Source organism: Pongo pygmaeus, chromosome 16 (genome assembly GCF_028885625.2).
Source record: "Pongo pygmaeus isolate AG05252 chromosome 16, NHGRI_mPonPyg2-v2.0_pri, whole genome shotgun sequence".
Lineage (NCBI taxonomy): Eukaryota > Metazoa > Chordata > Mammalia > Primates > Hominidae > Pongo > Pongo pygmaeus.
The window spans coordinates 107,592,408-107,664,496 of record NC_072389.2 but is presented as its reverse complement, the minus strand read 5'-3'; the positions used below and the strand labels follow the sequence as shown (position 1 = coordinate 107,664,496).

General features: G+C 37.1%; 3 protein-coding genes and 3 pseudogenes across 3 annotated transcripts; 1 reads left to right on the top strand and 5 right to left on the bottom strand.

Annotated features, from left to right (window-relative positions):
* The first annotated feature begins 2,073 nt into the window (after window positions 1-2,073).
* On the top strand, window positions 2,074-3,142 carry LOC129013915 (WW domain binding protein 1-like; annotated as a pseudogene).
* Window positions 3,143-24,685: 21,543 nt separating this feature from the next.
* Window positions 24,686-52,294, bottom strand: LOC129013781 (olfactory receptor 4F21-like). Its single transcript, XM_054450454.1, is given in 3 exon segments — window positions 24,686-25,433; window positions 25,435-25,523; window positions 52,205-52,294. Coding segments are annotated over 2 exon segments (816 nt in total). The 5' UTR covers window positions 25,503-25,523; window positions 52,205-52,294.
* On the bottom strand, window positions 35,360-36,296 carry LOC129013779 (olfactory receptor 4F15-like). The gene is given in 3 exon segments (XM_054450452.1): window positions 35,360-35,817; window positions 35,820-35,969; window positions 35,972-36,296. Coding segments are annotated over 3 exon segments (933 nt in total).
* Window positions 47,786-48,724, bottom strand: LOC129013780 (olfactory receptor 4F6-like). Its single transcript, XM_054450453.1, is given in 1 exon segment — window positions 47,786-48,724. A coding segment is annotated over 1 exon segment (939 nt).
* A 7,157-nt stretch (window positions 52,295-59,451) lies between the features above and the next one.
* On the bottom strand, window positions 59,452-60,391 carry LOC129013778 (olfactory receptor 4F3/4F16/4F29-like; annotated as a pseudogene).
* A 7,998-nt stretch (window positions 60,392-68,389) lies between these two features.
* On the bottom strand, window positions 68,390-71,315 carry LOC129013914 (olfactory receptor 4F3/4F16/4F29-like; annotated as a pseudogene).
* Between the last annotated feature and the right edge of the window lie 774 nt (window positions 71,316-72,089).

Here is a 72,089-nt window from a genome sequence, read left to right as displayed (position 1 = left end):
TCTCATTGTTCAATTCCCACCTATGAGTGAGAACATGCGGTGTTTGGTTTTTTGTCCTTGTGATAGTTTGCTGAGAATGATGGTTTCCAGCTTCATCCATGTCCCTACAAAGGACATGAACTCATCCTTTTTTATGGCTGCATAGTATTCCATGGTGTATATGTACCATATTTTCTTAATCCAGTCTATCATTGTTGGACATTTGGGCTGGTTCCAAGTCTTTGCTATTGTGAATAGTGCCGCAATAAACATACATGTGCATGTGTCTTTAGAGCAGCATGATTTATAGTCCTTTGGGTATATACCCAGTAATGGGATGGCTGGGTCAAATGGTATTTCTAGTTCTAGATCCCTGAGGAATCGCCACACTGACTTCCACAATGGTTGAACTAGTTTACAGTCCCACCAACAGTGTAAAAGTGTTCCTATTTCTCCACATCCTCTCCAGCACCTGTTGTTTCCTGACTTTTTAATGATTGCCATTCTAACTGGTGTGAGATGGTATCTCATTGTGGTTTTGATTTGCATTTCTCTGATGGCCAGTGATGATGAGCATTTTTTCATGTGTCTTTTCGCTGCATAAATGTCTTCTTTTGAGAAGTGCCTGTTCATATCCTTTGCCCACTTTTTGATGGGGTTGTTTTTTTCTTGTAAATTTGTTTGAGTTCATTGTAGATTCTAGATATTAGCACCGGGGCCTGTTGTGGGGTGGGGGTAGGGGGGAGGGATAGGATTAGGAGATATACCTAATGTTAAATGACAAGTTAATGGGTGCAGCACACCAACACGGCACATGTATACATATGTAACTAACCTGCACATTGTGCACATGTACCCTAAAACTTAAAGTATAATAATAAAACAAAAACAAAAACAAAAAAATAAAAATAAAAATAAAAAGGCAGACAAGGACACTATAAGAAAAGTATGGGCCAAACAATATCCCTGATGAACATAGATACAAAAGTGCTCAAAAAAAGTACTAGCAAACAGAATTTAACAACACATTAGGAGAACATTTACCATGAGAAAGTGGATTTACCCTCCAGATGTTTCAACATACACAAATCAAATGTGATAAACCACATTAACAGAATGAAGGATAAAAAAATAGCTATCTCCATATATACAGAAAAAGCATTTGACAAAATTCAAAATCCTCTCATGACAAAACTTCTCAACAAATTGGGCATAGAAGGCATGTACCTTAACACCAAACAGGACATATATAACAAGCTCACAGCTCACATCATACCCAACAATGAAAAAGTGAAATCTTTTCCTCTAAGATCAAGAACAAGACAAGGATATTTATTCTCACTACTTCTATTCAACTTATTTCTGGAAGTCCTAGCCAGAGCAATTAAGCCAAATAAAGAAATAAAAGATATTCAAATTGAAAAGGAAGAATTAAAGTTGTCTCTGTTTGATGATAACATATTATATACAGGAAACCCTAAAAACTCCACCAAAAAGCTACTAGAAATGATAAATGAATTCAATAAAATTGCAGAATTCAAAATCAATGTACAAAACTCAGTAGTTTATGCTGACAACAAACTATATGACAAAAATAAAGAAATTAATCTCATTCACAATAGCATCAAAAAAACTGCATTTTTTTGTTTAGGAGCACATTTAGGATTGTATTTAGGAGTACATTTAACCAAGGAGGTGAAAGATCTGTATTCTGAACACTATAAAACATTGATGAAAAAATTGTATATGACACAAATGCATGGAAAGATATTTTATGTTCATAGGTAGGAAGAATTAATATTCTTAAAATGTCCTTACTGTCCAAAGTGATTTATATGTTTAATGCAATATTTATCAAAATTCCAATGTCATTCTTCACAGAAATAGAAAAAAAATTTGAAAATTTATATGAAACCACAAAAGACCCTGAATAGCTAAAGGACTCTTGAGCAATAAGAACAAAGCTGAAGGCCTCACAATCTGATTTCAAAACGTATTACAGGAAAAGAACAAAAGAAGGAAGAAGAGGGTAGAGGAGAAGTGCAGCAAGGGTGGAGGGAGGTGCCCGCGCTGGGTTGGAGGAGCAGGAGGAGTATGGAGAGAAGACTCCTGGGTGGCATGGAGCTCTTGCTCCTCTAGGCACTGCCCAGCCCCCTGTCAGGCAGGGCTGAACCCCCACAGGATAAGGAAACCTGTGTGTGTACCAACAATCAAAGCTACATCTGTGACACAACAGGACACTGCTGTGGGAAGTCTCAGTGTTATAACTACTACTATGAACATTGGTGGTTCTGGCTGGTGTGGACCATCACCATCATCCTGAGCTGCTGCTGCGTCTGCCACCACAGCCAAGTACAGCCCTCAAGTCCAGCAGTAGCAACATGAAATCAACCTGACTGCCTATCCAGAAGCCCACAATTACTCAGTGCTACCATTTTATTTCACCAAACTGTTTATTACCTTCTTATGAGGAAGTGGTGAACTAACCTCCACCTCCTCCCCTCCCATACAGTGCCTTCCAGCTACAGCAGCAGCAGCAGCAGCAGCTGCCTTCACAATGTGGCACTGCAGGTAACACTGTGGGAGACACTTGGAAGAGCGGCCACTAGTCTGGGCCCAGCAGAAGCAGCACAAGACCCCAAGTATCCTGACCCTGACCCCTCTGACCTACCAGCTGACTGAGAAACAGCCAGTCACCAAAGCCCCAGGAGTGGAACCCAGTGGCTCTGTGGCCAGCCCTGGAAGCTGGACCCAGGGGCCTTCCTGGACAAGGATTCAGAATGTAAGGAGGAGCTACTGAGAGATGACAGCTCTGACTATGGCAGCACACCTCCTGACAGCAAAGACAAGACACCCGGGAGACACCACCACTTCACAGAGGACTCAGGTATCAAAATGTGTGGGTGCAGCCAGGGCACCATCACAATGTCCTCAAAGAGTTCAGCACATTCATAGATGATGCTCTGGGTGGGGCTCTGGACATCTGTGGCAGCTGCCATGTGTGGCCTCCTGGAGACGAGGAGGAAGTCCTCTGCCCCATCTGAGGAGCAGGCTTGAGAGCCTGGGCATCCCCATCTGACATGGCCACCCGTGTGCCTGCTGGTGAACACAAATTAATGAGCAGGACTCTCCAAACTCCCAGAGCAGCAGTTCCCCCAGGTAGAGCAGGTCCTATTAGCTCCCAAGAACTTGGCAAAGCAACCAGGATAGGGGAAAACCATGAGAAAGTCATTAAATGACTTTCACAGAAAATACAGACACTTTTTTTTTCCCCCTTATCCTCTCCTGCATTTTCCTACATCTCCAGGTACAGTTCAAAGAGAGAAGCCCACAGAGGCTCAGGATTTGTCATCTGTGGCTGCCAGTGTCTGCAGAGCCAGAATTAGGCTAATCCTGTGGGAGGATGAGAGCTGATGGGCAGTTGTATGGCAGGTTGGTAGGGAGCATGCTGATCTCTCAAATTCCAGGTGAAAAGATCTATGCACCCTGTACATCAGGACAAACTAAAGCATCCTTGAAAGGCTGCTTCCCAGCAGGCTCTGGCTGGCTGCAGATTGGTTCAGGTGTGGATTATACTGCCTTCTCTTTGGTTTTTCTTTTAAAAACAAACAAACAAAAGACAGCTGGAAACAAGAACTTTACCAGTTGGCAGGTTTGGCTGTGTCCCCACCCAAATCTCATCTAAAATTGTAATCCCATAATCCGCATGTGTCAAGGGTGGGACCTAGTGGAGGTGACTGGATCATGGAGGTGGTTTTCCCCATGCTGTTCTCGTGATAGTGAGTGCTCACGAGATCTCATGGTTTTATAAGTGCTTGACGGTTCTTCCTACACACACACACACTCTCTTTCACCTGCCACCATGTAAGACATGTCTGCTTCCCCTTCCACCGTGATTGTAAGTTTCCTGAGGGCTCCCACCCCAGCCATGTGGAACCGTGATTCGTTTAAACCTATTTCCTTTGTAAATTACCCAGTCTCAGGTAGCATCTTTATAGCAAAGCGAGAATGGACTAATAAAGTAAATTGGTACCACAAAGAGTAGGGTACTGATATAAAGATACTTGAAAATGTGGAAGCGACTTTGGAACTGGTAACAGGCAGAGGTTGGAACACTTTGGAGGGCTCAAAAGAAGACAGGAATATGTGGGAAAGTTTGGAACTTCCTAGAGACTTGTTGAATGCTTTTGACCAAAATGATGTGGACAATGAAGTCCAGGCCGAGTTGGTCTCAGTTGGAGATGAGGAACTTCTTGGGAACTGGAGCAAAGGTCACTCTTGCTATGTTTTTCTCAAACTACACGGACAGCAAGAGAGGCCCACCTTACCACAACATTTCATCCAATCCACTAGTAAAACAGGCACATCACTGAAGCCACCTTCAACTCTCCAGACTACCCAGCTGCCAGCTGAATACCACAGATGGCTACAGTTAACACCACATGGAGTAGAATCTTGTAGCTAAGCCCTGCTTGCGCTAATACAAGTCCACAATTTTTTTTAAGTTTGTTGTTTTAAGCTGCTAAGTTTTGAGGTTGTTTGTGGTACCTGGAATAAGATGTCACTCTAATATAATATAAACTTAAACTATGTGGCATTGACTTTGGAATCAGACAATGGATAGAAGCCAGAAGGATTTCACAAAGACTGTTAGTGAAAGGTGAACAGACTTCAAGGAAAATGATACCAAAACCTGGAAAAGCATTCTGGGAACTGATAGTAAATACTGAATGAGCCTCAAGGAGACTGAAAACTTGAAAGAGCTTAAGAAGTCTACTGGAAAGGGTTTTAAGGATAATGAGAAAAAATCATTAGTGGAGGCTGAGGAAAAGGCATCAAAGTCATATTCTGATGGGACAGTTAGAAAACGCTTGCCTGGAATGATATCAAAAATAGGAAAAATACCTAAAAAGTTTGTGGATCTGGCTGGGGAGATTTTTCGTGTCAACTAAAGAAAAAAATTAAGCTTTTAAGAAATTAAAGTTAGATTTATTTAGGGGTCTTACTGAGAACAAGAGACGGAGGATTACAGCCTAGGAGAAGTCTTTCAGAGAGGTTCTGTCAGACTGCTCTGGCACGGGTTTTTAGCCCACAGTTTATATACAAGCTGTGAAGATCCAGTAAGTGCAGAATCATATTGGACTTGCTCAGAAGCGACATTAAAGCAGAATCACATCAATGTTTGGGTGTAGATACATCTGGTTACAGATTACAGGGGCATAATCACTAATCCTGTCAGACATTATCTTTTGTGTAGAAAAAGGTAAGGATTAGGATCATTTATATTTTAAGGAATATAGAGGCTCAGACAAGAGACATGGGGAACATATACTCTATCCTGTTTTGTCTTCAAAGCGTTTTTTGGAGAGCTGCACCTCATCACAGACTCAGGGAATGTGTGACATTATGCTGACAAGTATACACAGCAAACATGGCTTCTTACATTTGCTGCTCTGTCTCGTAAATTCCCCCTTTTGGTCATAAATCAGTTGACATAAACCAGGTCTGGTTGCATTTAGAAGACCAACATTGATTGTCTCATGTAGCTAGGAAGACTCTTTCCTGGAAAAGTTGATATAGTCTTTATTTGTAGTTATAAAGACACGAGCATCAAGCCCAGCATGCATACTTGCCTATGTATTGGAAAACACACTTTTGATCACATCTATTTTTTTAATTAGTATAATCTAGAATAACCATTGGTATAATAAGTACAGTAGCCATGATTAAAACTTAATGAAAGTTTTTCATTGACAAGTAAATTTAGTTATTTTTATTACATCCAACATTTTAAGATAATGAGAATTATGACTGATAATGCCACTGAGACCACAAAGCATTTATAAATTTTATGTAATCTTTGGAATCCTCAAATTAATAAAATATCCATATAAATATAATTTTAGGAAAAAATCAACAATCAAAATTCTAACTGATAACGTATTCAATTTCGTATATATTATATAATATACACACACACACACACACACACACACATATATATAGAGAGAGAGAGAGAGAATGTGTATATATACTAAAGTCTTGCTGTGTCAACCAGGCTGGAGTGCAGTGGCATGATCATAGCTTACTGTAACCTCAAACTTCTGGGCTTAAGGGATCCTCTTGCCTCAGCCTCCCAAGTACCTAGGACTACACGCACATGCCACCATGCTTAGCTACTTTCTTTTCTGTAGAGACAGGGACTCACTATGTTGCTCAGGCTGGTCTCAAACTCCTGACCTCAAGTGATTCTCCCACTTTGGCCTCCCAAAGCACTGGTATTATAAGAATGAGCCACTGTCCCCAGCCTTATGTAATTTTTGGAATATTTGCATCAATAACATACACATAAATCTAACTGAAAGAAGATTATCATTTGTCATTTGACAATGCCTCTGATACGATTTACAAAAAAAAGTCTAATTATTTAACTCAAAAAGACTTAATTTAGGATTTTAACCCTAAGGGAACTTATCACAGATGTCAAAAGTTTAAAACACTTGGTCCAACCAGAATCAAAGGTTATTGCAAAATAAAGTTATTCATTTAACCAAGGTGATAATCAAAAGACCTCAAAAGCAACATAGAAAGTCATATTGATGGGAAAAAAAAAGAAACAAAGTGAATATTTTAAAGTTCAGTTTTCTAAGTAGTCAAAAATATAATAAAGACAATGTGAAGGCCAGGTGTGGCGGCTCAAGCTGATAATCCCAGCACTTTGGGAAACTGAAGGGGGTGGATCACTTGAGCCCAGGAGTTCAAAACCAGCCTAGGGCACATGGCAAAGCCCCAACTTTCCAAAAATACAAAAATTAGCCAGGTGTCCCAGCTACTCAGAAGGCTGCGGTGGGAGGATTGTTGAAGCCTCAGGAGGCAGAGGTTGCAATGAGCTGAGATAACACCACTGTACTCCAGCCTGGGTGACTCTGTTTCCAAAAAAAGAAAAAGAAAAAGACAATGCAAGAAATTATCTTGGGAAAATGCAAAATCTGTGTTTTTTCAGCCAGCTATCAAATAAATAAATAAAAACCTACTGTTGTGTGATTTCTTCTCCTTATGCAAAGTCCATGTAGATAACCAGGAAGTCAACCCTGATAAAAAGAATATTTACATTTAACCACACACAGGGAGAGTGTTTTCAGGGTTATGAGAATACATATGTTATAAAGGAATATAAACAATAAAACTAGTACCTTGAGCAGGGGAATGCATGGCTCTTAGTAACAACATGAGAAGTTTTCTGATTACATTGAACAATTCAGATACATCAAGAAATGCCCGGAGTACAGAATCAAGTTACACTGGAGGAAAACATTGCTTCTCTAGACTTCAAGATAAACACTGCAGCATCAGGCCACAATAGCCATGTCTGAACTGAGGAAAAAAGTTATAAGTCAATGAAAAGGTTGAAGGAGAGAGTTATCATCCCAGCCAAGCAAAAAGATATACCTATTCAAGAGAAGAAATAACAGAAGGTGTATTAGTCCATTTTGCATTGCTGTAAAGGAATACATAAGACTGGGTAATTTATAAAGAAAAGAGGTTTATTTGGCCCAGGGTTTCTGCAGGCTGCATGAGAAGCATTGCACCAGCCCAGGGTTTCTGCAGGCTGTATGAGAAGCATTGCACCAGCCCAGGGTTTCTGCAGGCTGTATGAGAGGCATTGCACCAGCCCAGGGTTTCTGCAGGCTGTATGAGAAGCATTGCACCAGCCCAGGGTTTCTGCAGGCTGTATGAGAAGCATTGCACCAGCCCAGGGTTTCTGCAGGCTGTATGAGAGGCATTGCACCAGCCCAGGGTTTCTGCAGGCTGTATGAGAGGCATTGCACCAGCCCAGGGTTTCTGCAGGCTGTATGAGAGGCATTGCACCAGCATCTGCTTCTAGGGAGGCCTCAGGGAGCTTACAATTATGGCAGAAGGAAAAGGGGGAGCCACCATGTCATATGGTGACAGAGGGAGTAAGAGAGAAGGGAGAGATTCCAGACTCTTTTTAACAACCAGATCTCACAGTAACTCATCACCACAGGAAGAGCACCAACCCATTCATGACCCAAACACTTCCCACCAGGTCCCACCTCTAACACTGGGAATTACATTCCAATATGAGATTTGTAGGGACAATCATCCAAACTATATCAGGAGGTAATCACTTACGACTTACAAATCCCATACAATAAGGTACAGCAGAAGTCTAACTTCTGATATATAAATCTGAGAAGTTTCAAAAAAAATGGATTACAGAATTAAATATCAAAACTTCTTGCAATGTTAACAAGACCAAATCAAGAGTTTAAAAACCCTGTTTAAATATAGCAAACCAAAATTTCCAGTTTTATGTTAGTGTATTTTAATGTCAAAGTTCAATCTTTAGAAATAATTTTCTTTTAATTATAGCCAACTTAACTATACACAAAAGTTTTTTATAACTTTCCTTTTCACAAAACTTATTTAAACACAAGTTACACAGATCATTTCCAACATGCTTGAATTTCAGCTTTATCCTATACTTGCAGTTCCTGAAATAACCAGTCATTTTACTTTATGACAAAAATGTACCATACAAGATTCTTTCTCATATAAAATTATTTATACTTTTTAAACTTTCTTACCGGAAATATATCTTCATATCTATAACCATTTTTATATCTCTCTTTCCTACTTCTGGACTCTTTTCCAAGATAGGAGGATTACTTAAGGCCAGAAGTTTGGGAGTGTCCCAGGCATCACTGTGAAATGCTGTCTCTACAAAAAAGTTTTTAAAAACATTATCTGGGCTTGGTGGAGCACACCTGTAGTCTGACCTACTCGGGAGGTTGAGGCAGGAGGATCACTTGAGGACAGGAGTTCAGGTTACAGTGAGTTATGATCATGCCACTGCACCTCAGCCTTGGTTACTGAGTAAGATCCCACCTCTAAAAATAAGAATAAATTTTGAATTGTCTGTCATATATAACTATTTTATGGATGAAACCATTTTATAATTTTTAGAAACATGTTTTTGTAAAATGGTTTAATGATTTTAATTGGAAATCATTCAGATTTTTAGTTAGTATCATTATGTAATTTAACATAACTTTAAGAATTTCAAATTACTTTTGGTGTTTTAGACATGAAGTCCTGGCCCATGATGTCTAAAACACCAAAAGCAATGGCAACAAAAGCCAAAATTGACAAATGGGGTCTAATTAAACTAAAGAGCTTCTGCACAGCAAAAGAAACTACCATCAGAGTGAACAGGCAACCTACAGAATGGGAGAAAATTTTCGCAATCTACTCATCTGACAAAGGGCTAATATACAGAATCTACAATGAACTCAAACAAATTTACAAGAAAAAAACAAACAACCCCATCAAAAAGTGGGTGAAGGACATGAACAGACACTTCTCAAAAGAAGACATTCATGCAGCCAAAAGACACATGAAAAAATGTTCATCATCACTGGCCATCAGAGAAATGCAAATCAAAACCACGATGAGATACCATCTCACACCAGTTAGAATGGCAATCATTAAAAAGTCAGGAAACAACAGGTGCTGGAGAGGATGTGGAGAAATAGGAACACTTTTACACTGTTGGTGGGACTGTAAACTAGTTCAACCATTGTGGAAGTCAGTGTGGCGATTCCTCGGGGACTCTTGGAGATTTTATCTGCTAAGTCCGACTTGCTCATTGGTGGTTTAAAATTAGGGAGAGGGAGAGACGCAAAATGTCTGAATAGAAGTCTCCACTGATCACCACCCCCGCCACACACACACACACACACACACACACACACGAACACCAAGTTTGACAACTATCTACCCAAAAGGAGTAGCTTCATAGGAACCAAAGATCAGGTAAGCACTCTCAGTGCCTGTTTTTGACTTAATATCACTAAAAGAGGCACTGAAGAGGATAGAAAATGTCTTTTCTATCCTCTTGAGCCTTGAATTCAGTCTTGAGTTGTGACGCCACCGCTCCCCCAACCACCCACAGCACTGTGTGGTGGAGATAATCTGTACACTTGAAAGAGGGATAGCACAGCAATTGTGAGGCTTTGCATTGAACTCAGTGCTGCCCTGTCACCACAGAAAGCAGAACAGAGCTAACTCAGCTGACACTCACCATGGAGGGTGCGTTTAAACCAGCACCAGCCAGAGGGAATCACCCATCCCCGCGGTGGGAGGATGAGTTCCAGCCAGCCTCACCACCCAGGGCTGGAGGGCTGTGGGGCCCCATATAAACTTGAAAGACAGTCTAGGACACAAAGACTGCAATTCCTAGGCAAGTCCTAGTGCTGAGCTGGGCTCAGAGCCAGCCGACTGAGGAGGTGGGGGGCGTGTGACCTTTGAGACACTGGCTGGGTCAGCTGAGGGAGTGCTTACATTATCCCTTCCCCAACCACAGGCAGAACAGTACACCTCTCCAAAAGAGATGTTTTCCCTATGTTTGATGAGAGGAGAGAAGAGTGAAGAGGACTTTTGTCTTGCATCGTAGATACCAGCTCAGCCACAGCAGGATAGGACACAACAGTCAGGGTCACCTGACCCTAACTCTCGAACAACATTTCTAGACATACCTTGGGCCAGAAAGGAACCTACTGCCTTGAAGGGAAGAACCACGTCCAAGGCAGATCCATAACCTACTGATTAAAAAGCCCTTCGTCCCAGAAGCAGCAGCAGCCATACCCAGGTAGTACGCTGCAGGCCTTGGGTGAGACTCAGAGATGTGCTGGCTTCAGGTGTGAACTGACACATTCCCAGCTATTGTGGCTATGGAGAGAGATTCTTCTGCTTGAGAAAAGTACAGGAAAAATAAAGGGGACTTTGTCTTGCACCTCAGCTATCAGCTCAGCCACAGAGGGGTAAAGCACCAAGCGGACTTTTGGGGTCCTCAATTCCAGGCCTTGGCTCTGGGATGGCATTTCTGGACTTGGGCCAGAGGGGAGCCCACTGTCCTGAAGGGTGAGTCCCAGGCCTCATTCACCACAGGCTGACTGAAGAGCCCTGGGACCCTTAAAGAACATGGGCCGTAGCCTGGGAGTGGGTATAGCAGACCTTGAGTGAGACCCAGTGCTGTACTAGCTTCAGGTCTGACTACTTCAAGGCATTTAATAAGCAAACTCCCAGAGGTAAAGGATAAAGAAAGGATCCTAAAAGCAGCAAGAGAAAAAAGAAAACAAACAATGGAGATCCAGTATGTCTGGCAGAGACTTTCCAGTGGAGACCTCACAGGCCAGGAGAAATTGGCATAACATATTTAAAGCGCAGAAAGAAAAACTTTTACCCTAGAATAGTACATGAAGGAGAAATAAAGACTTTCCCAGACAAACAAAAGCTGAGACCTGTCCCACAAGAAATGATAAAGGGAGCACTCAATCAGAAAGAAAAGGATGTTAATAAGCAATAAAAAATCATCTGAAGGTACAAAATTCACTGATAATAGTATTACTTTAAATTATTTAAAATGTTACTGAAACACAGAATAACGCTATGTAGTGTATAAACTGCTCTTAAGTAGGAAGACTAAAAGATGAACCAATCAAAAATATTAACTACAACAACTCCTCAAGACATAGACTGTACAATAAGAAATAAATAGAAACAGGCCAGGTGCCGTGGCTCACACCTGTAATCCCAGCACTTTCAGAGGTCAAAGAAGATGCATCACTTGAGGTCAGGAGTTCAAGTCCAACCTGGCCAACATGGCAAAACCCTGTATTTACTTTAAAGAGAGAGATATATATAAATAGCAACAACAAAAAGTTAAAAACTGGGAGGATGAAGTTCAGAGTTTTTATTAGTTTTCTTTTTGCATGTTAGTTTGTGTGTTTGTTTATACGAGCAGTTTTAAGTTCTTATCAACTTAATATAATGGATTATTATAAGATAGGGTTTACTGTCTGATGGAAATCTCGAATCAAAAAAACATACAACAGATACATAAAAAATGAAAAGTAAGAAATTAAATCATACCACCAGAGAAAATGACCTTCACCAAAAGGAAGATGGAAAGAAGGAAGGATGGAAGGATGGAAGGATGGAAGGATGGAAGGAAGGCCACAAAACAACCAGAACACAAATTTTAAAAGGGCAGCAGTAAATCCTCACTTATCAATAATAACATTAAATTTAAATGGACTAAAAAAGCCTGGGACCCAATGGCTTCATTTCCAAATTCTACCAAACATTTAAAGAATAACTAATACCAATCCTACTCAAACTACAAACTATCGCAAGGACAAAAAACCAAACACTGCATGTTCTCACTCATAGATGGGAATTGAACAATGAGAACACACGGACACAGGAAGGGGAACATCACACACCGGGGCCTGTCATGGAGTGGGGGGAGGTGGGAGGGATAGCATTAGGAGATATACCTAATGTAAATGACGAGTTAATGGGTGCAGCACACCAACATGGCACGTGTATACATATGTAACAAACCTGCACATTGTGCACGTGTACCCTAGAACTTAAAGTATAATAAAAATAATAATAAATTTTTAAAATGGAGAAAGAGGGAATACTTCCAAACTCCTTCCACAAGGCCAGTATTACCCTGATACCAAAGCCAGAGAAAGACACAGCAAGAAGAGAAAACTACAGCCCAATATTGCTGATGAATATTGATGAAAAATCCTTAAAAAAAATACTAGCAAACCAAATTCAACAACACATGAAAAAGATCATTCATCATGATCAAGTGTGATTTACCCCTGGGATGCAAGGATGGTTTAACATATGCAAATCAATATGATACACCATACCAAGAGAATGAAGGACAAAATCATGATTATTTTATTTGATACTGAAAAAGCATTTGGTATGATTCAATGTCCCTTCTTGATAAAAACCCTCAAAAAACTGGGTATAGAAGGAACATACCTCAACATAATAAAAGCCATATATGACAGACCTATAGCTAGTATCATACTGAATGGAGAAAAACTGAAAGCTTTTTCTCTAAGGTCTGGAACATGACAAGGATGCTCATGTTCACCACTTTATTTGTCATATTAATAGTACTGGAAGTTCTAGCCAGAGCAATCAGACAAGAGAAAGAAATAGAGGCCATCCACATCAGAAAGGAAGAAGTCAAATTATGCTTGTTTTCAGATGAAATGATCTTCTATTAGGAAAAAGCTAAAGACTCCACCACGAAACTGTTAGGACTGATAAACAAATTCAATAAAGTTGCAGGATACAAAATTAACCTCCAAAAATCTGTAGCATTTCTACATGCTAACAGTGAACAATCTGAAAAATAAATCCAGAATGTAATCTCATTTACAATAGCTACAAATAAAATAAAATACTTAGGAATTGACCAAATAAGTGAAACATCTCTACAATGAAAACTAGAAAACATTGATGCAAGAAATGCAAGAGGACTCAAAAAATGAAGACTTTTCATGTTTATAAATTGAAAGAATTAATATTATTAAAATGTTTATACTACCAAAAGCAATCTACAGATTCAGTGCAATCCAGTTCAAAATATCAATGACATTCTTCACAGAAATAGAAAAAAATCTTAAAATGTATATGGAACTATAAAAGACCCAGAATAGTCAAAGTTATCCTAAGCAAAAAGAACAAAACTGGAGGAATCACATTACCTGACTTCAAATTATACTACAGAGCTATAGTAAACCAAACTGCACAGTACTGGCATAAAAACAGACACATAGACCAGTGGAACAGAATAGAGAACCCAAAAATAAATTTATACATCTACAGTGAACTCATTTTTGACAAAAGTGCCAAGAACATACATTGGGAAAAGGACAGTTTCTTCAATAAGCAGTGCTGTGAAAATTGGATATTCATATGCAGAAAAATGAGTGTAAATCCCTGTCTCTCACCATATACAAAAATGAAATCAAAATGAACTAAAAACTTAAATCTAAGACCTCAAACTATGAAACTGCTAAAAAAAAACAAAAAAACAAAAAAACACACACACACACATTGGGTAAGCTCTCCAGGACATTGAAGTAGGCAAAGATTTCTTGAGCAAGACCTCAAAAGCACAGACAACCAAAGCAAAAATGGACAAATGGGATCATATCAAGCTAAAAAGCTTCTGTGCAGTGAAGGAAAGAGTCAGCAAAGTAAAGAGACAACTCACAGAATGAGAGAAAATACTTGCAAACTACCCATCTGACAAGAGATTAATAACCAGAACATATAAAGAGCTCAAAAACTATAGGAGAAAAAAAACTAAATCTAATAATTCAATTAAAAAATGGCTAAAACATCTGAATAGACATTTCTCAAAAGAAGACATACAAATGGCAAACTGGTGTATGAAAAGCTGCTCAACACCATTGATCGTCGGAGAAATGCAAATCAAAACTATAATGAGATATCATCTCACCCCATTTAAAATCGCTTTTATCTGAAAGTCAGGCAATTGATGAATGCTGACGAAGATGTGGAGAAAAGGGAACCCTGACACATTGTTGGTGGAAACGTAAATTAGTACAACCACTATGGAGAACAGCTTGGAGGTTCCTCAAAAAACTAAAAATAGAGCTAAAATATGATCCAGCTACCATATATTCCCACTCCTATGTATATACCCAAAGAAAAGAAATAGTATATCAAAAAAAATGCCTGCATTCCCATGTTTATTGCAGCACTATTCACAATAGCCAAGATTTGGAAGCAACCTAAATGTCTTTTAGTAGATGAATGGATAAAGGAAATGTGATACATATATGCAATGGGGTATTATTCAGTCATAAAAAAGAATGAGACCCTGTCATTTGCAACAACATGGATGGAATTGGAGGTCATATATTAAGTGAAATAAGCCAGGCACAGAAAGACAAACTTCATATGTTCTCACTTATTTGTGAAAGCTAAAAATCAAAACAATTAGACTCATGAACATAGAAAGTAGAAGGATGGTTACCAGAGAATGTGAAGGGTAGTGGGGATTTGAGGGAAAGTGGAGATGGTTAATGGGTACAAAAAAAAAAGTTAGAAAGCATGAATAAGACCTAGTCTTTGCTAGCACAACATAGTGATTGTAGTAAAAAATAATTTAATTGTACATTTAAAAATAACTAAAAGAGAATAATTGAATTGTTTGTAACTCAAAGGATAAATAAATGCTTGAGAGGATAGATACCCCATTTGCCCTGATGTGATTATTATGCATTTCATGCCTGTATCAGAATATCTCATGTAACCCATAAATATAATATATACATACTATGTACCCACAAAATTTAAAAATAATTTAAAAACAAAATAAGCCCGAATGCCTAGGGAGTATGAACACATTTAATCAAAATTATGTGGATTTCACTATAAATTTCAATCAGCTTAAGCACACATGACTCAGAATAGACAAGAGAAATTACTTGAATCTCTTTCACATTTAAAAAAAGTGGCATACAATGTACAACCTCCAAAATGAAAACAAAAGCCTTTTTAATTTTTTAAGTCCATTAAATTTTAAGTTCCTTGAAGCTGGGACCTAGACATGGAGTTTATGCATTCTGACCATTCTTAACTATGACCCATGTACCACTCCCTCCCCAAAGAGCTCGTAGCTCAGGAGACACGTACATGCAAACAAAGAGTTTTAATCCAATATGGATAATAGCGCTACTAAAGGCATGTTCAATGCATTGGGTGGGAACACAAAGGAAAGAATCCCTAAATCTACCTGTGAGAATCTAGGCAGACTTCCCAGGGGAAGTAGCATATGAGTAGAGGCTTAAGAGTTAGAGGGATGAATGAGGGGAGGAGAAGTTAATTTTGGGAAGAACTAACAGCATGCAGAATGAGATTTGTCATGTTTGAGAAACTATGGTGGTTTAGCACTAATGAAATATTAAGTGCAGAGTGGTATGATAATCAGAGAGTTTTTAAAAATAATGTGTACACCTGCAACTATGAAACCACTGGAAGACACATTGGGGAAATGTTTCAGGACACTGGTCTGGACAAAGATTTGTTGTGCAAGACCTCAAAAGCACAGGCAACCAAAGCTGGACAAATGAGATCACACCAAGCTAAAAAACTTCTGCACAGTACAGGAAAAAGTCAACAAAGTGCAGAGACAATCCACAGAATCAGAGAAAATATTTGCAAACTACCCATATGACAAGTAATTAATAACCAGAATATGTAGGGAGCTCAAATAATTCAATAGCAAAAAAACTGATTAAAAAAATGGGTAAAAGATTTCAATAGACATTTCTCAGAAGACACAAATGGGAAACAAGTATATGAAAAATGCCCAACGTTACTAATTATCAGAGAAATGTAAATTAAAACTACAATGAGATGTACTCTCACCCCAGTTAAAATGGCTCTTATCCAAAAGACAGGCAATAATGGATACTGGTGAGGATATGCAGAAAGGGGAACCCTCATACACTGTTGGTGGGAATGTAAATTAATACGATCACCGTGGATAACAATATAGAGGTTTCTCAAAAAACTAAAAGTAAAATTACCATATGATGCAGCAGTCCCACTGCTGGGCATATATTTAAAAGAAAAGAAAACCACATATTGAAGATACTCTGCACTCCCATGTTTATTGCAGCACTATTCACAATAGCCAGGATGTAGAATCAACCTAAGTGCTCATCAATGGATAAATAAAGAAAATGTGTTACATACACACAATGGAATATTATTTGGCCACAAAAAAGTAAAATCTTGTCCTTTGAAACAACATGGATGGACCTGGAGGACATTAAGTGAAATAAGCCAGGTGCAAAAAGACAAAGATCACAGGTTCTCATTCATCGATGGAAGCTAAAATAGTAGATCTCATGGAGCTGGAGAGTAGAATGTGATTTCTGCAGCTGAGAATGGTATAGTAATTCTCTGAGGTGTGCAGAAGAGAAAGCGAGGCTGGTTAACGAGTACAAAAATACAGTTACATGGAAGGATTAAGATCTAGTTTTGGTAGCACAATAGGGTGACTATAATTAATAATTTGTTATAAATTTCAAAATAACTAGAAGAGTAGAATTAGAATGTTCCTACCACAAAGAAACGATAAATATTTAAGGAGATGGATTGACTACTCTGATTTGATCATTACACATTGTATGCTTGTATTGCAATACCACATGTACCCCACAAATATGTTCAATTATGTATCTATAATTTTAAAAAATTAAAAATTAAAAAAATTTAATGCTTTACATTTTTAAAAAAAAAACACAGAAGAAAAATAGAAAGGAAAATAGAGTCTTAATTGTAATAATAATAGTAATAATGTATCCAGCCAAACCAATTGAATCAAACTCTCTGGGAGGTCGGCCAAGAGTCTCATTATTTTTTAAAAGTGTCTCAGGTAATTCTGATGTACAACTGTTGTTGCTGCGCCCTCTGCTCCTCTTTGTACTCCCATACCATCTTGTGCATATACTCTATCACGGTACTTACCTGGTGACATGGAAACTATTTCTCTGTGTCCTGCAGAATGGAAGCTAGCCAGGATGTGCCTTAGTTTTCTCTATCTCTATAATGCCTTTTACATTTTCTGGCACATATTAGGAACTCTGTAAATATTGGTTTAACTGAACAAAACTAAAATCTAAAGAATAAAATTAGGCCAAATCAAAAATGTAAAAAAAAAAAAAGAGAGAAAAATTAGTTTCAAAAGAGAATTATAGGCAATGACTAAAAGGGAACATAAATAATGCTAGAATGGCTCAATGATCGTGAATTTCAGAGCTAAGAAGTTAAAAATTAGTTTGAAATACAGGCAAATAACTGAATTCTTAAGACTAACTTCTGGGTTGAAACTGCCTCCCAAGAGAGACTCTCTTCAGAGGAGCAAAGCCGGGAAAAAGCAAACCACTTGATCATTTCTCCAAAAGTCAGTCCTATCTAGGGCCCACAGACTCCCTTGCAAGTGCCCATGAAGTCCAAAAGAATTGTTTTATAGAACAGGCCTATAATCAGGCGGCTCAGGGGTACGTTATCCTTAACCCCCAGAGTAGTCTGAAATGGAAATTTCAAACAATGTAATTATCTGTTTCGTTTTAGTTGGAAAAATATATATCTAATATATTAGAGTTCATTAAACCTTAATTTAATTATAAGCAAATGATACTCTGAAAATTTGAAATCCAGTTTAAAGTATCACAGAACGACTTGATATCAGCAAAGATCTTCAACTGATACTTTAAATTTTTAATAATTTGTAATTGCATAGAGAGTACAGGAATTTGTTCTCATTTTAAAAACTAGACCATCACAAATAAAGACAAAGACCTTTTAATGACCCTTAATCCAAGGCTCCTGCCCTCCTCTCTAGGAGTAACTATCATGTAGTATGTATTCTTCCAGACCCTTTTTATGCCTGACAATTATGTGCATTTACTTCTGTAAATCCACATTGCTCTACTTTCTTTCTCAGTTTTACAGATATTGTAGAAAATAATCAAGGTCAAGATAAGAAAATATATCACACTAAAATGGGTGATTGAAAATAACCGATTGAAGGAATTATATACAAGAATTTGGGCAGGGTTATAAGAACCAGGAAAAAACGGAAAGGAACCCAGGGCTAGCAAGGGCAGTGAGCTCTTATAATCCCTAGGGCTATGGGGGTCTAATGAGTGAGGGGTTGCAAGAATCACAAATAAAAGCCGAGGCTGCAGAAGAGCATGACCAACAAGAGCTGTGACTAGTAGTACAGCCTGCCTTAGTAGCTTATCATAGGTTTCTCCTGCATCCTGTAGGAGAGCACCTCATCATCACAAAATGTGGTTCCCAACTAGCATTGTAACTACACCTTAGCAGAAGCAGGCCATTCCACCAATTTATCAAATCAGATGCTTGTAAGTGATGGCGCATGTCAGTAGACTAGTGAGTTCCATGTGTATAAGCTTATTATTACACTTCATTTGCTGTAAAATGTATCTCCTGTTCAGATGCAATGTTGTATCAATATCGTGGTGATCAATAAGGTATTCTATACGTCCGTAAATGATTGGGTTGTTGTGCTCTGTTGAGAGTGTATCACTCAGGGGTTGATCAGAGAAGTAGAACCACTATAACTGATATAGAGTAAGACATTTCTTATAGGCATAGACCTTAGGCAATTGTGGAAGCCATTAAGCAATCTATGTATGTCTGTTTCCATTGAATCTCATGCTGGGCCTAAAGCCAGTAGAGCCAGTACTATGGAAGGGAAAATGGACACAAAGTAGAGGAGGCCAAGGACAAATTAGAACTGTGTCTCCTTCAGTGCTTCCAACTCTGATGTACTTGCACCTGGTTCAGGACTCGGAAGATCCAAAAGGAGAGACATCAGCAAGGTGAGCCAGCATACCAGTGACAATATGTGTGAGCTGCAGCAGTACTTTCTCTACACCAACTTCACATCAAAAGTAACTACTGCTTCACTTCCACCTTCCAAATCTTACACAAACTTTTCTTGTGGTAAGCCCTAACATGGAAACATACATGGAGGGGAATTCTGGGAATCATAGTTCTGGTTTAGCTATATTGAAAAAGTATAAAGATGAGTCCAATTTAATTATTTTGCATGTAGAGATCCAGTTTTCCTGTGCCATCTATTGAAAAGACTTTCATTTCCCCATTGGGTCTTCTCAGTGTCCGTGTTAAAAATTAGATAATCATATATGCTTGGGTTTATCTCTTGGATTTCTATTCTATTCCATTGGTCTATATATCTGTTTTCGTGTCAATACCATACAGTTTTGATTAATAAAACTTTGCAACATAATTTGAAATCAAGTAGTGTGATGCCTCCAACTATTTTTCTTTCTTATGATTGCTTTGGCTATTTGGGGTCTTTTGTGGTTCCATACAAAATTGAGAATTTTTTAAAATTTCTGTTTAAAATGCCATGGGAATGTTGATAGAGATTGCATTGAATCTGCTGTTAGTGTGTAGAAATGCTACCAATTTTTGTATGTTGATTTTATACATGCAACTTTACTGAATTGGTTTATTAGTCATTCTGCCTTTTTATTGCCAAACTTTGACTATTTACATCTAAAGTAATTACCAATAAATAAGAATTTACTATTTACAGTTACTTAATGGTTTCATTGCTGTTTGTGGAGCCTTTGTTCCTTTATTTGTCCCTTGCTGCCTTCCTTTGTGATTTGATGCTTTTCTGTAGTGGTATGTTTTGGTTCCTTTTTTTTTTTTTTTTTTTTTTAAGACGGAGTCTGGCTCTGTCGCCCAGGCTGGAGTGCATTGGCACGATCTCTGCTCACTGCAAGCTCCACCTCCCGGGTTCATGCCATTCTCCTGCCTCAGCCTCCCAAGTAGCTGAGACTACAGGCACCTGCCACCAGGCCCGGCTAATTTTTTGTATTTTTTAAGTACAGACGGGGTTTCTCCATGTTAGTCAGGATGGTCTTGATCTCCTGACCTCGTGATCCACCCGCTTCGGCCTCCCAAAGTGCTGGGATTGCAGGCGTGAGCCACCGCACCCGGCCCCTCCTTTCTCTTTTGCAAATCAACCATAGGTTCTGCTTTGTGTTTATCATAAAGTTATACTAGTCTATTTTAAGCTGATAACTTAACTTTAATCACATACGCCAGGTTTGCTGGATGATTTCGAATCCATATGACATTTAAGTGCCTCCTCCAAAATGGATGACCTTTGATGGACATTTATACTGGAACATCTTCACTGAGTACAGGATTGCATTAACCCACCTAGCAGGCTGTTAGCACTTATCCAGGCACACAAATCAATTATTAATGCCTAAATCTCAGGTGATATACCATATTGATTTCTGTCTGATTTTTGTCTCAGTAGTCTTCTTCAGCCTAACCATTGAATTCATTCATATGTCTTTTCCTCAGACCCCAGCAAATATTTAGAAAATCCTATAACTCTTTTAAACTATATTTTTCAGAGCAGGCTTTGTATTTCTCTATATAAGTTGTAGTGGGACCTAATTCTTGTTGTAGTCCTATGGGCAACTGGTCCAGATAAAGCCAGTCAAAAATAAATATTTTTTGTTAATGCAGGGAAAGGCTGGTTTATTCAGACTTGGATGAAAGAGTAGCTCCACCAGCAAAAAGGGTAAGGCATTGGGAGATCAAGTGGCTCTGACATTTAGTTGTAATGGAGATTATAGTGCCTTGCCTTGACCTGCATTTCATTCTATACAAACACAAGTGAAAACTTGAATAATAAGTCTATCTTTATTCTACATACAAGGAGGACTTCCAAAAGTTTGTGGAAAAAAATGGAATTAAAAGATAAAAATATAAATATAAACTTTATTTCTCACCATAAGCTCCATCAAGTTCAAGACACTTTTGTGAGCAATGATATCAGCTATTTAGTCCATCTCTACAGAACTCAGGGTCCTAGGAAATTGAACCATGTCAATGCAGATTTTTACACTAATAAATGAAGAAGAAGTCTCATTTAGGGATTTTTTTAAGATTAGGAAACAAACAGAAGTCAGAGGAAGCCAAATCAGGACTTCAGTATAGATGCCTAATGATTTCCCATCAAAACGCTCACAAAACTGCCCTTGTTTGATGAGAGGAATAAGCAGGAGGAGCTTTGTTTCGGTGGAGAAGAACTCTCTGGTAAAGCTTTCCTGGGTGTTTTTCTGCTAAAGCTTTGGCTAACTTTCTCAAAACACTCTCATAATAAGCAAATGTTATTGTTCTTTGGCCCTTTAGAAAGTCAAAAAGCAAAATTCCTTGAGAATCCCCAAAAAAACTGTGGCCATTATCTTTGCTCTTACTGGCCCACTTTTGCTTTGACTGGACCACTTCCACTTCTTGGTAGCCATTGCTTTGATTGTGCTTTGTTTTCAGGATCATACTGGTAAAGCCATGCTCCATATCCTATTACAATTCTTCAAAGAAATGCTTCAGGCTGTTGTTCCCACTTGTTTTAAATTTCCACTGAAAGCTCTGCTCTTCTCTGCTGTTGATCTAGATGCAACAGTTTTGGCACCTGTCGAGTAAAAAGTGTGCTCACCTTTTTCATTAAGAATTGTGTAAGCTAAACCAATTGAAATGTATATGGAGTTGGCTATTGTTTGTGCTGTTAATCAGTGGTCCTCTTCAATTAGGGTGTAAACAAGATTAATTTTTTTCCTCAAAAATTTATGCGAATGCCCTGCTGTTGCAAACTTTATCTTCAACATACAACATAGTCTTATCGCTTTTTAAAATGAGTTATACAATTTTAAACTGATAATTTCTTTGGGGAATTGTCTCCACAAACTTTCTGTAAAGCATCAATGATTTCAACATTTTTCTGCCTGAGCTTCACCATAAATTTGATGTTTGTTCTTGCTTCAATTCTAGAAGAAATCATGTTGCTCTGATATGGGCTCTTTTCAAACTGATGTCCTGTCCTTCCTAGTGCCTCAAACTAGATTCCTTTTAGACATGTTATCACAAGTTAGTATGAGTTTATTTTGGTGCAAAAAGAGTTTGAAACCCATGCATAGTTTTTTTCATAATAAGCATTTTCCATGAACTTGTAGAAGAACGCTTGTGTGATCAAAGTCCAATACTCCTGAGATAAGGAAGTTATACAGGTACTCCTTAAATATGTGAGCCAGCTAATCCCCGAAATCATTTTGAGGTGCTCTTTCCGGGGGCTTTTCTGTGCACAAATACTTATATCAGGGTCACACCAAGAAAAAGTACAATATTCAAATAGAGTAAATGAGGAAATTTAATTTCCAACAGTGCAAGCAGTATTAAAGAAAACCAACAAGGAATGTTTAAGTATCCAGGACTAGCTACAGCAGGAAGCCATTACTGTTTCTAACGCTGAGGGGCAGTGGTCATGGAGAATGTGTTGTGTGTGTGTGTGTGTGTGTGTGTGATGTGTTTGTGTCACTTTATTCATACCTTTATAGAGTGTTCAGATCATCTTAGTAAATGTTTTCTTTTTTCCTACTTTAAGAAAAACATTTACTTCCTTTAAGAAGATGTAAATAGAATAATTGTGGTGGTAAATGGTTATATTTTGAGTGCTCATGAGATTTACTGGTTACTAAAATAATTGTATATGTCAGACAATACTCAATTTTCCATCTTTGAGTTGACAAAGACTCTCCCCTTGACCAAAATTTAGTCAGACTCTTCTTATCCCACTTCCCAAATAAGCCTCAACCTTGGCCCTCTTCTCTACTGAACCTGCATATCCCAGTTTTAGCAAGAATTCTGCTAAGAGAGTTTAGAGAGAATCTTCCAGCCTTGATATCTGGTTACACCTTGATATCTGGTTACACCTTGATATCTGATCTAATTCCTCCTCTCCATCCTTGATATGTCCTTACCTGCCTGCAGCCAGAATCCTATTAGGTCAGTTTAGCAAGAATTCTCTCTACCTTTGATGTCACTTTTTAAAATTTTCCACCCATAGAAACTACAATCTGCTCCATAGCCATAAATTCCCACTTGTTTTTGTTGTACTAGGAACTGAGCCCAAACTTTTACCAAGGTCTCTTTTCTACTATTATAATAATTCCTCAATAAAACATATGGTTCCTCAAAAACCAATTAATGTTTTTACCACATTAAATATTATCAGGTTTTAGTTTTCTTTAGCAAATACTCTCTATGAAATAAAAGTCAGTTTCTTTGGTTAAAGTCATAATTACTATGAGTGATTGAAACTAGAAGTAATAATAACCAAAAAATATGACAGGTTATGCAATGTAATAGGATGTGGTTTTGTTTATCAAGAGGGAGAAAGGGGTAGATTCATTCTAAGATAAAATGTCTAGTTATTTCAATATGTGAAGAACAATAGTAAAAGACAAAACCCAAAGGATATAGAAAGCTGTAGAAGTGTGAGGAAGTAAATTCTGTTTTGTTACATATATGTAACTACAAATAATGCTTCTGAATAGAAGCAATGATATATGTTAAAATTTTGGCAAAGTTTTTCACAGCTCAGCTTTCATGGATCTATTTTTTTTTAATCTCAGGAATGCCTTATTGCCAAATATTACATTAAAGCAAGACTAGAATTTGGCTTTCTCTCTGTTTGAATGACGTAACAAATGTATTCTTCTTTTTTTAAAAAAAAAAACAGTAAATGTTATTCTTTGCCTTCTTTGTAAATGTCCTTGCCAGTAGATAAAAATTCTGTAGTTCATAGGAATCACTTTTTGTGCTTTATGCTGACTTTACATGCTCCATTATTTTAAAAAACATAGTTGATTGCCTATGAAAGAGCAAAAGTTACTTCTACTAACTTTGTTTTAAAAATAGCTTTACTCTGATAAATAGGTAACTATACTACAATCATTTCTATTCTCATATATCTGTACTACCTATGCTACTGTCGTGGTTTGATTTGTGTTCACCAAATAGACATGTTAACGTTCTAACACTGAGTACTGTGAATGTGCCCTTCTTTGCAAATGTTTGTCTTTGCAGATATAGTCAATTTAAGGTCATACTGAATTACAGTAGATGAAGGAGATATTTCTCCCTTTTCAGAAGGCCTTCAAATAGCCTTCCATCTTACATATTTCTAATAATTACTCTTAGGAATTAAGCTTAAAAGTATAATATTTGGTTTCTAAATAATTTATATGTAATTTTTTTCTCTTTTCAGAAGCAAATTTCCCTCCCCTAAATGAAAAACAAAATAGACCCAATATCCATGTGGATGATCAAATTAAGGTAGGACAAAGAGAAGCTTCAGCAATAAACTTCAATAGTTAATGAAGACACTCACAAAACAAGCCATGACTTAGGAGATCTTCCTGCAATTTACTAGTTGTCTGCATACTTTCCTCATTGCCACCTTCATTTCTTGATTCCTGAATGTGTAGATTATAGGATTTAAAACAGGAGTGAGAACTGCATCAAAGATGGCCAGAAACTTATCCAGTTGTGTGGAGGGAGATGGCCATGTATAGACGAAAATCAAAGGACCAAAGAACAAAACTACCACACTGATGTGAGCTGAAAGTGTGGACAGAGCCTTGGATAAACCAGCTGAAGAGTGTTTCAGAACAGTGAGAATGATGACAACATAGGAAATGATCAGTGTGAAGAAGGAGCCCAGAGAGATGAATCCACTGTTGGCTGTAACCGTGAACTCCAGTCGGTACGTGTCTGTGCAGGCAAGTTTGATGAACCGAGGAAGGTCACAGTAAAAGCTGTCCAATACATTAGGGCCACAGAAGGGCAAGTTTACTACAAAAACCAATTGAACTACAGAGTGGATAAGGCCCATCATCCAGGCAGCCACTAAGAAGAACATGTACATTCTTGGGTTCATAATGGCCAGGTAGTGGAGGGGCTTACATATGGCCACATACCTGTCAAAGGCCATGGCTATGAGCAGCACCATCTCCACACCGCCAGTGACATGGATGAAGAAGATTTGAGCGATGCAGACTCCAAAGGAGATGACTTTGCGCTTTCTGAACAGGTCATACATCATCTTGGGAGAAGTGACAGAGGAAACACCCAGGTCGATGAAGGAGAGGTCGGATCTCCCAAGAATTGGTGAGTCCCAGGAACACAAACTCTGACACCACGGAGTGATTTGCCCCAACCATTGGCTTTGTTAGCAGTGATAGCTAGAGAATAACAGCCAAAAATGTAAATTATAATCATATTAATGAATGAGAAGGAAAGAAGTCAAAGTTATAAAAGTCTATTTCCACTTTAGCATTAAAACCAACCTAATGACCAACAGGTATATAAAAAATCTTATCACTAATCATTAAGGATATAGATTAAAATGACAATGAGACCTTATCTCAGACCTGTCAGAATAGCTATTACCAAAAAGACCACAGGTAACAAGTCTTGACAAGGCTGTGAAGTGAAGGAACCCTTGTACACTGTTGTTGGGAATGTAATTTGTTTAGCCATTATGAAACACACTATGGAGTTTCCAAAAAAAAAAAAAAGAACTACCATATAGTCTAGAAATCTTATTCTAGGTATATATTCAAAGGAATTGAAATACATACCTCAAGGAAATATCTGTACACCTGTGTTCATCACAGCATTATTCACAATAGCTGAGATGCAGTGTTCATTGACACATAAGTGGATGCAGAAAGTGTGTGTTTGTGTCTGTGTGTGTACCTATACAATCGAATACTCTTCAGCCTTACAAAAAAAAAAAAAGGAAATTCTGTCATTTGCAACAACATGGATGAACCTGGAGGACATTATGCTAATTGAAATAAGACAGACACAGAATTACAAATACTGTAAAATCTCACTTATATGTGGAATCTACACAAGTCAAACTCATAGAACTAGAGATTAGAATTAGCAGCTGACAAAGGTTGAAGCAGGTAGAGAATGAGATGTTATGCACCAGTACCATGTTTCCGTTAAACAAGACAAATAAATTCTGGAGGCTTCTTATGAAGCATGGCACCTGTAGTTGACAATAATGTACGTCACACTTAAAATTTCTAGGAGAATAGATCTTCAATGTTTTTCCACAAAGAAAGAAGTATAGGAGATGAATATGTTAATTAGCTTGATTTACTTCAAACATATACATGTATCAAAGTATCATATTGTTCACCATATATATAATTTTTATTTGTTAACTACACTTTAGAAAACTTGCAGAGAGTTGAGAGAAGAATCTAATATCCTGATAGGTTCTGAAATTGTGTTAACATGGTGTGACAACCAAGTGTGAAAGAGAAAACCTTCTCTGCTTTAATATCCCTCTGCTTCTCCCAGAGTAGTGGCTGTGATGTTCCTCGTGAAATACAAGACTGGTCAACATGGGTAACAGGAATTTGACTCCAAATTCTTTTAATTTTTGCTTCAAGACTAATATAGCCTGGCTCTAGTCACACAAAACTATTTACATTTTCTCAACTATTACATCCATTTCCAAGACCACAGCCATATTCTGGCAAAAACATTCTTCCCCACTTCCCATACCTGGAAAGTATTTCAAGGTTTAAGAAATGTTTACCATAGCTGTGAGGTCTTGCTTTATATTACCAGTACTCATTTTACTATCCCTTATATTGTAGTAAACTGGGTACAAGTCTAACTCACCAAGCTGACTTGTCTTAAAGGCAGGGATTAGTACTTATCCACATTTGGATTCTCTGAAGCAACAAAAAAGTGGTCTACAGAGAAGAGCAGGTCCACAAACTGTTACTGGTTTGTATTATGTTAGATACTGAAATTGACAGTGTTTAGAAATGTCGCTAATAATTTAACATTACAGCAAAATCCAAGTGTTTGATTTTGTATTCTACTAAAGTAGAAGTCCAAGAAGCACTGCGGGAAAAACTATGTAACTAAAATAATTTGAGAATATAATTTGAGAATCACTACCCTAGACTATTTAGCACATGATCTAAAAAGCTTAAACTACAAAGAGCATTTTGGTACAGTGGAAAACATTTTGTTCAAACCTCTATACAAAGATTTATCACGTTTTATTGTAATTTCAGTTTTATTTAGAGAAGCAACATAGCATGTTGGAAAGAATATGGGCTTCAGAAACAAAGATTTATATAATTTTTCAGCTACTTACAAGTTGGTATTGGGCAAGTTGTTTAAATTTCTGAGTCTCAGTTGGTCTACCAAATTGCAATTAATGATACTAACTTTACAAGGTAAATTGTGAGGATCAAATAAAGTTTTATAACCATGTGTCCAGTCAAATTAACTTTTATATACATAAATGCAACAAAGTTAGCCCCATCTTTCTGTTTCCAAGATTCAACAAACTCAATACCTTTTATATTTATACTTAGAATGTTTTCTCACAGTGATTCCTAAAAAAAATTTTATTTATAAGCATTCTCTAAATCCTTCTTCATCATTGTGCACTTGTACCCTAAAACTTAAAGTTTAATAATAATTAAAAAAAGAAAAAAAAGCAAAGACATAATTAATACAAACACTGTAATTCTAAATCATATAAGAGACCAGTAAAACTAAATCAAGCTCCTGGTGGTTTATGTATTATTTTATTTTTAAACTTTTCACATCGCATTTTTAAATGACATTACATTGGAAATTATTTACTAAGCTTTGGGTCTTTTGGTCTCCATGTCTTTCATTTCTAATAGAGTGTCTATGAGACGCTTCCATCTTGCAAACTTGACAAATTCTTAAGAAATTTGCTTCCCTTGTTATGGAAGAGGATCAGTTTATACCCATCTCTTTTGAAAAGAAAATTGAGAGAAAAATATAATAACCTATGTTTTTCTGTCTTCATGTGTCAATTTTTCTTGCCTATTTATCACAAGACAAAGGATGAGAATCATTCATATAATCACACGGTGATTAATTGCAACCTATGCTGAATTTAAAGTATTGCAAAATCAGACTTTTTCTAATATCTTTCACCTTTCCCTAGGCACAATGTAATCCTAGCTCAAAAGCCAATGCCAAATAACTTCTTCTAAAATGTCAATAAACTTTTTCACAATTATTCTCTCATTTTATTAAATTCCTTATCCTGGACCCTATCTACTTTGCTTTAGAATATGACTCTTGTGCATAGCAATTCCCGCAACAGAACCTTATCTAAAACTAAAGCCAATATCCTGTTGTTAAATTTATTTGCATCCTTCCACTTTACCTGTACAGAGAGAACAACATGTTCAGGTACTCTGGGAGTTTCCTGTGTTCTCTAACGTGAAGTGCCATACAATATCCTGCCATAGGAAATATAAGGCTAATTACATATACCTCAAGAGGACAGTGACCAAGTGATACTGCAAAAACATGATAGTTTAAAGGAGCTCATGGGTCATGGGCTTTGCCACTAGAGAACTATTTGTTTTGACCAGTGCAACTAAAAGATACAAAAGTTCGTAATAAGACACTAAAGAGGGAAACAAAAGTGGAATATTTTTGTTTAATATATTTGTGCTGTTTTGTTGGCAATAGTGATAACTACTCATTATAATTAATCCCTGAAAATAAGTAAATGTTAACTCAAAAAATGAACTCTAATCATTTTATCATCTCCAGAAAAGCCACTGTGCCAAATTTTTATTACAGTTTAAATGGTAGAAGAATGTATAAAACACTTCATTTTTACATAATCCTATACTGTGTAGTTATGGATATGTACCAAGATTTAGCTGTACAGAAATTCATTTCAGTGTTTAGAGCTGAGTAGTAAATGAAACAACTAAAACATCCAGAAGTTGATGATAAATTTTAAAAAGTATTCTACATCCATACAATCAAATTCTCTAAAGCCACTGTAAAGCAAGTTTGATATCTATATAGTTAAAGACAACCACAACACACCATTGAGTGAAACAGTGGATACCAATACAGCACACACTATGCTGCTGTGCATATAAATCTGAACAAGTAGACAATAAACTTTTTGAAATAAGTACTTTTGAGAGTGAGATTGTTGTGCAAGAAAACAAGGTATTTTTACTTTCAATTTTATACACTTGTGTCAGTCAGGAGCCTGCCAGAACAAGAGATGCCACACTCAAATTAGGAAACTGAAGAAGAGCTTAATAAAGGCACAAAACTGGGTGGAGAAGGGTCAAGAGTGACACTGGAGAGACAAATGGAAGCTGGGCTATTGTTGTCTGAATCCACTTATTTTTTATCCAGGGGACAAACAGGGCAGGACAAATAACATCAGGGCAGAAGAAAGTTGGCAAAATAGAAGAAATAAGTTGTTATATCTTTGCAGAGTAGTCTAAACCCAAAATGGTAGCTTCTGCCAGTGTATTTCATATGAATTAGTTAATGGGAATGGAGGGGAAGAAAAAGGTGATTAATATAAAACATAGCTATTGAAATCCTCTTTCCTGTAGCTCACCATGAGGACTATTTTGATAAAAGCCATTTCATTGCTTCATTAGATGAGCAGATTCTGGGTGGTGCAGCATGTGAAGAGGCCAGTAGATCTAATGGTCATGTGCTAACTCTCATACCTCCATATCTTTAATGTGGTATAATACAACATCTTGTGGAATTACATGTCTATGTGTTAATTACTCTGTAATCTTTAGAAAAATGATTGCTTAAGCCCCTAAAGCTTTGTGTTGTAATTATCCAACTGGTGCTTGCTATGAAACTCATTTTTTCTCTTTCTACCACCAATTTTTCTAATACCTGAGTATGCCAGGTAGTATGGCCAAAGAAGTAAGGCTATCTGCACAAAGTCTAGATCTTTTGCAGCAAAACCTTTTTCAGATCTGCGCCCTACTCAAAGCTGACAGACTTTCATGGCTTTCAGCATATGGGTTGTGGTAGTATTACTGGTCATAGCCTATGCTTCCTCCAAAAATGGAAGAAATCTACCAGGTATAGTTCTTTCTTATTAGTGACAGAAGGTGCAAGATGCAATAATTTTCCTTTGATTAAAAGAACAAACCTGGAGGCATCACATTACCAGACTTCAAATTATACTACAAGGTGATAGTTACCAAAACAGTATAGTGCTTGTATACGAGTAGGCATGTTGACCAATGGAACTGAATAAAGAACCCAGAAATAAAGTCAAATATGTACAGCCAACTGATCTTTGATAAAGCATACAAAAACATAAGTTAGGGAATGGACACCCTATTCAATAAATCAATAAATGGTTCTGAGAAAACTGGCAAGCCACATGTAGATGAATGAAACTGGATTTGTGTCTCTCACCTTATAAAAAATCAACTCAAGGTGAATCAAAGACTAAAATATAAGACCTAAAACTATAAAAATTCTAGAAGACAACATCAGAAAAACTTTTCTAGACATCAGCCTAGACAAAGAATTCATGACTCAGACTTCAAAATCTAATGCAACAAGAAAAAAATAAATCAGACCTAATTAAACTAAAAAGCTTCTACACAGAAAAAGAAATAATAATCAGAGTAAACAGACAACCTACAGAATGGGAGAAAATATTTGCAATCTATGCATCCAACAAAGGACTAGTATCCACAATCTACAAGAAACTCAAATCAGCAGAAATGAAAATAATCCCATCAAAAAGTGGGCAAAGCACATGAATAGATATTTCTCAAAAAAAGATATACAAATGGCCGACAAAGACATGAAAAATGCTCAACATTACTAATCATCAGGGAAATGAAAATCAAAACCACGAGACACCACCTTACTCCTGCAAGAATGGCCATTATTAAAAAGTCAAAAAACAATAGATGTTGGCATGGTTGTGGGGGAAAGGAAGACTTACACACTGCTGGTGAGAATGTAAATCAGTACAACCTCTATGGAAAACAGTAAGGAAATTCCTTAAAATGCTAAAAGTAGATCTAACATTTGATCCAGCAATCCCATTACTGGGTATCTACCCAAAGGAAAATAAGTCATTATATGAAAAAGATACTTGCACATGTATATTGACAGCAGCACAATTTGTAATTGCAAAGATGTGGAAAACCAACCTAAGCCCCCATCAACTCATGAGTGGATAGAAAACATATATACCATGGAATACTACTCTGCCATTAGAAGGAATGAAGTAATGTCTTTTGCGGCAACTTGGATGAAGCTAGAGGCCATTATTCTAAGTGAAGTAACACAGGAGTGGAAAACCAAATCTTTATGTTCTCACTTATAAGTGGTAGCTAAGCTATGAGTAAACAAAGTCAGACAGGGTGATATAATAGACTTTAGAAAATCAGAAGTGGGAGTGTGGGAGGGAGGCTAGGGGTAAAAAAGTACACATTAGGTACAATGCACACTACTCAGGCGATGGGTGCACAAAGATATCAGAATTCACCACTATATAATTCATCCACGTAACAAAAAAAACCCCACTTGTACCCCAAAACTTACTTGAAATAAAAAAAAATTTAAAGAAGGAAAAAACATTTTCCTTTGCCTTGAAAAGGACCTCCTAGCATGGACTGGGCCATCAAACTCAAAATTTTAATGATGTGACAGTTTCACAGTTCTCTATAGAGTTTATTCCTTCTCTTGAGAGCATGTGTGTACTACTAAAGCATCTAATACTTGCCACTTCTTCATCTGGTTTGACAGCATAGTGTGACTAATATAATCGACCATTAAGACAATCTATAAAGTATCCAAATGGTTCAAGTCTCTTCAGGCTATTTTATGGCAGAGTAAGACAGCAAATGTATATGTTGTCCATTCCAAGTGAATGCTGTTTCTAATTCTCCTTTGTGAAAGAGAAGGAAAAGAAAATTTACCAGATCAATGATCACATATTACATACCCAGGTCTATGTTAATCTGCTCTAGCAAATATACCACCTTTGGCATAGCGGCTGCAATTTAGACTACTGCTGGGATAAATTTACAATAGTCCATTGGCATTCTCCAGGAAGTGACTAGCTTTCATAGGTGACACACTGGTGAATTAAATGGAGATAGAATGGGAACTATTTCTGTATCTTTGGGATATTTTTACCCCTTCATAATGAAGTATAATTTTTGAAATACTATTTTAGGCTGGGCATGGTAGCTCACACCTGTAATCCCAGCACTTTGGGAGGCCAAGGCATGTGGATCACTTGAGGCCAGGAGTTCAAGACCAGCTTCATCAGCATGGTGAAAACCTGTCTCTAATAAGAATACAAAGATTAGTTGGGTGTGGTGGCATGTGCCTGTAATTCCAGCTACTCAGGAGGCTGAGCCAGGAGAATCACTTGAACCCAGGAGGCGGAGGCTGCAGGTTGTGTCCCTGCACTCCAGCCTAGGCAACAGAGTGAGACGCTGTCTCAAAAAAAGAAAAAAAAGAAAAATACTATTTTAGACTGAGGGATAGGACAGTTTTGGTGACTTCCCTACTATAACAGCTGTAACCCACAGGACAAGGAACAAGTGTGGAGTTGTACAAACTACCAAGTATATCTTCTCCAATTATACATTCAGGAAATGATGATCACTGGGAGGTTGTCATTTGGTGAACCCAACATGCCCCCGATCTGAACTAGGACTCTACATACTACCAAATGCCTCCACTCAAAAGAGCAGTGATGACCCTTCAGGAATCGGAGTAAATGTCAACTCTGCCTCCAACAGTCCTTTAAATACTGTGATATTCTTTTTGTTCCTGGTGTTTAATTGTACAAATAAATGGTCATAGGTAAGTTTGAGCAAAGTACTGGTAGATCATTACTATGTGTATGTGTACTTAGAGTTGTTGCACAGTCCTTCCTTCTACTATTTATTAAATCAGCCATGGTGATGCTATGTCCTCCCACCCCCTCCCAGAAAGGTAGTTAGGAATTATTTAATATCTTCTGGAGACTTTAGACATTTTCCTCTATATCAGAGAAATTCTGGCATTTCAACTTCCCTGATTGTAGTGACAGCCCACAACAAAATGGCTGAATGGGTATACATATACAATAAATTTTTGTAAATTAATTGACCCCATAAATGCTGGGTTTGGTGGTAATGGCGTCACCCAGTAGAGGGCCCACAAATAGGGACTGCTTTTAAGTAAAGGAGCTATTCCGATACGTTTTATTGCCAGAGATGCATTATAATGCACAGGTTTTGAGAACCAACTCTGAATTCAAACTAGCAGACTTTGAGTCCACACTTACTACTTCATAACCTTGAGGATATTTAGCAACTCTGTGCCTCAGACACCTCCTCTCTAAAATGGGGATAGTGAGATAATGAATCTGCATCATAAGATTCAAATAAAGCACCTAGAACAGTACCTAGACAATTAGAAGCACTATATGAGTAACATCAATTATTATCTCCCCTAGGACACAAACAATGAGAGATGATCAGAGCTTCGTTACCTCATGATGGAACCTCGATTAATAGGTTTGTTTCTATATGAGTAACATCAGTTATTATCTCCCCTAGGACACAAACAATGAGAGATGCTCAGAGCTTCATTACCTCATGATGGAACCTCAATTAATAGGTTTGTTTCTATATGAGTAACATCAGTTATTATCTCCCCTAGGACACAAACAATGAGAGATGATCAGAGCTTCGTTACCTCATGATGGAACCTCGATTAATAGGTTTGTTTCTATATTTTAGTAACTATGTTAGATTAAAAGCCACACAATTTTGGGAAACAATTTTCACACGTTTTATAAATCTTTCAATTTTTTGCTAAAATATTTGAAATTTATCCTTCTGAGAAAGAGGCATAAATATCTTCACGTAACTTATGTAATTCACCAATCACATTTTTGTTTCCCAAGAGAAACATCATCCACTGTAAGTAATGGAATGAACTTCAAACCTATAAAATAGAATTGAATCAAGGGTCTCTGTGAATACTACCATAGACAAAAGAACACTGTTTAATAATAAAGCTCAAGAATTGTTTTCATAATTAAAGGAACGATTTAAAATTCAGCTTTGGTAGGACTTGAACAAGGCAATATGTAGTGGTGGTAGAAGTAGGGAAGGATTCAGAAATGATAAAGATGGAAGAGTAGAATATGAACATCAAATCAAAAACAAAATTGATCTGAATGTGAAAGGGCACTGACCTAGCAATCAGAGTCATGGTTTCTGTGCCTGGCTCTCTTTGATGGTTTCCAGCTATGTGCCTTTGGGCAAACTAGTCACTGCTCAATTCTTGGATTTTAGTACGTGTAATTTGAGGAGATTGGAACAGATGGCGTTGGTAATCCACTCTAACTTTAAATTTGAATATTCTAAATATAGGACTAACAATTTTGTAGATGGCCAGACAAAGAAGCCTGATAAGGAGGCAAAAATATGTAGAGACTGTAGCAATATAAAGCAAACACTTTAGGAACAAAAAGAATTAAAATCAAGAGAGTTAGATACTAAACAGGCCAGGCATGGTGGCTCATGCCTGTAATCCCAGCACTTTGGGAGGCTGAGGCAGGTGGATCACTTGAGGTCAGGAGTTAAAGACCAGGCTGGCCAACAAGGTGAAACTCCGTCTCTATTAAAAATACAAAAATTAGCCGGGGGTTGTGATGGACACCTGCAATCCCAGCTCTCAGGAGGCTGAGGCAGGAGAATTACTTGAACCCTTGAACCAGAGGGGCAGAGATTGCAGTGAGCTGAAATCATGCCATTGCACTCTAGCCGGGGTGACAGAGCGAGACTCCATCTCAAATAAATAAATAAATGAGAGTTAGGTAGTAAACAGATTAATTGAATGTGTAGTTTGTCTATCGATAGAATAATCTGTCCAATAGAGAAAAAAAAGACGTAGTATTGTTATTTGTTCAATTACATGGCACTCACCTAGAACAAGGTCTTTCAAAGTGGCAGGTTACAAAAGACATTAAGATTTAATATTTAGCACTTTGATGCACACTATGCCAAAGGATAACATCACTTCTAATTTAATGGTGAAATTGTTACCAAAATTTAATAAATTTTCAGGCATATAATATGGCCTGAGTCTTCAGTATTTCTCTGAAATTGCAGTTTGTTTTATGCAACCAGCATGAGGAATAATCCATAGTTACACATCTTCACAGCCAAGCCATTTACAACATCTTTGTAAAATGCGCAAGACGACTGCACAGTCTCCTCATTGCCAGTTTAATGTCTTTGTTCCTGAATGTGTAGATAACTGGATTCAGAAAAGGAGTAACAAATGCATCAAAAATAGCAAGATATTTATCCAGGTGTGATGTGGGAGAAGGCCATTTGTAGAAAAACATCAGTGGCCCAAAGAACAAGATGACCACAGTGACATGAGCTGACAGGGTAGAGAGGGCCTTGGCTAGACCACCAGAAGAATGTTTCCAAACAGTGAACAGAACGAAGATGTAGGAAATTACCAGCAAGATGAAGGAGCCCACAGAAATGAGTCCACTATTGGCAGTGACCACGAACTCCAGTTCTTGGGTGTTGGTACAGGCAAGTCTGAGGAGCCGAGGGAGGTCGCAGTAAAAACCGTCAAAGATATTAGGACCACAAAAAGGTAAATCTACCACAAAACTAATTGGACCAATGAGTGGATAAGGCCAATGATCGAGGAAGTGGCTAAAAAGTATAGACACATTCTTGGGCTCATGATGGTCAGGTAGTGCAGAGGTTTACATAAGGCCACGTATCTGTCAAAGGCCATGGCTATGAGCAGCACCATCTCAGGCCCCCAACAGCATGGCTAAAGAAGATCTGAGTAATACATCCCCAAAAGGAGATGGCCTTGTGCTTCTTGAAAATATCACAAATCATCTTAGGGGCTGTAATTGAGCAAAATGCCATATCAGTGATTGAGAGGTTAGCCAGGAGGAAATACATGGGGGAGTGCAGATGAGCATCCATGGTTACAGTGAATACAATGGCAAGGTTTCCCATCATGCTTGCAAAGTAGAACAACAAAGAGAAAACAAAAAGTAGAGGCTGAATCTCCCATGAGTCAGTGAGTCCCACAAATACAAATTCTGATACTACAGAGTGATTCATTCCATTCATTGCCTCAGACTCCAAGATCAGTTTTCATGTTACTTACCTAAAGGAAGAAAGAAAATTAGAAAGAATTACCTAGGCAAGTATTCGTGTTCAAGAAAGCAAGCCTTCAGCCATGAAAATAAGTATCATATTAACATCTCACACAGCCAAATAACCCTCATCACATGCATGCTGGACTTCTACTTAGAGGGGTCAGCTGGCTGCTATTTGGCATTATGGTTTTCAAAACTACTACTACTAAATTAATTCCATCCTTAGACCTAGCTCTCCTCTGCTTTTGTGTTACATGAATATTTCCTATTTGATCTTTCCCAGGATGTTCTATTTGGGTGAGATATAAGGTCATCTTTAAATACTTTTCACTACTATTTCTTATCAATGGATATGATTTCAGCCAGTCACATGAGCCACCTAACAATTACTCATGCACAGCATACAGCTTCAAAGTCTCTGTTCTATTATTTATATTGCTCGATTAGACTTTAGAAGTTTCCCTTTCTTTTTTAAATTTCAAAATTTCTTTCATTCTATTCTCCGATTCACAAAATCTAATTCTCAAAATCCCAGCCAAATTCTCGCTTATGTGTGAAATCTTCCCAATGTGCCCCAGACACTGTATTCTCATCACACCATTAGCATTTATTTTACTCTGCTTCTCACAGTTATATAAATGTCCATTTCTCCAATTAAAATGTAGACTCTTGGGTATAGAAGCCATGACTGATTCACAACGGTAGCTCCCACCACCATCACAATCACCAATTGTTACCAACACAATCAGTCACATAATAAGTGTATCACACTTGTTGAATGAAGGCATAAATTAATGGGACTGAAGAACGACACTGGAGTCAAGAGAGTACATCATAATTAAGTAAGGTTTATATTGATAGTATATTAACAGCATGCCAATCAGGAATTATCACAGTATCCCTATTTCAATCCTGTACTTATTTAACCACTCAAAGAAACATTTACGTAAGATGTCATAAAAATAAATATGGGGTCTTATTATTCATTTTAAATAGTCAATAAAAGGCTTCTAATATGGTTCAAAATGGAAGAAACCACTTCATTTTATAAATGATTTTTAATCTCAATTTTTATAAAAAATACGTAATGAGCAGAAACAAACTCCTCTAATGTAGATAATACACCCCCAGAGGATACCATAAGATAAAAACCATGTCACATAAAGGCAGTCTCTTTTTTATCAAAATACATTTGGAGTGAATAAAAGTGGCAGAAATAAAATATTGAGTGAAAAGAGCCAGATAGTGTCTGTATCTGCACTCTAGAAGAAGATGATGATTGAGTAACAAAGATTAAGTCCAGAAAATAAACTAAAGAATGGTGGCCAGGTCCCAGCATGGGGAGGTGTGACAATATTATGATTCTTTAAGGATGAAGAACAACTGCCAGAAATAAACCATTAGAGTTTCATTGTTCAATGGCGTGTTCCTGATTTAGTCCAACATTTATGTTTTATAAATAATTCATAAGGAAAGAAATATAGGAAGCGATCTGCTCAGCCTCACAAAGGTAATTGGTGGGAAAATTTATACTGGGACCAAGAACTTTTTACTCCCATTCAAAGTACTTTACAGTAAATACTTGTTACATTAGTTTACTATTGCTGTTGTAACAAGCTACTACAAATCTAGTGGCTTACCACACACACACACACACACACACACACACACACGTTATATTCTTACTGTTCTAAAGTAAGGAAGCCTTAAATGAGTTTTCAGAGCTAAAATCAAGGTGTCAACAGAGCTGCATTCCTCCTGAAGCTTCTAGAAAAGAATCCGTTTCCTTGCCTTTTCCAGCTTCTAGAGGATGCCTCCATCCCTTGCTTGGCTCATGACTTTCTGCCTCTTAAAAGTGCATCACTCCAACCTCAACTTCTGTCATCACATCTCCTCTCTGACTCTTCCTCTTATAAGGACCCTTGTAATTACACTGGGAACTTCCAGATAATCCAAGTAAATCAAGATTCTTATTCATATCTGTACCTTTTTGCCAGATCCAGGAATTAGGACATGAACATTTTTGAAGGCCATTACTCTATACAGCACAGCTTTCTTACTGTGAACAAGTGTTTTAGGGGGAAAAGGAAAATCTTAAAGTAATGAATCTGACAGAGGGATTTCAAGTAGCCTGTCAGGAAGGTGGAAGAGATATTGAGGGAATGGGGAGAGATGGTGCATCCTGACTTTTGCTTTGTAACTACACATTAGTGACTTCTGACTCCAGTTACATGTAGGACCAAGCATGGCCACTAATGACTATCAATAAGGAAACAATGATCATTAGTCAACCAACATGTTCTTAAAAAAGTAGTTATTCTAGGTATATAATTAACTCCTGAGTGGTTCTCTGAGTGATTTTTGTTCATTAATTCAAAAAATATCTTGAGTGCCCAGGATTCCAGACACAATTCCAGAGGTTGGGCATATAGCATTGACAAGAATTCTTGCTTTCGTGGAATCCATATTCACCAGAGCAAATGCAATTTTGGTGTCACATGCAGATTTTCGTTCTACAGAAAGGGTAAGAACATTTGAAGAAAGTCTATAATTTATCAACTACCTGGGGAATCTTAAACACTCTGTTTATTTCTAATTCAATTTCCACTTTCAGGAGATCTGTTTTCTGACTTCTTCCTTTATCTGAATTCTTACCACTATAACTTCTATTACACTATTTTCCAGTGGGTTTTATCCAATAAATATGATTGGTTTTATCTCCCCACATATATATATATATAACTCGTGGGGTCATGTTTCACATACCATGATTCTTTGTATTGACTGTAAAGCAACTCAGAAACAATGCTGGGGAGATTTCTTGGCTTATTCACTCATTCATTCGACAAGTATTTATGCTGTATCTATCAAGTGCCTAACAATGCACTAAACCTTAGAGATGATATAAAGGTGAAAATATATACATTATGTTTAATAAAAAATTGAACGTAGATAAAATGAGAATCTAAGGTTATGAGAACAATTTTAAGTAAGAGTTGTGCAAACCATCCTGTGATTTACATCTAAATCCTCGTGACCTGAACTATAAACTAACAAAAACTTGTCTAGAAATGGGCAAAAAAGACAAAAATAAATCCTTCTGATCACTAAGAGAAAAAATAGCCTTCTAGCAAAGATGCTATTAAGGCTTCCATGAAGTAGGAATAATAAAAATATGCCGTGAAGTAGAAATATATGTGGTGCTTCCTCCAAACTGAAATTTGAATAGCAAAAACTGACAACTCAGAATAGCAAAAGAAATAGTGGTAAACTTCACTTTTAATGAATTTACAAGGAAAAGAACAAAACTAAAAGAGGGTTATTAAGTCATTCAAAAAATATGAGATTCTGTGTAAAGTTTACTCAAAGACAGAGCCTACAAAGAGGGCAAGGTGGGTTTTTTTAAGTTAAATACATTTTTTTAAATCAGAAAGGAAATAGATGAGAAAAAAAGAAAAGGGGAAATTGAATTATTGAATTCAACAGGAGACTAAGATGGTTCATTAAGTGGAAAATTGTGATAAAGGAGAAGAAATAACAAAGCAGGAGTTTGTCTAGATGTGCAACATTAAAAGCTCCAGTGCCCCAAAATATTTCCTTTTAGCATTAGAGTTGCTTTCTTTTAGGTTAACATACTGCAGCATTAGAGTTGTTTTCCTTTAGGTTAACATACTGAAGTCCCTAGTTTTGCTTACATTGCTACAGGAAGGATACTCCATTGAGCATTGCAGACAAACAAAAAAAATAACAGCTGGCTTTCCTTAGTGGAGATCGTATGCATGCAAGACATGAGACTCTTAATAATGAAGAAATAAGTGATCCATTTTTAAGCTGAGTCATCACCCAAGAAGGATCATCAAGGATTGGTTGCTTCAGGAGACAGAGTAAGAGCTTAAGGGCTGGGTAGGAGAATAAGAGTCGCAGGAAAGCCACAACTGAGTAAAAGAATAAATTGAGCTAAACACAAAATTTACCTACTTCACAATCCCTCATAAAGCAAAGATGAGAAAATAATACAAAAAGCAAATAGCAGCAGATCTAAAAATTTATTCAGCTTTTGTCCTCTTGTCTTCACATTTCTTGAGTATTAAGTGTGCATCTTTGGGTCGCTGAATGGCTTCCAGGATGACACATTGGGTTATAAGTGTTTGATTATTTTGATGCATGCCAAACCCTGCATGGAAAGAATGTGTTCTCTCCTAAGGCCATCGCCATTAGGAGATATCCTGCTTTGAGTTACCTAGTTCCGGCCTGGCTATTGCTCTGAATAATTACAATGACATGAATTATAGTTATCATTTATTTACATTAAACAATTGTGATGGTGTGACAAATACAGATAGTCTAGCATTTGATGGAATCATTTAAATTTAAATTCACCTAACTGGAATTGCATGGGATTGAAATTGTGCAACTTCTTAGAATAGATTTATGATCACTACATTTAAAAATTTTTTTAAAAAGATGTTCATTATTCTCAATTAATAAACTCAATGAGCTAGAAAAGATCTGAGACTATGTTCTGAACCAGTTCCTTTATTTACCCATCCAGGAAATGTCAGTTTTTCCCTCAGTTTTCAGGGTTCAAAAATATGTTGTTAGCTATTATGAACAGGTGTCATGCCCTTTTTTTTTTTTTTTTGAGACAGATTCTCACTCTGTCACCCAGGCTGGATTGCAGTGGCACAATCTCGGTTCACTTCAACCTCCGCCTCCTAGGTTTAAGCGATTCTCTAGCCTCAACCTCCCAAGTAGCTGGGTTTACATTCATGCACCACCACATCTGGTTAATCTTTGTATTTTTAATAGAGATGAGGTTTCACCATGTTGGCCAGGCTGATCTCGAACTCCTGCATTCAACTGATCTGTCCACCTCAGCCTCCCAAAGTGCTGGGATTACAGGTGATGAGCCACCGTGCCCGGCTGTGTCCTGCTTCTCATTAACATAAAAGTCCAAATGTTCTCTTACAAAAAGGAAATCTCCATCCTTTCAACTAAGCTGATATCCACTTAATTCATCCCCTGTGGATATAAAGAAGTTGTCAGGTACTCTGTCAGATAAGTGCTTAATATCCTTGATGTTGGTAAAAGCAAATAAAGATCACTCATCTGTACCCTCTAGTTTTATTCACCTCAATTTGCTTTAGCCTTCCTCAAAGGATCCATCTTCTACATCTTGTCACTTTTGTCTAATCACTCCATTTCACTACCTAAACTTCTCATTGTATAGACCTAAAAATTTATCATCAATGTTTTGAAAACATGAACAAGTATTACACATTTAGTTTCCTACTTTTTTTTCTCCATTCTTCAATCAACTAATTTTAACAGACGCTACATTTTTTTAGTTCAGGGTGAGTTAGAACCCTAGATGTTTTTCTTCCAAATAAGTTTTCAATTACTCCTTCTCCATCTTGATTCCATGAAACTGGAATTTTATCTTTTAATACTTCACTTATGACTAGTATCTGATGAACTTTCTCCTTTTTATATCTTGGGTCTTCTCTAGAAATAGAAGTAAACAACAAGCTTGTTAGGAAGACAACAAGCATATTTGTCTTCATTTTCAGGGATAATAGAGTTCCCCAAAAGTCTCTGGGTACCACAAACAACTTTACATGCATCCTAGTCCTGCCCTGAACCAAGCCACAGTGCAGACTCCAGACTCTGTAGTGTACTCCTTTGCACCTTTGAATCTCCAAGTCATTTCTAAGTTTTAGTTAAAAACTAAGGTTAATTCTTGTTCTCCATATCCATGGTAATTCATATTTACTCCTTTGCTGCGATCACCATTTCCCCACCACAACCACCTGTTTCTTTCTACCCCAGGCTAACAAACTGTTACCTGAGTCTTTCTGGCAGCTGAAGTTTATCTAATTTATCTTGCTCCCGTTGTGAACTTCATGCCATCCTTACCTTGTAGCTATTTAAACACTATCATCTCAAGCACACACAGATATTTAAAATATTTATAAAAATGGAAAAATAGCTAATTAACTGCACTGGAGGATAGCGACCTAATAAAGCTATAATGACCTGGGACTGCAACTCTAAAGTCAATGAGCCAAGAAATTGTCTCCTAGAAATATATTCAAAGCAACAAAGAAGAAATGTTGATAATGACTCACAGGAGAAAGGAATGACTCTAGAATCTCTAAGAAAATCAATCTCCACCACTTTATATTTTTCTGGATTATTTTTCTTTTTAACTTTTATTTTTAAGGTCAGGGGTACATGTGCGGGTTTGTTACATAGGTAAACGTGTGTCATGTGGGTTTATTGTGCAGATTAATCACTCCGGTATTAGGCTTAGTACCCATTAGTTATTTTTGCTGATCCTCTCCGTCCTCCCAACCTCCAATAGGCCCTAGTTTGTGTTGCTCCCCTCTATGTGTCCATGTGTTCTCATCATTTGGCTCCCACTTATAAGTAGGAGAACATGTGGTTTTTGGTTTTCTATTCCTGAGTTAGTATGCTAAAGATAATGGCCTCCAGCTCCAACCATGTCCCTGCAAAGGACACAATCTTTGACAATTTAAATCATATCATGATAAATGAAAGTGTCTGTAGATAATCTAATAATATCCACTTTCCAAGAGATTCATAAAAATCATATGGAATCCTTGTAAATTTTATCTATAATGAATAAAGTAGGCAAGTAAAAGAGTAAACTATAAAAAATTTTAATATCTTATAATGTGACTTTTATAAGTGATAAATTTAACATATTGTACCAAGCACTTTGAAGATATAGGCTTTATCTAATTCACATTCATTTTTTCCAAAGCAACTTGCAGTTTTCTGTAATCAAAGACGACTATATTAATTGAATTTAATAAAAGAACCCAGTTGTTGAAGTAATTCCATTATCTTTTACTGTGTCTGTCATTAGGAAGCAGGAATAATATGAATAAGGATTGATTTCAAAATATTAAGAGGAAGCAACGGGACTTGTGTGGTTTTTTAACCTTAAGTGTAATCATGTTTCTCTGTCCATAGTGCTTAATGATAATTGGTTTACAGCAAGCATTGATCAATTGATCAACAAGCAATGATCATTGGGTTACAACAAGCACTCTTGTTTTACTTGTTTATCCCCTTTAATTTCCATTCTCAATCCCTTTCTCTCAAAGACAGCCATTCTGGTGTTTTTAAGTGTGTCTTGCTTTTGTGTTATCGTGAAACATGTAGTATTGTTTGTATGCATATACATATAAAATGGTATTCTATATCTCATTCTAATTCTTTTTTTCCACTTATCTCATGTTGCTATATGTACATCTAGTATATCACTTCTAAATACTGCAGAGCACTCCATGGTGGGTATGCACCACGTTCTGCCTTTCTGAGTACTCAGATCACCCCCAAGTTTTTCAGGGTCACTGATTGGATTAAGCAAGTATTGGACCTTGCTTCTAACTTCAACCCTCACATACCAACAATGTTAATATTTAGCTAGAAGACACCAGTGTAGTAATACCAGTTGTTAAAAATTTAAAACACTTGCACACTGGTTAGAATATAGCCACTGTCACAAGCCTCTTAAGGTTCCAACCACTTCCAAGTTGCTTCCTCAGAACTCCTTATGAATCAGCTACTAAAAGTTAACGCCTGGAACAGCAGGAGTCTCCAGGATCTTGCTCCATCTCTGGGACCAGCATCTGTTCTGATCAATGCAGTTGTTTAATATTTTCAAGATCATATCTTCCCTATACTAAAACCAACACTGCCATGGACACCTTCTACATTGTCTCCCTAGAGATCAGCAATGACAATGATCATGTCTTTTAAAGCATTATGAGGCATTGATCTTTTGAACTAGTGAGAATTATTTTATTAATCACTGTTTTGTGGCATGGGAAAAACTACAAATAAAGCAAATGACTGATCTAAATATTAGTGAATAGTACCAACCCTAGAAATTATATCAAAGTGGGGGCACAAAGATCCTGTTCTTCTCCATAGTCCTGACCCTAGACTTAGGGTTTTAAAGGGCAGTCATTAATTCATCCATGTTGCTGTGCTAGCAATTACACATCAAAAATTCATGACAAAATATTCAAATGCCCACTCATACAGAATTAGGCCAGAGGGTGAAATATAGAGGCACTAGGAACTGGCTAAGGTGGTTATACTGCCAAAGATTCTCCAGTGAGAACTCCTAGGGAAAACTAAGCATAAATAGACAAAGATTTGAAATACAAACATCAGTTCTGAAGTCGTAAGACTAGGAAACTCAAAGAGAGAGATGCCAAGAGTTCCATCTGTATAGAAGCAAAACATAACTGAATCAAAGAAGGAGCAAGAGAAGAGGACATAGAACAATCACGTACACAGCTTGCCTTTACAATCCAACCACGGTGGGATGGAGTTTAAATGAACCCCAAGAAAAATCTATATGCCAAGAAAATCTCTACCCCAGTCATACCCCCAAGAAAAATCTATTATATACTCAAATTACAACAAACCATCATCAATCCCATAGATAACTTGGGGAGCTTAATTAGGAAGAAAGAATGCAGATGCCATATGTAACATCTAAGAAGTCACTTCTCTTGTATCATGATCAAATAATAAACAAATTGAGCAAATTTAACATCACTAGTGATGCTGTGTGGATATTATGTACTCCCCATTATCATGGGATTAGAAGATCTTTTCATCTTTTGGGTATTCTTTTCAAAAATCCAGAATCCATGTAAAACTATAATTAAAAGTGTCAGACAAACTCAAATTGAGGGACATTCTACAAAATATCTGACTAATATTCCTCGAAGATGTGACACCATGAAAAGCAAGGTAAGACTGAGAAATTGTCACAGACCTCAGAGGAGATTAAAGAGACATAATAGCTAAATGTAATGTGATATCCAGATTGGATTCTGAAACATAAAAAGACATTAATGGAAAAAATTGGTGAAATTTGAATAAAGTCTAGAGATTAGTTTACAGTAATGTATTATACCAGTGATGATTTCTCAGTTTTGGAAAATGTACCATGGAAATATAAGGTGATAACATTAGGGGAAACTGAAACTTGGTAAGGGGCATATGGGCACCCTCTGGACTATCTCTGTAACTTTTCTGTACATCTAAAATTATTCCAAAATAAAAGCTTTATTTTAAAACAATCCAAAGAATCAGAAAAAGAAATGTAAAATAGGACTGAATGGATTAAGTGAAAATCATGCTTGAACATTTGTTGAAACTCTGTTATTTGACAGTCACTCAAGATACAAGGTGAATTATATCTTATGTAAGTAAAAAATTAACAGTCCAGTGGGAACACCAGATTTATCAACTATGAAAATATGTTCTAAAACGATAGAAGACAGCAGAAGACCAGGAGTCTGTCAGTCTGGGTTCTAGGGTTTAGATTTGGATCTTCCATACACTACTTTTATCATCTTGAACTAACTACTTTCTTTTCTAGTAGTCGAGAGTTTCCAAAATGAGGAAGGACTGAAATTATTTATAATTTACTTTAAAATTCAAAAACTCTATGATCCTACTAAGTAATCGCATGTGCTTTCAGCACCAGTGTATCTGTCTACACTCTGTATGATGCAGGAGCTGGGGATCTGCCAACTTTCTCTTTTTTCTTTTCAGCTTCTCCTTGCTTGGACTCACCATTAGGGATACTAGAGGGAAGTTGCAAGGCTGGAGATAGAAGAAGGGACTTGCTTCTTCCTGTTTGCCTCCTCTCTGCTTGCTGTGCCTGTCAGCATCACCCAACCACACTCATCACCTCAGCAACCTTGGTTGTTTTCCAAAGCAGCAGCTGAATCCAGTTAGTTTTTCCGATGCTAGAGGAGCTCTGCTCCTCACACCCTCCTCAGGAACACCTGCACTGGCCAGTGGTGCCTCTTCCTCCAGGGTGTGTTCTGACCCACAGGGCCTCCTCTAAGCTCAAAGACACTAGCACCAGCCAGGCAGCATCCGCCTCTGCTCAGATATTTGAGTTTCACCTCCTCAGGTTCTTCCTCCGAGCTTTAAGAGTTTGGGGTGTTTTATTTATTTAAGTCTTAGTAGTTCTAACCTCTTTCTTTTATTTCCCCCTTTCTAGGGGTGAAAGCTGCTTCCTACAAATGCTACATTTTTATCTTAAAGTTCATTTTTTTCAAATAACTAATTAACAACTGTCAAAATTATGAAGTTACCATTTTAAAGATCTAATTGGCTTTTATTAGTGATTCTAGAATTGGGCAATACCTTGTTCTATCAAATAGAATGAATGTTCTCAATGAGCTGAGCCAGAAAAGCTTGGCTTTGTAGGCAGAAAAAGGCTGAAGACAGCAGAATCAGAGACAAAAAATGGATTGGCCTTTTCAAAGATACTTAAAACAGAAGGGACTTTTGTATTATAGTGACTCAGCCTGATTGTAATGTGGGGTTTTTTTGGGGGTGATGGGGGTGGTTGAAAATGGCTAATTTTGAAGTTCAGTCTGATTACGCGGCACCTAGCACAAGTGACTGTTCTGGTTTGCCTGCTGTATTAGCTCATTCTACACTGCTATAAAGAAATACCCATGACTTGGTAATTTATAACGAACGAGATTTAATTGACTCACAGTTCTGCATGGCTGGAGAGGCCTCAAGAAACTTATAAACACGGTGGAAGTCAAAGGGGAGCAGACCTCTTCTTCGCAAGGTGGTGGGAAGGAGTGAGTGCAAGCAGGGGAAATGCCAGTAGCTTATAAAACCATCAGATCTCGTGAGACTCACTCACTATCATGAGAACAACAGGGGGGAAGCCACGTTATTCCCATAATCCAATCACCTCCCCTCGGGTTCTTCCCTTGACACATGGGTATTATAATGCAAGATGAGATTTGGGTGGGGACACAGAGCCAAACTATATCACCTGGTCGGCTGGGGCCTAATACAGGAGGCTAGTTCAAAACAGTAGCTCCCACAAAATTTATTTAACACAATTTTATACTTAGTTAATTCTTTATACCAAAATTCCTCTTTAAAAAAAAAAGTGTAGTTTCTCTTTATGGACTTTGAAAAAGGATAAGCAAATAAATAGCTAACAGATAATGAGCTGAAAAAATAAAAAAACAACTTAGCTACATAGTAAGACAAATCAGTAAGTCTAGTAAAAATTAACCTTCATCTTTAAAGCAAGATAATCTACCTTAAATGGAAAAAATAGAAAATGGTCAATAAACCACATACTGACATTCAAAATGGATTGTTTAACATTTAGAGTAATTCTATTTGACACTATATATAGGTAAGAATGTTGGTGAGATAAAGTAGCCACACTGTTTAATCTTTAAATCTCTTACATAAGCAAGAGATTGATATCACAATTCAATTTGGGAAGAAAAAAAAAAGACAACACAACACATACTAGTAGAAAGTGATATTCTGGTTAAATGTAACATAGCTTACTTAGCACATATCTGTCTGAAATTCTAGTATAATTTGCCTTTTTGTATATTCTCAATATATTTAAAAGATTTTACTGTAATTCACAAACTGAGAGCATCGTCTTCTCATTGCCACCTTCATCTCTTTATTCCTAAAAGTATAGATGACTGGATTCAAAACAGGAGTGATAACTGCATCAAAGATGGCAAGGAATTTATCCAGATGTGATGTGGGAAATGGAGAAATATAGAAAAAGATTAATGGCCCAAAGAACAAAACCACCACAGTGACATGAGCTGACAGCATAGAGAAAGCCTTGAATATACCACCTGAAGTTTTTTTCTGAACAGTCACCAAAATAAAGATGTAAGAGATCATGAGAATTAAAAAAGAAGCCAGAGAAATAAATCCACTATTGGTAGTAACCATGGATCCCAGTGTGTAGGTCTCTATGCAAGCCAGTTTGATAAATCAAGGAAGATCATAAAAGAAACTATCTAATTCATTAGGGCCACAGAACGGCAGGTCTACAACAAAAGCCAACTGAATCACTGAGTGAACAATACCTACAATCCAGGAAATGACTAAAAACAAAATGCACCTTTGTGGGTTCATGATGGTCAGGTAGTGGAGAGGCTTACATATGGCCACATATCGGTCAAAAGCCATGGCTATGAGCAGCACCATCTCAGTGCCCCCAACAGCATGGATAAAGAAGATCTGAACTACACAGCCCCAAAAAGAGATGGTTTTGTGCTTCCTGAAAAGGTCATAAATCATCTTGGGAGCTGTGGAGGAACAAAATACCAAATCGATGATGGAAAGGTTGGCCAGCAGGAAGTACATGGGGGACTGTAAACGAGGGTCAGAGGTCACAGTTAGCACAGTGAGGAGATTTCCCATCAGGCTTGACACATAGAACACTGAGAAAAAGAGGAAGAGAAGGAGCTGGATCTTCCATGAGTCAGAGAGTCCCAGGAACACAAACTCAGAGACGACAGAGTGATTGGCTTCATCCATTGCCTCTGTTGGCTGTGACAACTCTCATGCTAACTGAAAGAGGAGACTAAGGAGAAACTTTGATTTAGGACAAAAAGCATTGATGTTGGCAAAATCATGAGCAATTTATATGTTGTCAGAAAACTAGACAAGGGCTAATATATGCCTTTAGAGACAATTTCAGTCACAAAGCAACTCATATTCCTCTATTGTAAATGTTGTCACCAGAAAATACGTTGCACAGAATAAGAACTAATTTACTTACTTGAATGGATACCTTTGTTTTATACACACACACACACACACACACACACACACACACTTCAGCTCATGTCTGCACTCCACATTCTTCACTCAGCCTACATGCCTTTGTCATCATTACATCTCTCTAATTCTTCCTATTTTCTTCAGTACCCACTCTGTCTAATTCCTTTCTCCATGAAGTCCTCTTTGATACCCTTACCTTTATATACAGTAAATGGAAATAAATCTTGTTTATACTGTGGTAACCAAACCAAAAACCTTTATACTGATAGTGTTCTAAGAGTGATCTAACAAGGAACACTATTGAATTTCTGGTCATTGTAAATCATGTTTCTTCAATATGTCTTCAAATTATCCTTTTTAGACTTTAGGGTGATAATAGTATAAATGGCATTTACATTCATAAAGGGCAACTCAGCTTGGAATAACTCAAGTTCCTTTCACACTGATTATCATCAGCAACCTTCCCACTGAAGCAATTTATTTAAGTGAATGATTAAATTCTAAATCGCTCCCTAGAAGCTGAAAGTTGCTCTATCAATGCCTCCAATTTCCACTCACTCCTAAAACTGTTTTAATTTTTACACAAGACTTTTATCTTTAAAATAACACTTTTTTATTTTTATATACAAGATTAGCAAAGATTTATATAAGATTATTCCTAGTGTTGCTAAAAATTTGGAAAACAGGTTTGTCCACTCATTTTTGGTACTACTGCCTTCTAGCCAATCTTTCATGTCCTATCTCTATTTAAAACTTAAGGTCTTTATGTGCCACACTTTGTATTAGTCCCCACTGAACACTTTTTAAGCAGGGCAGAATAGTTGTTTAAATCTGATCTTTTCCATAAAGACAGAATTAAGCTCTCCACTTAGCTCACTCCTACAAAAGGAAAATAGTTATCAATGGTGATAAGCAACTCAATCCTAGTGTGCCTTTGTAGTGTTCTGAAGCTCCTGATTGTGTTTAACACAGAGCACCGACCTCTCCCACACTCCTACTATTAAGCCTAGAACGTAACAAAAGAAAGACACTTCAGAGATCATCTACTGATCAACTCACTCTCTCCTCTGCTCAGGTTGCTCACCCCTGTGGTGCCCAACATACATGGGAAATGAATTAAAGTCACGTGAGCTTATCACCAATCCAAATAAGGGTGATAATTCTAAGGTTTTTTAAATGTAGATCATCGTTTGAAGTCACTCCGATAGAGATGGGTAGAAAGGGCTCAGGACACCACTCAAACTATGAAAAAGATGAACAGGAATGGACACTGGATTTGCGTGCTCCCAAATTACCGTTCTTACTGCCACCAACAATACAGCAAGCCTTATAGAAGTCTGTTGTTATGACTGGAATGAAACTTTGCTACCGATTGTAAAATTCTTTCATTTTAGGGTTAAGAAAAGCAAGGTACAAAGAGGGTAAATGACTCTCCTAAAGCTACAGAACAAGTTGATGGCAAATCCAGAATATGACTGACTTTTGGTTTCCTCAGTGCAGGTTATTTCCACTACATCGTGCTTCTTCTTTTGCGATGATTTTTATGTACTGTCCGTGGATACCAAAGCCAGTTTGTTTAGCATTGTCTAAAATTCCTCACATTTTACTTGCACTGGACTCAAATTTTCCACTCCGACTTTATTCTTTGCCTGGAGACCCACACACATCTGTGCAAATGTCACTGGAATAACCTTTCCAATACTGAACATGAAATCATGACTGTATCCATTCTGCTGCCTTCTATATTTCGATTGTTAGTTAATCTGCTGCAATTTTCCTGTTGAATAACAGATAATTCATTACTCCTGGTTGATTAAATTCTCCCTCTCACTGTTCTGTGTGTTTCCACTTAAAGCTCTGATCTCCATCAAAGACAGTTTCTATCCATTTAACCTACATGGACCGATGTTGAAATAGAGGATCACAAAATGCAGAGCTCACTGATGTTATGATCATCACTTGGCATAAAAAGTCATGTGTAATACCTCCATGGGGGAAAGGGAGCTAATTAGTAGCACAGAAAAGTTACTTAAATGTTGCTGTAGAGACCTGGGACGCCATCCTGAGTACATTTGGCCAAGGGAATTAATCCTGCACCATCCACAGAACTATGGCCACAGCAATTAAAGGGGAAAGCTGGCAATGGGTCACTTGAAGGGAAGGAAGAAGAGAAATTGGGATCTTTTGTGTGCAAAAATTACAGATTTTTTTTTTTTTTTTTTTTTTTTTTTTGAGATAGAGTGTCACACTTTCGCCCAGGCTGGAGTTCAGTGGCGCGATCTTGGTTCACTGCAAGCTCCGCCTCCCGGGTTCAAGCCATTCTCCTGCCTCAACCTCCCGAATAGCTGGGACTACAGATGCCCGCCACAATGCCTGGCTAATTTTTTGTGTTTTTAGTAGAGACGGAGTTTCACAGTGTTAGCCAGGATGGTCTGATCTCCTGATCTCATGATCCGCCTCTCTTCCGCCTCCCAAAGTGCTGGGATTACAGGCGTGAGCCACTGCGCCCTCCTGTTTTATCTTTTTACCTGCTTGTTTTCCTTATTTATGAGAGAAGAAAATCTATAAGAACGAAAATATATACTTTCTAAAAAGTAAAATGAAGTTTACCATTGCGGAAGGAAGGAAGGGAGAAAGGGAGGAAGGAAGGAAGGAAGGAAGGAAGGAAGGAAGGAAGGAAGGAAGGAAGGAAGGAGGGGATGGATCTAAAATGTGATCCATGCCCCACTAGAAATGATAACTAAATTAGAGGTAATAATATGTACAGTTTTGTAGTCAACATTTGGTTAGTTCTTAATTGTGTGTGTGATATGGGGAGATGAATAAGGTGTTATAAAAGCAGCACATGAGGATGGACTAAAAATGCTAGTGCAGCTGGAATAAAGAAAATCAGTAATGGATTTAACCTTTCATAGATTAAGTTTTTTATTTATAAAAAAATCAACAAAACAGAAAACCTCTGGTTATGTTTTATTTCTTTACATCAAAAATATGCAGAGAGTCAGTGAAAGGGCCACTGATAAATTCTAATTATACAGAGTATACTATATCACTTATCTGTTGCTGCACAACAAAGTAGCTTAAATCAATAACATTTTACTCGCTCATGTGTCTGCAATTCAGGCTAAGCTCAGCTGGGCAGTTCTTCTGCTGGTCTCCCCTGGGCTTTCTCATGAGATGTTAGTTATCTGGCAGCTTGACTGGGGTTGGAGGGTCTATGATGGCCTTACTCACCTGTCTGAAGCCTAATGCTGGCTATAGACTGGGCCTGTCTCTCACAGGGTCTTTTATCATTCATTAGTCTTGCCCAAGCTTCCGTACATGGTGGTGGAGGATGCTATGAGTGGGCAAAGAGAGAGGTTACAAAGCAACTTATGCCTAAGTTCTGGAACTCATGCAACATACATTTTGTCATATTTCCTTCATCAAAGCAAGCATAACGCCAGGCCAGATTGAAGGTGGGGAAATAGACTCCACCTCTTCGCAGGAGGAGCTACAAAATATTGTAGCCATGATTTTCAATCAACTAAATGCTCCATAACTAACAATTCTCAGTTGTATCGATTGACTAAGTCTCATTTAGAAATATTTTTAATATAGGCACGTGATATACATCCTATCCAGAGCTCTAAGGTGCTGTTACTCCAACTTTCACTAACTCAAAGGAACATCAGCTCCCTCCCACTCCTGCTTTGTCTTAGATTCAACAGATTTGTAATAAGTAATTTTTATAGTTATTTCCTCAATGAGTTTATATCCTGATACAAAACTCAGTTAAGTCACATGACCTTCTAGAGTCTTCAGCACCAAGGACAGTCCAGCCTCCTACTTGTCAAAGATGGCTGAAGAACACTGAGGTAGAGGCACAGTCACATTACTTGAAAGAAGTCTAGAGGCCCTGTGGAAAGAAACTTTTCACCATCAACAAATGAGATCAAATATATACAGAATGATTTGATAAACCTCAGTTGTCCAAAGGAGGGCAGTCTGATGCATCTCAGATAAAATCATTGCAAAAGCAAAAGATATCTAGCAGAATAGACCAGACTAAGCAGCAAGGCCTGGTGACTGCATGGGCAGCAACTGAGCAGGGATGTACATGAACACACTGTAACACAGCCTCTCTACCCCTCCCCACACAGTCCCCAGATTCCTACAGTTTCAGGCAGTGGCATGCAGGCTACGCAGAGATAAGCAATTCGGGAGAGATGAACAGTGGCTCAAGCAGATAGCTGTGTGCCACAGAGTGGCTTCTGTCTCTGAAGCAGAAGAATGGCTATACCACAGCCAGCAAAACAAAGGGGTAGCACTGATTATATGCAAACTCTCCTATCCTAATACTCTAGAGAGAACAGTAGGGAAGAAGAATCCCGGAAAAGATTAAAATTCTGCTTATCAAGCAAGGCAGAGAAATGAGACTGGGAAGAATATTGTGTAAGTGTGACACATTTGAATTCAGTAGGTCTTGCAGCCTGGTGTTTTGATTGTCTTAATTTTATTTTTTTAACTTGATTCCAGTGGGTCTGTTGATTAGCGTGTGATGTCATTATTCCAGTGTGCACCTGTTGATTAGCATGTGATGTCATTTATTAAAATCTTGAATGCCAAGACAAATATTTTACTTACTCCGAATACTATTATCTTTACTAGCCAAGGGAACGTCTACAAAATGAATGTGCCAATATGAGGAAGGTTTTACTTACAAATCTCTTAATTTAAATACCCATGAAGAAAGCATACCAGTATCTGTTGATTTTACATCTTGCGTATTCCACCTACTGGTGCCTTATACAGCACAGATGCATGGTTAGTGTCTGCTATTACATACGGCATCTATGTTTATTAATTGCGGCCATAAGAAATCATTAGGGTTTCAGAAAAAGCTTATTTCCCAATTAGTTCACTTGCCAATTGGCTCACTTAATAAGAGAGCATTCTATTGTAACCAAAGCAAATTCACAGAAAGTTTGTCTATTCTTCCAAAATGTATGCTGAATTCATCAGCTTTTGTTTTCTTTTTTATGATTTGCTGATATCCTTTTTTTGTTGTTGTTTACAAACAGTAGCTAAAATTTCATATACATTTTTCCATATGTTGCCTGACTATATTATCTTTTGTGCTGCTTTTTTCAACTTTTACTTTAAAATAAGGGGGTACATGTGCAGTTTGTTACATAGGTATATTGCATGGTGCTGAGGTTTGGAGTATAAATGAATCCATCACCCAGGAGGTAAGTGTCTACCCAATAGGATTTTTTCAGCCCTTACCCTGTTCTCTCCATCCCCACTCTTGCATTCTTCAGTGGCTATTGTGTGTGGGTTTTTTTTTGTTTGTTTGTTTGTTTTGTGTGTGTGTGTGTGTGTGTATGACAGACTCACTCTGTCACCCAGGCTGTAGTGCAATGGTGCAATCTCGGCTCACTGAACCTCCGCCTCCCGGGTTCAAGCAATTTTCCTGCCTCTGCCTCCTGAGTAGCTACGGTTACACGCATGCACCACTAGGCCTGGCTAATTTTTGTATTTTTAGTAAAGAGGGGTTTCACCACGTTGGCCAGGCTGGTCTCGAATTCTTGACCTCCACCTGCTTTGGCCTCTGAAAGTGCCAGGATTACAGGCATGAGCTACCTCACCCAACTTTATTGTTCCCATTTTTATAACCATGTGTACCCAATGTTTGGCTCCCCCTCACAAGTGAGAACATGTGATATTTGGTTTTCTGTTTCTGCAGTCATTCACTTAGGATAATGGCTTCCAGCTGCATCCACGTTGCTGCAAAGAACGTGATTTTGTCTTTTTATGGCTTCATAGTATCCCATGCTGTACATGGACCACATTTTCTTTATCCAATTCACTGTTGATGGCACTGGGCATCAACATATTTTGAAGTCGTCACATTCGTACTAATTTGTTACGACAGCCTTTGGAAACTAACACAGAGATTAATCTATCACTAGAAGTAAAGTGGATTCAAGAAAGAGATTATATTTATTTGTTTTATGTTTTTAAGCTTAGAAGAGACATGGCCATGTTTGAATACTGATATAAAGAAACCAAGAGAAAGGATGGTTTAAAAATATAGGAGGGGGAGGGAGTAACTGACAGAGCAAAGGCCCTGAGGAGGTGGCAGAGGATGAGATCTGTAACTCGACCACAGAAAGGGCCCTGCATCTTGGGGGTCCTGACTTCACCTAACCAATCATATTCTCCCTCCTGGAAATTTGAAATTTGGGGTTCATAAATGCTGGTCAGCTTCTGCTGGTCCCTTAAACTAAAGTGATGTAGCTACAGGGATGGGACACAGAAAGAAATACAAATGAGAAGCCCGCGACCTCAGAGCATTGGAAGAAATAGCGGGTTTAGTTCCTTTTCCTTCTCCCATTCATGGTGCAGTTCCTGGTGGTTCTGCTCTAGAATTCCACCAAATACTTCTGTGTGAAGATAAGTCTCCTCTTCTCATATCTGTTACTTGCAACAAGAAGCTGTGACTAAGAAACTGACAGAATTTGGTTTTAACCCCAAATCAATCACTTTCTAGGTGTGTGACTTCTAAGCTGAGGCATTCTCATTTATGAAGCAGGGATAGCAAAACCTACCTCATAGGTTTTATGCGTTTTTAATGAGAATACATATGAAGGCCCTGAAGTATAGTAGATATTTTGTTACTGTTAGTTCCCCTGGCCATTCCCTAGGGGTAACGTGAGGAAAACAGAAAGCTCTGCCCAAATAGTTTATTTTGATAGTTGATTGTGATAAGCACTTGGAAATGGATAATAAATAAAATCTCACCACCAAAAATGGTTATAGAGTATAGAGAAGCTTTAAGCTCCTTTGGAAATTTGGGAATACATAAGGCATAACAAAAACTGAGGCATAATACAAGAGGACCTTTTCATACAAGGCTGCCTCTTCCCCAAGGTCTCTGCCAATCATCCCTATCTCTGTTTCTGTCACCTATCCACTCTCCTGACAGTTATAGAATAAAAGCTCACCTGGTAACCTACCATAGATAGTCTATAAAGATAGCCTAGATTCTGTTTATTTAACCTAAGACACAGTTCTTAAATTTTACTTTCCATAAGAAGCAACATTATGATTCTAGCACTGGAGTTGGAACAGAATAACTTCATCCTCAGATTAGGAGTAGTATGCAAGGTCTTCGAAGTTACACAAGGTCTTTAAAATTACCCAATGGCAGGATTCATGCAGTTGACATCACCACAGATCTGGGTTTTGCTACTGCAAACAGGCTGACCTTAGCACAAGGATGACTGTGTCTCGGATCCTACTCTACATAGCACCTAAAAGATGTAACAGGGAAACTTTAGGCAAAATGATAGGAAATCGTTTTACCTCTCCAGATTTTCTTTTCTAAGTGAGGACACAACAATGCCTGCTCCATATAATTTTTATGTATAAATTAGATAGTGCCTGGCACACAGTACTTAATAAATGGTAGCCGGAAGGAGGAGAGAAGCCCTACTGGTTAAACATACTAGCTAAGGAGGAAGCGTTTTATATACACCAGAAAGAGCTATGCTTGAAGCTTAGTGTTTTTTCTTTAAGCTCTTGTTGGAGTACTTTGGACATGTCTAATGGTATAGAATCAAGAAGCAGTGTATCATTTGTTCAGTCATTTCCGGCTGTCAATTAGACAGTCATTAAAATTGGCTTATCCTCTGCCTGGACTAATGCAAACTCTCTATTGGCTTATCCTCTGCCTGGACTAATGCAAACTCTCTTACTCCATGAGAGTGAAGGAACTACATGAGGTGTTCCTGAGGCTTCCTTCTTTTCCTGCAACAAAATTACTCGATCACGGATTAAGTGTCTCCAAAGCACAGACGGTGCATTGTCTTTCACTTATGCAAAATTGTGTTTGAATATGATAAAGTTATAACATTATTTTAGTACCTAAGCTGCTTATGAATCTTAACTCCTTTGAATAGTAAATATATGGATAGTTTAATGATACATTTAAATGACAGAACACAAATCTTGAATAGCATTACATTGTATTGAGTTGATGCATATTTTATGCTACCACTTTATGCTATTAACTATAGAAAGGAAAAGTGTGTTCAGATTTTTGAAGTTCAGGAGAGAGGGTCTTTGAACCATCTTGGGAGGTAGTGGAGCGTGGTCATTAGGAGCAAGCGTGTTGCAGCAGGAGCTGCTTGAATTTATGTCCCAGCTCTACTACTTACCAGCTGTGTCCCCCTGTGATAGTTACTGAATCTTTCTGTGCATTAGTTACCTCATCTGTAAAAGAAGAATGAGAATATGACCTACCCAGTTGCTGTTAAAATTAAATGAGTTGAGGTATGTAAACAACTTAGGGTAGTACCTGGCACATCGTAAGTGTTCAATTAGACAACCCTTGGTCAACGGTTAATTTTACTAAAAAGAAACATCTCTCACCTGGTTAAGTTAATGTCTTAGCATATATTTGTCCTAACAAATGTTTTACAAGAGAATTAACAGTTTTAAAGAAGTTCAAAATTTTAAAAAGAAGAAAAGTGAATATAAAAGAGTAAAATAACTTCCGAAAAGAATCTTGAAATATGTCAATGCTTTAAGAAGATGGATTCATTACGAGGTTCTACCAAAAATCACTAACTTACAGGGATATATGAGTATATATGTGACATTTTAAAGAATCTTTGAAGTAAATAGGTATTAGTGTAATATCATCATAGTTATTCATTTATAAATCAAAAAATGGGTTTATAGAACAGAAAGACTTTGTCTGTGGCTTATATTATTTTTGGGTCCCAAAAGTTCTAAAGTTCCCGATATTTCATTCAAGGAAACCATGATCCTCTAATACAAACAAAAAAGGAGTAATATTCATGCCTGAAATTCTTGAAGCTTATTTAAGATAACTGCTAGATTTGGTAGCAATAAGAAAAGTGATGGTAGGCTGGGCACAATGGCTCATGCCTGTAATCCCAGCACTTTGGGAGGTGGAGGTGGGAGGATAGCTTGAGCCCAGGAGTTTAAGATCAGATTGGGCAACATAGTGATACCTCATCGCTACAAAAAAATAAAAAAATTAGCTGGGTATGGTGGCACATGCCTGCGGTCCCAGCTACTTTGGAGGCTGAGGTGGGAGAATCACTTGAGTCTGGGAGATCGAGTCGTGATCGCCACTGCGCTCCAGCCAGGGCGACAGAGCGAGACCCTGTCTCACAAAAGAAAAGAAAGAATGAAAGGTGACGGCAAATGCTATTTAGAGTGTTCAGTAGAGTAGAAAAGCAATATAGACAGAGGAATACTGTTTAGTTATGGATTTTTTTAGTAAGTGACACAAATAAAAGCCACGGATGAGACCAGACATGAGTGATGATATAATCATGCATTTTGTAAAATAACCAGAACCTGGTTCAAGAAATTTCTTGTTGGGCTGCAAATAAAGAAGGAACTTGGAAACAACAAATAACCATATGAAATCAGTGACAATGAAAAGAGTGCCATGCTCACTAGCTGGGTGATGGGATCAATTGTACCACACACCTCAGCTTCACGCAATATACCCATGTAACAAACCTGCAAATGTACCACTGAATCTAAAATAAAAGTTGCAATTTAAAAAAAGAAAGAATAATGAACTCACTGGTATCTCTTCTGCTCACTGGTGTCAGAAATAAAAAGGCAATAGAAGGGCAGAGGTACAGTTTGTTAGTGGAAAGCTCAAGAATCTAAATCAATAAGTGGGCTTAATTTTTTTTTTAATCTAAAAGTGAGGAAACCAAATTCTCATTCCAAATCTATCATCTAACATCTGTGTCTGAATATAATCATCTATAAAATAATAGATTGGAACAAATGAACTCTCAAATTCCAGTTCTAAATTTCCATACTTCTATTATACAATCAACAGTTCTCTAAGTAGCCAAAGGATACAGGAAGCAAGCAGATACTAAAGCAAGAGTGAGGGAAATGAAAGCAATTAGGCATTGTGACAGTTTGGTAGGTAGTTTGAGAAAAGGACATTAAGCAATTCAAAACAGAGAAAGTATAACAGTGAAGAGGAATAATACACTAACTTCCAACACTGAATTATTATAATGAACACATTCTCTGTTTGGCACCTTTTGAGAGAGAAGATTAATGAAAGTGGGAAATTCGGTGAAAAATAGCTTAGGTTTGAAACATTTCACATAGTAATTATAAAGAGAATGAGCAGACAGCCTGTCTTAACTTATAAAAAATATTATGGAGGTAAAAATACTCACTGCACAGAGTTATAGTGAATATTAAATGATTTATATTAAACATCCAGCATAGGGTCTGAAACACAGATGCCTCCAATGTTAGCTCCCTTTATCATTATTGATTAGCATACTAGAGATACACAATAACATGGTAAATGCCTAAATGTAACCTAGTACACAAAAGTAATTGAGATATAAATTTTGATGACTTTATTTTTTCCATTGTCTTCGAGTGCGGAGCTACATTTTTGTTTATCTTTAGCATAGCTAGGACATCTTCCGGTAACTCACAAGTTGATGGCAAAGTTTCTTCATTGCTGCCTTCATCTCCTTGTTCCTGAATGTATAGATGACTGGATTCAGAAAAGGAGTGAGAACTGCATCAAAGATAGCAAGAATTTTGTCCAAATGTGATGAGGGGAAGGGCCAGATGTAGAAGAAAATTAATGGTCTGAAAAATAAAACAACCACAGTGACATGAGCTGACAAAGTAGAGAGGGCCTTGGATAAACCACCTGAAGAGTGTTTCTGAACAGTGACCAGAATGAAGATGTAAGAAATAATTAATATAGAGAAAGACCCCGCAGAGATGAGTCCACTGTTGGCTGTGGCCGTGAACTCCAGTCTACTGGTCTCTGTACAAGCAAGTTGAATGAGCTGGAGGAGATCAGAGTAAAAGCTGTCCAATACGTTAGCGCCACAGAAGGGCAAGTCTATGACAAAAGCCAGTCGGGCCACTGAGTGAATGAGGCCAAGGATCCAGGCAGCAGCCAAAACTAAAATGCACATTCGTGGGTTCATGATGGTCAGGTAGTGGAGAGGCTTTACATATGGCCACATATCAGTCAAAGGCCATGGCTATGAGCAGCACCATCTCTGTGCCCCCAACAGCACGAATAAAGAAGATCTGAGTTATACAGCCCCCAAAAGAGATGGCTTTGCGTTTTCTAAAAAGGTCATAAATCATTTTGGGGGCTGCAATAGAGCAAACTCCCAGGTCAAGAAAGGAGAGATCGGCCAGCAGGAAATACATAGGGGAGTGTAAGTTAGGGTCAGAAGTTACAGAGAACACAATGAGGAGGTTTCCCTCCAGACTTGCCATGTAGAATGCAGAGGAAAAGAGGAAAAGAAGAAGCTAGATCACCCATGAGTTAGAGAGTTCCAGGAACACAAACTCAGACACCACAGAGAGGTTGGCTCCATCCATTGCCTCTGCGAGCAGAGCTGACTCTAACATTACCTGAAAAGGAGAGTAAAGAGAAAGTCAAACTTTGTGGGGAGTCTCCGATTGCATGAGTTTCAAACTGCAAGGAAAAAATATTGCTTTAACTCAAAAAGGCAAAACATCTCTATATAACTCCCTTAAACTGTAGTTGCAGAAAATAGTCAGTAACTCATTGTCACAAAGCACTGCTTCTAATTCCCTAGACTCCCTAACAATCTACAGGTTTTGATAAAAGAAGATCAGGCTAAAACAAACACTAAATGCACTGGAATAACATGACGGGAAAAAAAGAGGAAATGAAGATGAACTCATTGATTTCTCCCTCACAGTTTGTTATTCCTGGCCACTGTGCTCCCCAAACCTCAAGCAATTTCTGATGACCTTTATTTTTTTACCTTTTTTATTTCTTCCATGTGAAATATATTACCGTTATTCATACTCTCTCATGTTCAGCCTCATGCTACTGCAGTTTTATCAGAATATATTCACCTTTCCCTCATAAGGAAAGAAAATAATGTAGAAACCCTAAAATCGTCCCACTTCTGTAGCCCAGCCCAGGTGGTGGAGGTGATCACAAAGCCTGAACTGTGACAGCATATGGTGGAAAAGGAGAAGGCCAGGAAAGAGATGTATGCTGCAGGATCTACACATGAATAGAGCTCATGCAACATAGCCAAAACAATTCCACATAATTGATAGCTAAAATTCACTTGCCGTGCTTAACTTTTCATGGTTCATGGAATGGTGGAAAGACATTGCACTTGGAATCAGAAAAGTATGATCAAGTCCCCGCCCTAAGTCACGGAAATCTGACCAAGTTCTTCCTCCCATTCCCTCTACACTTGGCACACTTTTTCAACTCAGTTGTATTATTTATAAAATAAAGGGGTGGAGACAATCCTTCCAAGTCTGCCATTTCTATTATTTTATAATCCTATGCTATCCCAATATGTAATAAAGTTTACCATAATGATGGTATTTTCTGCATTGGGTAGCTCCCATATTCACCATTTCTTTCCCTTGTTTGTGGTTGTTTATAAGTCCCATATCCCCTACAAGACTCTCTCTTCACAGTGATCTCCCTCTTATCTAATTCCCTTTATGACTCAATTAGCTTGTTATATAAATCTATAATCTGCTAAACAGCAGATATTAATCTGCTGTATCATTCATTTTGCCCTTTATCATAACCATTTGTAATCAATCAATAAACATTTACTAGATGCCTCCCATGCACAATGGGCACTATTTACTTATAGAAGCATTAAAATATTTACTACTGTTAAGGATTTTACATCTGAGCACACACAAAAAATATAAACAATAAAAAATGTATAAAAATTTCAAATATAATATGATCCTAAAATTTTTGAAGTAGAAAGGATACTCATGAGCCAGGGTGATCACAGCTGTCTTCAAAAAGGAAACAGAATCTGTGCTGCACTTTAAGAGATGGATCTAATTTATTTCAATATACAGCTTCATGTCTGAGCCTAAGGAATTACTTAGACATTATCAGGGAATGTCTCCCAGTCTGGAGCACTATTTGGTGACCTTTCTGTGGAAATAATGATAACCAAAAGGCAAAACAAAAACAGTGGCCACCATGTGCAAGACACGACAATTACTGCTTCACATACACTATCTTGTTTGATATCTACAAAAACTGTGAAAGTTGGTATTATTCGATCCTTTTTACATTTAGGGACATCAAGACCAAGAGTGGAGAAGCAACAAGATAGAACAATAAGAGGTAGAAATGAGATTGATACTCTGGTCTACCTCTCAGCCAGAATGGAGAGAAAACTGCTTCTTCCTCATGACTTTCTGATTGTATGATATATCAGTCCATTTCTGAATGTCCCATGTTCTAGCCTCAGCACCCTAGGCAGATATAAGTGAAAGAGAAGGAGATAGCTTTGTCCTTAAGTATTCAGAGCATCTAGGTTTCTTAAGCTACTTCAAATGCATGCATAATTTATCCCGGCTTTTTAAATAAACATAGTAGCAGAAGGTGAATTTGTATAATACCTGCAGCTCAGAGCATCCTGGTTGAGTTCCCAGACAGCCATTATCTTGATCCACATAAAATCCTTCAGCTTTCCGTAAGAGACACAGTTTCTACTATAATCTAATGAATGAAGAAAATAAAGGTGTTCTGTTTGCATGTCAAGAAAGAAAGTAAAGCCCAGAACTAAAGCAAATCAGATTCTATTCGCACTTACAAGATTGCCTCATAGTCGTGCTAACTCCCTTTTTTGGACTGCAACTTTAGATAGCAATGAGGTTTTTTTAAAAAAAAGAAATAAAAGTAATTTTAGATTCTGATTTGATGTCCTTTTTCTTCTCATTTGTATTGATTCTTGCTCATTAAGCTCATCATTTGTAAAAGGTACATTTAATTAATTTCTATACAAAACAAACCTGTCATCAGAAACATCTATTCAATACTGACCCTTGAGGACTTGAGCACTGTAAGCCAATACCCCTAGGCCATTTCTATGTTTGCCACCAATGTGTTTACTTAAAGACCAAAGGTGTGTCTATTTACAAAGATTTAACCACATTCAACTGTGGTTAGAACTACCATTGCCTCATGCACAAACTATAAAAATGCTATAACTGTGAAAGATATGGCTAATTGGTACACAGGGAGTACTGACCAAATGATACTGTGGAGACTTGGGATCACCAATATCCGTTCATTTATCCAAGGGAATTGTCACCCAGAATCCTGGCAAGCCAACAGAGAAAGCTGTAAGTGAATCGCAAACGGAGGGAAAAAGAGATCAAAAACATAAGGCTAATATAAAAGGCCTAAAGAACATAAGTAATAATGTAGATCTAAGTAACATCACACTCTGCAAAACAGATTATTCCTTTTCTTCAAGTATCCACAGAGACCACATATGTCACCATATATTATACCACAAGAAATCTCAAAAATTGGAAATAGTACAAATAACATACTCTAATCACAATCCCAGAAAACTTGAATTTAGTTTAAAAAGAGGAATAGAGGGGAAGAAATCCAAAACATGAAATAACTGTTCATAGATATATCAAAGGTAAAAATAAAAGCTATAAAAATATCCTGTGAAAACTGAGAAAACTTGAAAATAGACTGTGTATCAGATGGTGTTAGTGACTTTGTATGCATTTTGTTAGACAAAATAATAATTTTTAAGATATTTGTAATTATACAAGATTGGAGAAAATGTTCATCAATGAAGAAGTAGCTAAATAAATTATAGAATATATAACAGAATAATTTGAAACAATGAGAAAAGCTTGGGAAAGCTCTCTTTGTACAGATATGATATGCCTCTGAATAGCAGGAAATCATTTATATTTTTTTAAATGAAAGGACAAAACAATATTTATATATGCACAAGCAATCAAATATAAAGAATAAAAAAGAAAAAAATTACAATGCTTACCTCTGGGAAAAGGAATTGGATATCTGAATAACCTCTTAAAATTTTTGAATAGAAAATTTTTATCTAGCAATTTTAATTTTAAAAATACAAAGAAAGAATACTCCAAAGAGTTTATTTTATGAATTCATCCTCTCTAGTTAGTGCCAGAGCAGTAGTATTTGAATTTAATATTTCCTCCAAACTTTTGGAGGAAAGTTAGGGATGGGAGGAGACTCCGGAAAAGTCCGAGATTTAAGCACAAAATTTTAAAGTGAGAAACACTTTGGAAAAAATACACACAAAAAAGCAAGAATTAAAAGAAAAATACAAAGATGTGAATTTTCTGAGGGTTAATCTCTAAACTTAGCACCATTCCATTAAAGTATCATCAAGTTTCTCTGAGGCGTTAAATTGATTATAAATTTCATTTGAAAGAACAAGTAAGAGCTGTGAAAACCTGAAAAGGGAAATTGATGGGGAGGAAGAGGAGGAAGGAAGCCTTAACAGATAATAAAATATTTTAAAGACTCCTATAATGTTTTTTAAAATTACAGGAATAAACAAATGGATTACTGGGACCAAATAGAAAATGTAGAAACATCCCAAATTGCCACCGGAAATTTAATATTCAATAAAGATAACCTCTTATATCAGTTGATATGGACATTTTAATAATTGACCTGAGGATACTAGAGAACTATATGTAGAAAAGGTTAAATTAGACCAACTTCTGGCACTACACCAAAATAAATTCCAAAGGATGCAGAAGTCTAATGACGTTTTAAATGAACAAACAGGAATTAGAAGAAACGTAAGCAAATTCCTCTATAATCTGCAAGTAGAGAAAATACTTCTAACTCTAACTCAAAATCCAGACGGAAGACAATGGAGATGCATCCTAACAATATTGTAAAGAAAGAAAAATGTGTCAACTAAAAATTATTTACATAGCAAAAATCTTTCAAAATTGAAAGCAAGCTTTCAGTTCAAAATAGAATTAAACTAGAAATCAATAAAAGAAAGATAGCTGGAAATTCTAAAACACTTGGAGATTAAACACACACTTCTAAATAACACAAGAGTCAAAGGAGAAATCTCAAGAGAAACTTAAAAATATTTTAAACTAAATGAAGATGAAAATACAATGTATTAAAATCTGTGGGATGTGGCAAAAGCCATGCTTAGAGGGCAATGTATTGGTCTTAACGCACATAGTTGAAAAAGAAGCTTTAAAATCAATAATCCAAGCTTCAACTCAGGACACTAGAAGATGAGTAGATTAAATACAAAGTAAGCAGAAAAAGGAAATAACAAAAATTAGAGTAGAAATCAATAAAAGTGAAAATAGGAAACCAATACAAAAAATCAAGGGACAATTGTATCCTCAAATTAGACAAATGTGCCGGGCGTGGTGGCTTACACCTGTAATCCCAGCACTTTGGGAGGCTGAGGCAGGTGGATCACCTGAGATCAGGAGTTCGAGAGCAGCCTGCCCAACATGGTGAAACCCCGATTCTGCAAAACTACAAAAATAGCTGGGCGAGGTGGCACATGCCTGTGGTCCCATCTACTTGAGAGACTGAGGCAGGAGAGTCACTTGAACCTGGGAGGTGGAGGTTGCAGTGAACCAAGATCATGCCACCACACTCCAGCCTGTGCAATGGAGTGAGACTCTGTCTCAAAAACAAACAAACAAAAAAAAGATAAATGCTACATTAATGTTTGGGTGGTAAGATTCTGTTTTGAAGTCCAAAATTTGCAGATATGCCTATAGTTTTTTGGAGTTTACTACTTTCTTATACTGTATCATTAATGTAGTAACTTAAATTACTACATATTTTATGATTTTTCTGTATTTTGTAAGAAATTTGCATCTTTGATTTGATGTAACAAAGGTTTTAATGTAATTTGTTAGATTTTTGCATTTTTTTCATTACTGTTACACTTTAACCCGACTGAAGGACTGATTCTTATGTCATTGTATTAGTATTGTGAATAATCATGTGAAATGTTTTGAGACAGAGTACTATATTTGTGAATATAATTTGATGGCTTCTTTTCCTTAGTGAAAACCTTTCCATCAGTGTGGGAAACTAAGAAATCGCTTTCTGCTGTATGATCTAGCATTCATTGTAGATTAAAGCTTATTTTTCTGTGAATAAAACTTATTCAATAAAATACTATTCTTTAAAATGAAAAAACCAACAAAACCAAAAGCTGGGTTTTTTAAGCATCAATAAAATCAATAAGCCTCTAGCTATGTTAACTGAAAAAAAAAAGAGAGAAAGGACACAAATTAATAATATCAGAAATGAAAGAAAAACTACTACAGATCCTGCAGACATTAAAAAAAGAAATACTATAAATAACGCTATGCCCACAAATTTGATAACCTGGATGAAATGAACCAATCCCTTCAAAGACACAATCTACAAAAACTCACACAAGAATCCGAATACGTCTGTGTCTGTTAAAGACATTGAATCACAATTTCTTTATCCAATCATCCATGATGGACACTTAGGTTGATTCGTGTCTTTGCTATTGTGAATAGTGCTGTGATCAACATGCAAGTGTAGTTATCTTTTTGATAAAATGATTTCTCTTCCTTTGAGTAGTTACCCAACAGTGGGATTGCTGGATCAAATGATACTTCTATTTTTAGTTCTTTGACATCTCTCCATATGTTTTCCATAGAGCTTGTACTGATTTACATTCCCATCAATAGCATATAAGCTTCCCCTTTTCTCCACATCGTCACCAATATCTGTTATTTTTTAACTTTTTAGTAATAGCCATTCTCACTGGAGTAAGATGACAGTGGTGGTTTTAATTTGCATTTATCTAATGATTAGTGATGTTGAGCATTTTTCATATGCGTCTTGACGATTTGTATGTTTTTTAATGTCTATTCATGTTTTGCCCACTTTTTGATGGGTTTATTATGTGGGAATATATATATATATAGACATACACACTCACACACATGCACACACAATGGAATACTATTCAGCCTTAAAAAATAATGAAATCATGTCTTTTGCAGCAACATGTATGGAGCTGGAGCTGGAGACCATTGTCTTAAGTGAAACAACTGAGAAACAGAAAGTCAAATAGCACATGTTCTCACTTATAAGTGGGAACTGAATAAGTTGTACACAACATAGAGTGTGCAATAAATAGACAACAGAGACTTGGAAGGATGGGATAGTAGAAGTGGGGTGACGGATGAGAAATTACTTAATGGGTACGATGTATATCATTCAGGTGATGGTCACACTAAAAGCTCAGAATTCACCACCATACAATATATCCATGTAACAAAACTGCACCTGTACCCCTTAAATTTACATAAATTAAAAAAAAACAAAGAAATTCAACTAATAATTAATAATCTTCCAAAACAGAAAAGTTTCAGACCCAGACAGACTCACTGGTAAGTTCTACAGTCTCCTCCAAAAGATAGAAACACATCCTAACTCATTCTTATAAGGCCAGCACTACCTTGATACTGAAACCAAACAAAGATATTACAAGAAAAGAAAACTACAGACCAATATGTCTCATGAACAAATATGCCAAAATTTTTAGAAAAATATTTGCAAATTGAAGCCAGGCGCAATGGCTCACGCCTGTAATCCCAGCACTTTGGGAGGCCGAGGTGGGCGGACCACGAGGTCAGGAGATCAAGACCACGGTGAAACCATCTAAAAAAAAAAAAAAAAAGAAAGAAAGAAAGAAATTTGCAAATTGAATCCAAAGTACAGTCCTTCTTCTTTATCCATGGATTCCATATCTGTAGATTCAACCAACCTCAAATCAAAAATATTCAGAAAGAAAAACAACAAAAAATAATAATACAACAATAAAGAGTAATACTAATTTATAAAAAACAATAGAGTTTAACAACTATTTACATAGCACTTACATTGCAGTAAGCATTATAAACAATCTAACTTAAAGTACAGTCATGTGTTGCATAACAAGGGGGATGCATTCTGAGAAATGCATCATTAAGCAAATTTGTCATTGTGTGAACATCACAGACTGCACTTACACAAACTAGATGCTATAGCCTGCTGCACACCTAAGCTATACATTAGGGCCTGTTGCTCCTAAGCCACAAACCTGTATAGCATGTTACTGTACTGAATATTGTGGGCAACTATTAAGTATTTGTGGGTCTAAACATATCTAAACATAGAAAAGTCACCATAAAAATTTAGAATACAAGGCACCATGAATGAAGCTTGCAGAGCTGGAAATTGTTCTGGGTATATCACTGAGCAAGCAGTAAGTGAATGTGAAAACTCAAGACATTAGAATACACTGTTGCATATTTTGTAAACATTGTAGACTTAGGCTACACTAAATTTATTTTTTAAATATTTTTATTTCTTCAATAATAAATTAATTTCAGTTTACTGTAACTTTTTACTTCATACACTCTTCCATTTCTTTTCAACTTTTTGACTCTTTTGTAATAACAGCACAAACGTGTTGTATAGCTCTACAAAAATGTTGTTCCTTTATATTCTTATTCTGTAAGCTTTTTATTTATTTATTTATTTTTACTCTTCAAACTGGAGAGGTAAAAGAATTCCCACCCTATATGGTAGGTGGTTTCTGAGAGCAGTCATATGATCAGATTCACATTACAGAAAATCCCTCTGGTGGCTTTTTTTGTTGGAGAGATTCTGGGAGGAAGGGGAGGCTGCATGCCCAGAGACCGATTAGGAGGTGAGGAATAAGAGATCCTGGGCCAAGGAAATGACACTGAAAAGGAAGAGAAAGGGACAAATGCAAGCAATATTAAAAATAACAGACAAGATTCTAGTAGATTGGAATAAAATCTGTGTCCCCAAGATTCTAGCTTTAAAAAATTGGGTGGTATCACCAATCTAGGTGAGAATGCAGAAAACCCCAGTTTCTACAGGGAAGGTGACAAGTTTCATAAAAGTTATATATGGAATTGCTCTTTCAAGTTATGTTGTCTGGAGTTCACAAAAGAAACCAAGACTAGTGTTAGAAATATGGGAGGATATTTCAGACACATGCAACACTTAGGATGAAAGTTTTCAATGCATAAAATCAAGGGGTACAAAACAGGAATGCCACGACATCTTTTCTCAAGTTCAAGAGGGTTCAATCTTATAGCTAAGATTCAGTGGCAAATTTGTCTGGGGGAGAGGGTGAAGATTTGTCAGAAATATTCATTTCAGCCTTTACCATTTTGCTTCCAATTTCTTACTAACAGCCCTGCCGCTACAAGGATTTATTGCTACAGGTCATTCTGGAGCTGACGAAGAGCAGGCCAGTTTCCTAACAGGTTGTTTAATCCACACTTGAATAATAGTAGATTCATATGACAGCTGCTCCTACTCATTTGGTAACCCAGAGAAGCACTGAAATACTCTCTTTGAGCAATTATTTATACTATTTTTGAGTAGTATACTTTTTTGAATAATTACATAAAATTTATTTTATCACGTGGAAAGTGTAATGTATTTCTTCATTATAGCTTTATATCTCTTCATTTATAGACAGTTTTGTAATATATTTTGTAATTTCTACACTTTGTATTTGCTTTTCTTTAAGACAAGGTCTCATTCTATCACCTAAGCTGGAGTGCAGTGGCGCAATCATATGTATCATTTGCTCTTTATTTAGTTATGAACCTGGTTCACATAAAATGGAAATATTTTGCATTTTTATTTATTAATAAATCAGTGTTTCTTCTTTTCATCTCCAAAATATTTAATCCATTTATAATCATTTAATATTTATATACTTTTCAATATAAAAAATAACTATTGGTTATAAAATAATTGGGAAAAAATAATTATGCACATTATGTGGTATAGGAATTTACATCTTCTGGTCTCAAAATGTTTTCTTGGTTAATAATATTAAAGTTTCCTGAGTTGTCTCTCTATGATTTTCCTCAAATTTTACCTTCCAATTATAACTAAATCTAAAAATCTTAGTGTTAACTAAATCTGTGTGTTGGTGAACAAATTAAGATGGTAAAAGACATGTACCCTGAAACCTAAAGTATAATAATAATAAATTTTAAAAAAGATGGTAAAAGCCTCAAATGCTCAAAGCTGTCTAAGCAATTATCTTCATTTTGTTTTTTCCTCAGTATATAGACACTGAGAAACTCCAAACACATGAATATAGGTACACATGTGAATTAGAAGAGATAAGCCTTTGAGAATCCATGCCATGGACAACAGCATCCAAAATGTGGTATTAATGGGAAATGTGCCCAGTTTGTGAGATTTTAGCAATCGCCATCACCAAAATCTTCAAAAATAAACAAGGATGCTACATTCCAAGAGTGAATTCATTCCTCATCGATACTTTCAGGATCTTAAAACAAGGGTTCCTATGAAGAACTGACCAGATCAGAACAGAATCCGTTGAGGAGAGATTTCACAGTAGATACTGAAAATGCTAACTCAACTAAAATGATTTGTGAAATGTTCCATTAAAACGATTGATTTCCAAGAATAGTCAAGATGAATCTGAATTTCTTGGACTGGGTGAAAAAGAATTCTGCCTGATACTTAAAGCCCTAAGAAATAGTCTCCTCATTGCCACCTTCATGTCCTTATTTCTAAATTTATAGATGACAGGATTCATAAAAGGAGTAATAACGACAGTAAAGATAGCTAGAAATTTATCTACAGGTAAGGTAGGAAATGGCCACACATAGAAAATAATGCAAGGACCAAAGAAGAAAACCACAACAGTGATGTGAGCTGTGAGAGTGGACAGGCCTTGGAGGACCCTCCTGAAGAGTGTTTACGAACTGTGAGCAGAATAAAGATGCAGGACACAATCAAGATGAAGAAAGTGTCCGTGGAGATTAAACCACTGTTGGCAGCGACCAGAAACTCCAGTCTGTATGTGTCTGTACACGCAAGTTTGATAAACCGAGGAAAATCACAATAAAAACTATCCATTTTGTTGGGGCCACAGAAGGGTAAGTTTACAACAAAAGCCAGTGGGGCCACAGAATGGATGAGTCCAGTGGTCCAAGCAACAGCCACAAAAGAAATGCACATTCTTAGGCTCATGATGTTCAGGTAGCGGAGGGGCTTACAGATAGCAATACACCGATCATAGGCCATGACTATGAGCAGCACCATCTCCGTACCACCAACAGTGTGAATAAAGAACATCTGAGTAGTGCATCCTTTCAAGGAGATGACTTTACATTTTCTGAAAAGGTCATAAATCATCTTTGGGGTTGCAATGCTGGAAACACCTGTATCAATGAAGGAGAGATTTGCCAACAGAAAGTACATCGGGGAATGTAAGTGATGGTCTGAGATTATAGTAAGCATAATGAGAATGTTTCCCAGCATACTTGCTACATAAAATACTGTGAAAAACAGAAAGAGGAAAATCTGAATCTCCCAAGAACTCGTGAGTCCCAGCAAGAAAAAATCAGACACCACTGAGTGATTTTTCTCCATTCATCAACTTCATGTGCAAGGCTGACCCTGAAGTTATCTGAAGAATGAAAGAGGAAGAAAAACATAATTTTTAAGTTGAAATTGACATTCTGGCTATGGAATAATTACACAAATGCCTATTATTCTGCTCAAGAGTACTAGAATTTACATAGTACAAGATTCATGCAGAGCCAGCCCCAGAATTGTTTCCACACCTAGACATTTGGTATTCTTTAATCATGCAGGCTCAAATTTAGTTTGGGATTTAGTGCATAATCGAGAAGAGAAAATGTAAACAAAGTCATCTACAAACTTAAAGAGAGATAAATCAGATTGTAGAGAGACTTGTTCTTCTTCATTTCTACATAGAAAAAAAATGCCACAGAATGAAAAGTGCAAACATCGGGAAAAGTTATTTATTTTTGTTGTAAAAGTTACTTATTTTGTATATATGTAGCCACCTTACTACACTTTGTAGTTTTTTACTGAAATGTCTTGGGTTTTCTAGCTTGACAATCACGTCATCAGCAAAAAGAGATAACATTTCATTTTTTAATTTTTGTTGGTTTTATTAGAACTATATTCATTTCATTACCTCCTGATTAACTTGGAAGTACTATTATACTTTTCTATTCTGTTAATGGTTACTATCCTTTTTCTAGTGATACAATTCTCCACTCTTATTTTAAAATACATCAACTATTTTCCTCACCAACATGTTCTGTTTCCTTTCTACTTTCCTCCAACACTGAAGAAGATGACACTTTTAAAATACTTTTCTCCCCTGTTTACTTT